The sequence below is a fragment of the Gobius niger genome (assembly GCF_951799975.1).
Source record: "Gobius niger genome assembly, chromosome: 22".
Classification (NCBI taxonomy): Eukaryota; Metazoa; Chordata; class Actinopteri; order Gobiiformes; family Gobiidae; genus Gobius; species Gobius niger.
The window spans coordinates 4797371-4866864 of record NC_136873.1 but is presented as its reverse complement, the minus strand read 5'-3'; the positions used below and the strand labels follow the sequence as shown (position 1 = coordinate 4866864).

General features: G+C 40.2%; 1 protein-coding gene across 2 annotated transcripts; it reads right to left on the bottom strand.

The window, feature by feature from the left end:
- Positions 1-9578: 9578 nt before the first annotated feature.
- On the bottom strand, positions 9579-42037 carry lmo3 (LIM domain only 3). 2 transcript variants are annotated; one of them, XM_079581300.1, is made up of 4 exons: positions 41963-42037; positions 23468-23681; positions 16297-16422; positions 9579-9706 (listed from the first exon to the last, which is right to left on the bottom strand). In XM_079581300.1, exons 2-4 carry the CDS (start codon positions 23671-23673, stop codon positions 9601-9603), a joined length of 438 nt encoding a protein of 145 aa, XP_079437426.1. In that variant the 5' UTR covers positions 23674-23681; positions 41963-42037; the 3' UTR covers positions 9579-9600. The 2 variants fall into 2 exon arrangements, with proteins under 2 accessions (XP_079437426.1, XP_079437425.1); XM_079581299.1 differs by lacking the exon at positions 41963-42037 and adding an exon at positions 34740-34853.
- Between the last annotated feature and the right edge of the window lie 27457 nt (positions 42038-69494).

The following is a 69494-nucleotide window of genomic DNA, read 5'->3' as shown; positions in this document are numbered from 1 at the left end:
TATTTTTGTCTTTTTTCTGCTGTATTTTTGTCTTTTTTTCTGCTGGATTTTTGTCTTTTTTTCTGCTGTATTTTTGTCTTTTTTTCTGCTGGATTTTTGTCTTTTTTCTGCTGTATTTTTGTCTTTTTTCTGCTGTATTTTTGTCTTTTTTTCTGCTGGATTTTTGTCTTTTTTCTGCTGGATTTTTGTCTTTTTTTCTGCTGGATTTTTGTCTTTTTTCTGCTGGATTTTTGTAATTTTTTTGCTGGATTTTTGTCTTTTTTCTGCTGGATTTTTGTCATTTTTTCTGCTGGATTTTTGTCTTTTTTCTGCTGGATTTTTGTCTTTTTTCTGCTGGATTTTTGTCTTTTTTCTGCTGGATTTTTGTCTTTTTTCTGCTGGATTTTTGTCTTTTTTTCTGCTGGATTTTTGTCTTTTCTGCTGGATTTTTGTCTTTTTTCTGCTGGATTTTTGTCTTTTTTTCTGCTGGATTTTTGTAATTTTTCTGCTGGATTTTTGTCATTTTTTTGCTGGATTTTTGTCTTTTTTCTGCTGGATTTTTGTCATTTTTCTGCTGGATTTTTGTCATTTTTCTGCTGGATTTTTGTCTTTTTTTCTGCTGGATTTTTGTCTTTTTTTTGCTGGAATTTTGCGGGAAATCGAAAGATGGCTCGGGTGCAGATGCTGCGGTGATACGGTCGCTGTGTCGGTCTGTCGTGGTGAAGAGGGAGCTGAGTCGGGGGCAAAGCTCTCGATTTACCGATCGATCTAAATTCCCACAATCACCTATGGTCATGAGGTCTGGGACCAAAAGGACAAGATCACAGATACAAGCGGTCAAAACGGCCATTCACGTCGAGAGGAGCCAGCCAGTCCAAAAGCTTCTGGAAAAAAGGTGTGAAAATAGCAACAAAACTGAGACGAAAACAATGATGGAAATGTGGCAAAAAAACCTTAAATTAATTTAATTAAAACCTTAATGGAACAAATAAAACTTGGTATTTAAAGTACGGAACCTGCTTCTGTCAATATTACTTACCTGTGTGCCATGGAGGGTTAGGTTAAAACTGCTAATTACTATGTATTTTTCCACGTTGTTATGTATGTTGCCAGAGGGTGGTTCATATTACCCAGCCGCTGCGAAGCTTGGTGCCTTAACAGTTTTCTTCTCAGAGTTAAGGGTTAGGATTAGGACACTTTAAAATGTTGGCCCGTTAATATTTGATGTGTCCAAGTGGAGCTGGTGCTTCATCATTCTCGCATTACCTGGACAGGAACCTTTAGCACCTTTAATGTTAAGTGCTCTCGTTAATTCTTATCATTTAACCGGCCAGGGAAACACAGGGAGACGTCTGGAGAGAGAAAGAGGGAGGCAGGGCCAAAGCCTCTGCTCTCAGCAATGTGCCACTGTCTGTAAATATTACGTCTTTTCAAGTGACCTCTCCGGAGTCCCAGCCTCCGTTATGTGCAACTTCTACAGAGGGACGACACACTACGTTCAAAATGATTATGCAAATTGTATTTTTGTGTCAAAAAGGTTAAAAAAATCTCAGAGACCTGGGATGATTAGTTTTCCGGTTAAGCCCAGTTAAGGGAAAAACTACTGAAAAAGGGTGTTCCACTTTATTATGCAGATCAACATTTTCAAGCAATATGGGAAAGGAAAACGATCTCTCTGCTGATGAAAAGCGTGAAATAGTTGAATGCCTTGGTCTAGGTATGAAAACCTTTGATATTTCATGAAAGATGAAGCTTAATAATCGAACTGATAAGAGATTTGTGGATGATTCAGATTCACACTCGGGTTTGTGCAGATAAAGGCACAATGAGGACGGTTTCTGCCAGACAGATACATCAGATTAAGAGAACAGATGCTACAAAGCAGCAGACAGGTATTTGAAGCTGCTGGTGCCTCTGGAGTCTCTGAACATCAAGGTGTAGGACCTTCCAGAGGCTGCAGTGGCTCAGAAATACATGAAGACTCATTTTCAAACAGTCTTGTTCACTGATGAGGCCGTGTGACCCTGGATGGTCAGATGGATGGAGTAGTGGATGGTTGGTGAATGGCCACAATGTCCCAACAAGTCTGTGACGTCAGTAAGGAGGGGGCGGAGTCATGTTGAGAGAGCTGGTCGGCTCCTTTAGGATCCCTGAAGGTGTGAAAATGGCCTCTCTCTGACTGACCACTGTCTTCTATGCTACAAAAAGAAGAGCCGTGTTTTCCCGAACAAGATCCTCTTCATGCATGACAACGCACCGTGTCCTGCTGCAAAGAAAACCTCTGCATCACTGGCTGCTATGGGCAGAAAAGGAGAGAAACTCATGATGTGGACCCCCTCCTGCCCTGACCTCAACCCTGTTGAGAACCTTTGGAGCCTCAACAAGAAAAACATCTGAGTGGGAGGCAGTTTTCATCCAAACAGCAGCTCAGGGAGGCTATTCTAACATCCTGCAAAGAAATCCAAGCAGAAACTCTACAAAAACTCACAAGTTTAATGGATTTAAGAATTTTGAAGCTGCTCAAAGAAGGTCCTATGGTAAAATATAACTTGACTTGTTAATACTTTTTTTGATTGAAATAGCTTTTGAGTTCAGTAAATATGACCTCCTAATGCTACACATTCAACAAATTTTCAGTTAACTACAAGCTTTAAAAAATTTAGTAGATTTTGAGGTTTTTACTATATTTATTTTTGAAAAATCACTGGGAGATTTTTTTCAACCACATTTAAATGATCCTCTACCAGTTAAAGACTTGTAAATCTCATTTGAGTTGACAATTTAGAAAATCTTGTAAAAATGTCATTTGCATAATAATTTGGAACGCAGTGCACCCATCACACAGTCTGGACTGCGGAATCTACGGGTCAGTTCCAGTCGGCTGAAGAACAGTTTCATACACAAGGCCATCGGAAAGCTGAACCCCCTGCCCTCCTTCCGACTTCCAACCAAACTGGAACGCTGCATAAGCAACATATTCCCTCTTGAAAATAGACTCATATGTACCATAAATTCTGAACTATTGAGCACACCTGAATATTGCCGCTTATATAAATCTATAAATTAGCTGCAACAGTTAGCTAAGACGACGCTAACGTTACTTCACCCAACAGTTTTATCATTAGCTGCACTTCTCCACATGTTATGGAACATTTCAATCTTGATTTGAACATCGTAGGCTGGGTTCTTGACTTTTTAACTAAAAGAAATCAAAGAGTGAGAGTCAATGGTGCACTGTTTCGACAGGCTCCCCCCAAGGCTCTGTTCTCTCACCCCTGTTGTTTATATCGTACACGAGCATGTGTCAGAGTGACCGTGAAAACAGAATCATCTAAAAATACGCAGATGACTCGGTTATTGTAGGTCTACTTCACAAAAATGAAAGTCAGCGTGGAGTGGTATCTTCTCAAAAACGTTGCAAAAACAAAAGACATCGACTTCAGGAAGAGCGCTCTACCACATGATGTAACATGTTTAAAAGGACAACCAGGACAACGTACTTTAAAATGTATCTTGGAACATTATAGATTGTAAACTGAATTTTGATGAAAACTGTGCTGTTGTTTGTAAAAAAAAAAAGGGTCACCAACGTCTTGTCTTCAGAAACTGTCCTTCTTTCATGTAGATAAAGCCGACACTAACTTTCTGTCTGGTCGCCTGGTATGGGAGCTCCTCTGTTAGAATCAGAAGAAGAAGAAGAAGATCTTTATTTATATAGCTGGCCAAGTGGTCAAGTAAAGTCATCGGCCAGCCTCAGACCAGTTTGCCATTTCCTTGATGAACAAGTAGGGATCTTATCGCCCTTGGAATGGTTTTTTTTTTATCTTTGTTACTGTCAAGTGGCTTGAATTTCAGTTGTATCTTTTGCAAAGGCACAACCTGTTAGCATCTGGAGCACTTTCAAGCTTTACATTTAAACATGTATGTGATGTTTAACTGTGTATAATGTGGTTTAATGTTTGACTAGTTTTCTCAGAATTGCAAGACAAATTTACCTACGGGTACAAATAAAGTAACCAAACCTAACCTAACCTTTGATTAGATACAGGATTTTCAAATATTTTTCTTTTTATAATTGTAATAATAATTTTCCATATATTATGTTTTTACTCCATATTTGAGTTTCAGAATATGATATGACTCTTACATGCAGCAGAAGCCTGAAGTTCTGTCTAAAGCAGAAGCTCCATGACTTCCTTCTTCACTTCTCAGTCTGTGACTGAAGAGCAATGAGGCCTCAGCCTTTTTACTGCAAACAAAGAGCTCACTGTATTTAGCGTCATGTTACTGTCACTCATGGTGTCTAACCTAAAGTCTCACTCTGAAGAAAGTCAACTCACATTTACACTGAGAAGGTTGGAAGGGCGCCCCCTTGTGTCACCCTGCATCCAAATGCCCGGAACATAACACGAGGGTTAACAGTTCGAGTGGCTTTCCTAAGAATTTTTCCAAGGGACTTTCAAAAACTGCTTAAATTTATCCTGAATTCGAGACTTGGACTCGTCTTGAAATACACCAAAGGAACAAGCAGGTTTGTTTTACGCCCAATTCAGAATCCAAACCTACTTAAAGCCACACTGCGTAGGATTTTAACCCAAAAGTAAAATTGAAATACAAGCATTTATTGTATGACGGATATTTTCATCATTGAAAAATACCTCAAAAATGTACAAACAAACTCTCAGCTTTCCTCAGACGTGACGGTAACTTTACCGGGAGTGGGTACGTCTCCAACTTGTTTCCATGGAGATGTCGACTAAACTCAGCAGAATTTGGTCATCAGGAGTAGGTTTTGTACTGATGGCCACAGTATAGTCCAAAAAGTTACGCAGTGTGCCTTTAACTGTCAATTCAAGCAATTATAACAAATTTGTCTCGTGTTTTAAGATGTTTCTTTTTTCTTTGGAGGTTCAGATCTTTGCAAAATGTTGAAAGCGAAACTGTTCCTTGGGTGGTGCTTTGTGCGAAAAGTTTGAGAAACTTTCATTAAACGTTGCACTTTTCTGAGGCTGAAGACTGAAGAGTGATATTTATAAGTAAAACTTTTTTGCGTGTTGGAAATGACGGAAATTGAAAATGTGACACAGAAGTAAGAAGACACGGGAGGCCGTTTAAACACAGTAAAAGTGTATTTCCTTTGTGCTTCGGATTATTAACAGAGTCTGTACAAATGTCCTAAAAATCCATTCTCATGCAGGAGAAAAAGAATGGGCCAAACAAGTGTTTTATGTACAGCATTTACAGACGAGAGTCCACAGGAAAAACTGTCAAATAAATATAAAAACGGGATAATTCTCAAACAGAAATACATATTTCCAGACACAGGCGGCTGCAGAGTCTCTGGTTCTGCCGGTCCATGGGGGAAACAGGAAGTTGTGATGCAAGCACCAAATTTGGCCTAAATATACCCTCGGACATGTCACTATGGATAAATGAACATAGAAAGTTAACTCACATAAAGCTTTGTATGAAATGCAAATGGAGAATTTTGATGCAGGAAGCGTGCCTTGGTTTTTCTTTTCTTTCACTGACATTTTTCTTACACAAAAGTGAAAAATTTGTATTCGATCTTTTGGCAGCTAATGGGCTTTTTTTTTTTTGAAAGAGTCGTACCCAGGGAGCGTTCAGACACATTTTTTTTGCACTTGTGACACAAAATGAAGAACAATTCTGGCCCAATCAGCTGTGCCTGAGGAAAACCCTCCCAGAAACTGCACGAGACGAATCTAAGACAAAATCAGTGTTAATTTTGACAACAAGAGATTTAGTAAAAAAAAAAACGTTTCAATTTTGGTCTAGTTTTAGTCGACTAAAATTGCATGTCAATTTAGTCGACTAAAATGAAGACTAATTTAGTCGACTTATATTTATAATATTCATTATAATCATATTTAATCGTGGTCCTCGACTTCATGGAGCTGCTCCACATGAATAAAGCACAAACCTGTTCATTTGGCAGTGAATTTACATGATCTGAGGCTTTTTCAGACGCTCAATAGAAGTTTGGATGATTTTAGTCTCTCCTTTTCATTTTTATTTAGTCTTATTTTAGTCGACTAAAATATCTGGACATTTTAGTCATAGTTTTAGTCTCATGAAAAACTTTTCATTTAGTTTTAGTCCCAAAAATATCACTTTGACTAAAATTAAGACAAAATATTTTAGTCGACGAAATTAACACTGGACATAATGTAATTTAATTTTAGACAAGATTCAGTCAGAACTAAAATTCAACTAAACTTAATATGAATTCAGTCGGCTTTGCATTTATAATATTTTTTGTATTTATTTTTTTACTTTAAGTCTATTTAAATCAAGTGTGAATGTAGACACGTTTTTTTTTTACATTCATATTTTCAAATAATGTGTCACTGGGGGCATTTATAATATTTCTTATAATCATATTTAATCAATGTCGTCTGTTTGGTGTTTGGTTTCTCCACATGAACTGAAACGATATGAGGCTCTTTCAAACTGTCATCGGACGTTTGGATGATTTTAGTCTTTGCTTTTTTTTTTTGACTTTTGTGGCGCGATGTTATGGAAGCCCGTTTCCGGCATGTTAAAAAAAATAAAAGCCCAACAGGAAGTCGAAATTTTGAGATTTAAACTCGGAATTTTGAGATTTAAACTCGAAATTTTGAGATTTAAACTCGAAATTTCGAGTTTAAATCTCAAAATTACGAGTTTAAATCTCAAAATTATGACTTTTAAAACTCGGAATTACGAGTTTTTCAGATCCGTGATCATAGACGTCTGTACGGCGGGGACAGCGGAACCACGGGTGCAGAGGTAAACAAACAGTCATGGAGGATTAGCTTCATCATGTTGTGAACCGCTACGAGATTTAAACTCGAAATTATGACTTTAAATCTCGTAATTTCGACTTCCTGTTGGGCTTTAATTTTTTAACATGGCAGAAACGGGCTTCCATACGATGTTGGAGTTAGCGTTGTCATTTTTAGACTTTGACATGAAAACTAGGATGTTAAAGGTGCACTATGAAAAAAAAAGTTCATATAAATACGTATTTGACCTTTCAGTGACCCAGCGGACACTCCAGGATTAACAGGTTACGTTCACGTGATGTCACAACACTCTCAAGAGCCTTTTTCCGGAGGTTCACGTGGGCGCTGCTATGAATTGACTCTGTGCATAACTCCAAATCATAACAACGCCGTCCAAGAAGTGACTTCCTGTTTCGATCCAGCACGCCAAAATAAAAGCACCATCTTATTCATTAGTTCAACTTTCTGTCTGCCTAACTATTAAGGCGAGACACTGCAGGTGAATAGGGAAAAAATATATATTTACAGATATCAATTTGAAACTGTTGCTGTCGATCACTGGCATAAATGTGAGGAAAAAATACATTGCAAGTTTTCTGTCATTTTATCTTTTCATATAAGAACAAGGTGTTTTATGCCTAAAAATGCCCCAAATTTCCCATCTTTTCGGCGACGAAATCTGAATAACGGATAGAGCTACATTCAAATTTATGGTTTCATTTTATTGGCAAATGAGTTACCAAGACTTTTTCAGAGGGGGTTTAGGATTTCGTGTTTAGTTTTAAAATAAGCTGTTTTTTAGTGGAAAATTTTGTAAAAAAAAATAATTTTCGCCTTATTTTTTGACATTCAAAACTCAATAAATGGGGTTTAGGGATTAAATAATAAAAAATCCCTCTGAAAAAATCTTCCAAATATTGTTCAGTCCAAGGCTGGAAAATTTGAAGTCTTTAGGTCCGACTGACGTGGACATAGTGTCGCCACAATGACAGAAAAATGTGTTTTGAGAAAAAGGCCCTTGAAATTGCATTCTCCCATATAAGTCTATGGGGGAACATTGAATCAGCGCAATATTTAAACATGTTATTGTGAAGATTAGGGATATTTTCTGTTTCCGGGTGAAAGTTCGTATGTTCAGAGACCAATTTGGCCCAAAACCTGAAAACTGAAAAAAGTTGCTGAGTCACTGAAAGGTCTAAAGGTCTTTTTTTTTTACATAAAAAGTTGCATAGTGCACCTTTACAAGAGAAAATCTCCATCACTACATGAAAAATCAATATATTCCCCTGCCGTGCATCGCCTTAAAGATAGAGAGCACATTTCTGTTGCCACCATAGATCGCAGCGTATTTTTAAAGTTCTGAGCTCTGGCTGAAACGCACATTTAATGAACTTATGGCAGGGGTAGGCAAGTTTTCTTACCCGAGGGCCAATTTTTTTCATTGTGAAAAGGCCGAGGGCCGAAGTCGCCAATTTTAGGCCAAAGTAAAGCACTACAATGGAGAAAACACCATCTTAAATGACTTCAAATTGCTTGAATAAAGGTTTGGACTAATCTAAGATAAAGATTCGAATGCTGATGCCAATGGAACAAACATGAAACCCACTTTGAAATAAGACAAATGAACTTTTACTTTGAAAAAGATTTGTTTTTCACATTATAAATTATACGACATGATCTGAATTAACCTTTTAACTGACGCCTGAACCGAGAGGATCTTTTTCCTCACGTCAGCAGATTATTTTTTCCCATCATTTTTTTTTGTTGGGTGTTCAACTCATTTTTATCATATTTTTGTCACATTTTTTATCATTTTTTGTCACATTTTTGTCATTTTTTCGTCAATTTTTTATCCAATTTTAGTCACATTTTTGTCTTTTTTTTGGCACATTTTTGTCATTTTTTTGTCAACTTTTTGTGACATTTTTGCTATTTTTTCATCAATTTTTCATCACATTTTTGTCACATTTTTGGGCATATTTTTGTCATTTCTTTGTCGAATTTTTATCACATTTTTTTCTTTGACAAAAAAGCGAGAAAACAGTGACAAAAAGTGATGAAAAATTGTCAAAAATGTCACAAAAAAATGGACAAAAAATGACAAAAATGTGATAAAAAATTGTAATTTTTTCGTCAATTTTTTATCAAATTTTTGTCATTTTTTTGTCAATTTCTTGTGACATTTTTGCCACTTTTTCATCAATTTTGTCACTGTTTTCTCGCTTTTTTGTCACATTTCCATCATTGTTTTCGTCTCAGTTTTGTCGCTATTTTCACCGTTTTTTTCCAGAGGCTTTTGGACTGGGGTAAAGCCAAACTGGAGAAAATGTGCTCGGTTCAGGTGGGAGTTAAGGGGTTAAGAGAATAATGACTTGTTCCATTGGCGATGAGATGTTTTATCTGATCTAACCAGACCAAATCTACTCAAACTTTAGATTCAATCCCTTAATTCAAGTCGGTTTCTGTCATTTCTTCCTTCAAATGATTATTTTCTTCTTCTTTTCTTTGGGGCCTGACTTACGGGGTCATTCAGGAGGATTTAAACTAATCTGCATGAAAACAAAATCTCCTCCCATGAAGTATTTACATCCGACATGTTCCCAGTGATGATCCACCATCTGATCAGTGTCCGCCACGTTATCTTAAGGCTGATTTACGGAGACTCTGTGAACCCTCCGACGGGACGGAGCGTAGGTCGCCCGGGCCGGTGCGCAGGAAGCCGAGGCCCCCCCTCCTCTCCGCCGTCCCCCCGGGCTCCGACGGAGGCGTGTCCCCTCAGCGTCCGCGGCTGAAGCCCTTATGTACACGGCAGGGGGCCCACGGCGGGGCGGGGTCAGCGTATCTGGGGGGCGTACCCCTCCTTCAGAAGGCCCTCCTCGTAGTCCGTCTGACACAGGATCATGTTGTTCTTCAAAAAGAATTTATCCCCGACACAAAACCTGCAGAAACAAGGAGAATATCATCAAATGCACATACATACATACATACATACATATATTTGAATAAAACAATATAAATGTACATTACACTGAAAAAGAGGCAAAAATGTCACAAGAAATTGACAAAAAATGACAAAAAAATGACAAAAATGTTATAAAAAAATGACAAAAATTTGATGAAAAATTGACGAAAAATGACAAAAAAATTGACAAAAATGTGATAAAAAATGTACAAAAAAATTACAAAAATGTGACAAAAAAAATTCAAAAATTTGATTAAAAAAATGACCAAAAAAAGGCCAAAAAAAATTACAAAAAATTGTGATAAAATGTGATAAACATTTGACAAAAAATGACACAAAAATGACAAGAATTTATCCCCGACACAAAACCTGCAGAAACATGAAGCGTAGAATATCATCAAATGCACATACGATATATTTGAATAAAACAATATAAATGTACATTAGACTGAAAAAGAGGCAAAAATGTCACAAGAAATAGACAAAAAATGACCAAAAAAATGACAAAAATGTTACAAAATGTGACAAAAAAATGACAGAAATGTTACAAAATGTGACAAAAAAATGACAAAAATATGACAAAAACGTGATGAAAATTTGACAAAAAAATGACAAAAAAATTGACAAAAATGTGATTAAAAAATGAAAAAAATTGATAAAAAACTGATAAAAAAATTACAAAAAAATTACAAAAAAATTACAAAAAATTGACAAAAAATACAAAAAAATGACAAGAATTTATCCCTGACACAAAACCTGCAGAAACCAGAGGAGAGAGAGACGGGATATCGTGTTAGTCAGGGGATTCCGTCCAATAAAACAATATAAATGTCCATTAGACTAAACACACTGCCTGACGTGGGGGTTAGGACCCCTCGGGGGGGTCACGAGACACTGAGCAAGGTTTCCGCGAGTCATTGAAAAGCATTTAAAGCCATGAAAGTAATTGTGAAAAAAAAAATCAAGGCCTTAAAGCAGTACTAAGTAACGTGTTTACCCTTAACCCCTTAACTCCCACCTGAGCCGAGCACCTTTTTCTCCAGTTTGGCTTTACCCCAGTCAAAAGCTTCTGGAAAAAAGCTGTGAAAAAAGCAACAAAACTGAGACGAAAACAATGATGGAAATGTGACAAAAAAGTGAGAAAACATTGACAAAAATGTGACGAAAAATTGATGAAAAAGAGGCAAAAAAAATTACAAAAATGTGACAAAAAATGACAAAAATGTAACAAAAAAAATGACAAAAATTTGACGAAAAATTGACGAAAAAGTGATAAAAAGTGACAAAAAATGACCAAAAAAAGACAAAAATGTGATAAAATTTGACAAAAAAAATTACAAAAACGTAACAAAAAAATAACAAAAATTTGATAAAAAAAATGACAAAAAAATGATCAAAAATGTGACAAAAATGTGACAAAAAAGTGACAAAAAAATGACTAAAAAGTTACAAAAATGAGTTCAACCACCAATAATGATGGGAAAAAAATCTGATGACGTGAGGAAAAAGATCCTCTCGGTTCAGGCGGGAGCTAAGAGGTTAATAAATCCTCCCCGTAGTCCCTCTGGGGGTCACACAAGTGTTTACGGGATGATTGGAGGGTCTTTCATCTCCCCCTGGTGTCTCTGGCCAGAAAACCATGCTTGCACACACTAATGGAATCACGAAGAAGAAGCTAACAGGCTAACGGGCAAAGCTAACTGCGGGCTAGCGTCACTTTAAACAGTATTTACAGCCAAGTTTGAGTGAAAAAAAATATTTCCATTGTGTAATTGGATGCACAATATCCCTCTCTCCCTTCGCCTTTCCTGTCAGTGTAGTATTTACTCTCCAAGACAATTAATAAGTTAAAAAATCGTAACTTGCTACGACACCTGCAGTTGCGCTTATGGCCTCTAGGGGGAAGAGTTACTTAGTACTGCTTTAACTGTCTTTAAAAAGCATTACATTTGATTAAAACTGGCTTTAAACTAAATGATAGTATGTTGTGAGGATGAAGAATCTACCACAGGAACACGGGGCAAACCACTCTGCTCTCTGCAGATTATAGGCCCCGTGATTGACCTCCAGGGGGGGTGGGGGGGGTACGTCTTATCAGCGCTGCCCTTGCCCAGCCGCGGTTGTCTCCTCTGGGGTCAGCCTCCTCCTTGCTCTGGCCCCTGGCTCCGGCTCATCTCCGGAGCTCAGACGGGGGCCGGTATCGATTATCTGTCCCCCAGAGGTGCACTCACGGCCGGGCAACGTCTGGTCTGAGCTCCCCCCCCCCATCATCAGAGGTCCTTTCCCGGGGCTCAGTCCGAGTCCGAGTCCTGGTAGACCAATTATCGCCTGGCTCTGGGGCCGGTTCTCGCAATGAAACTCACAATCAACTATTCATAAAGAGTTTCATCCTGGAGGCTTCTGGAGCGCTAACAGGACTGAGCAACGGCTAAAATACATTCAAAAAGTATCGATACTAATGAGGGGGTAACAGTTCAGTTTGGTGCATCATGGTGCAAGTGCGATAAAATAATACCTTGGTTTTAAAATAGAACAGCCTAAATGTTCATCAATAGGTATTTTTGATTCTATAATCTCTGAAATTGGCAGTGCTTTATCATTTTTTCAAAGCTGCTTTATAATAAATGTGCCCCTGGGCTCAGTAAAGGGCCGATCTCAACGGCCTGGAGACCATAGTCAGAGAATGGAGTCGCCGCTGGTCACGGAGATGTCTCAGATACTTCCCCAGGTAGTCTCAGTCAAAACTAACAGGGTCGATTTCAGCGGATTCTGGTCTCCGAGAGGTCTCTAATAGGGCTTTTCCACCAAGGTGTTGGTTCTGGGCTGGTTCTGGTGCCGGGTTGGTTCCATACTGACTTGGTTTCCCACCAAAATGAGAGCTGTGCCTATTGTCATAGCAATGCTTTGGGAAGTCAACATCAAAAATGTATAGTAACATCTTACTACAGCCACTTCTGGTTATAAAACACAGAAAAATAAGTTTATGTTTCAGTCACAGCAGCCGTTAACATTCTGATTTCTTCTTTCTAACTCTTGTTTTAGCTAAAGAGCATAAAGCAAAACAACAGTTTCCTCCACAGAGACTGTTTTGGCTTCTCCAGGAAGTTCTAAGCACAAACTAACTAATATTGATTGTTTGTTCAATGCAACTAGATCAGTATAAACATCTCAATTTGAGCATAATAATCCAAATTGTAGTTGTTTTGACTAGTTAAGAAGTTGTTGGGCATTTGTCCTGGATTATTTCACTTGTTCTGAGATATTTCTGACTCGTTTCGATACATTTCGTCCTTATTTCAGGTCATTTTCTTTGCCAATGGAGTAAGAAAATTGGTCTTGTCTCATTGGCAATTTTACTTTCTTATTTCAAGCGAGATTTACCCTAGAACTGGTCTGAAATGTCCTCAAACAAGCAAAGCAAACTCGGTCCGATCAGGAAAAGTGTCTAAATGAGTGAAAACCGCTCAAAACAAGATACATTTCCTCAATTCAAGTCATTTAAGCCAATGCTTGATATTCACTTTTTGTAGTGTTGGAGGAGAGAGCCACGCCCCCAGCCGCTGACATCACTGGTGCTCGTTTCTTGGTCCAGCTTTTAACTGGTTCCCAACCGGCACCAGATTTTGGAACCAAGAGCCAGCGTTTTTTTCAGTGGAAAACGAAAGAACCGGTTCTGAAACTGGAACTGGCCCAGAACCAGCACCGGCACCAGAGGGAACAGTTAGAAAGAAGAAATCAAAATGTTAACGGTGACTGAGACAGTCACAGCTTTTTCTGTATTTTATAACCAGAAGTGGCTGTAGTAAGATGTTACTATCCATTTTTGGATGACTTCCCAAAGCGTTGCTATGACAATCGGCACAGCTCTCATTTTGGTGGGAAACCAAGTCAGTACGGAACCAACCCGGCACCAGAACCAGCCCAGAACCAACACCTTGGTGGAAAAGCCCTATGACAGGTCTCGGAGACATTGCAGGGAAAACAAATAGCGTTCATAACACAACTGGAGACTACGGAGACCTCTCAGAGACCATGTGGAGACTTGGTTTCCATTTGGTCTTAGCTGAAATCAAACCTGCTAGTTTTCACCGAGCCTACCTGGAACCCTATCTCCACGGGACGTCTCGGAGACATCTCCCTGACCAGCGGCGACCCGAGTGTCCAGCTAGTCTCCAGGCCAGTGAGAAAGGCCTAAACAAAATAGACAAACAAAATCGTAGTGCTCTAAAGCAGTGGTTATCAACTGGAATGGCGTCGGGACACACAATTGCCCTGGGATACGACTTAGACTTATAACATAATGTAAAATACTTTTTTTTTTTTTGCTTAGTAATCGCTGTGGAATAAGCATTAAAAAAGCCAAAAGAGCTGAATTTATGCTAAAAAACAACAACAACAACCCAAAAAACCTAATTTTAACAGACTCAAGTAGTTACACCCATAGACTGGAAAATTAAGAATGGACTACATGTGGCCGACTTCTTCCTGAAACCAGAAGGAAATGGCGGCTGGCTCCGGAAGTTCCTGGCTCTTATGGACTTTCCATTGGAACCTTTTTGCCCCTCTTTAAGTAAGTGCTTTATTTGTCATTGTAAAATCGTACGACGAAATAGTGTTCAGGCGTTAGTCCTGAGCCGCTGCGACCCACTGCCCCCACACCCGGAGAAAACCTGGCTGGCTGCCTTCAGTGCTCCTCTGATCCTCTGAAACAGTGTAGAGCCTGGTGGGTTTGTCCCTGTTTCAAAGTGTGGTGTCCTGCACTGGTCAGCTCCTCACTACAAACAGTAAATATCAAGCATTGGTTTAAATGACTTGAATTGAGGAAATGTTTCTTGTTTTGAGCGGTTTTCACTCATTTAGACACTTTTCCTGATCGGACCAAGTTCACTTTGCTTGTTTGAGGACATTTCAGACCAGTTCTAGCGTAAATCTCGCTTGAAATAAGAAAGTAAAATCGCCAATGAGATAAGACCAATTTTCTTACCCCATTGGCAAAGAAAATGACCTGAAATAAGGACGAAACGTATCGAAACGAGTCAGAAACATCTCAGAACAAGTGAAATAATCTCGGACAAATGCCCAACAACTTCTTAACTAGTCAAAACAACTGAAATTTTGATTATTATGCTCAAATTGAGATGTTTATGCTGATCTAGTTAAATACTTTTTGCAGTCCTTCCTCTTCCTCCTGTGCAGCTCCCTCCGCTCCACAACAGTCTTTCACCGTCTTCTGGGAAGAGCTCGGCAGTTAAGCGGTTTTATTCTCCAGTGAACGTCTATTAGCCAGAACTATAGAAGGCATGTGTGGCTTAGCTGTGAGTCTTGCCTGGATACCTCCTCGTTTGTCCCTTTTCCGTTTCCTTTAGCTCCTGTTGTGACGCCTCCACTGCAGTGTTAATTTTGACAACATATTTTATTTTAGTTTTAGTCTTTTGACTAAAATGTAACTTAATTTTAGTCGAGTTTTACTCTAAAATGATTTTTTCAATTTTAGTCTAGTTTTAGTCGACGAAAATTGCATGTCGACTAAATTTAGTAAATTTAATTTAAGACTAATTTAGTCGACTTTGCATTGATAATATTCATTATAATCATATTTAATGTTGTTCCTCTGCTTCATGGAGCTGCTCCACATGAACAAAGCTCAGAGCTGATCCTTTGGCAGAGAATTTACATGATCTGAGGCTTTTTCAGACGGTCAATAGAAGTTTGGATGATTTCAGTCTCTCCTTTTCATTTCTATTTAGTCTTATTTTAGTCGACTAAAATATCTGGACATTTTAGTCATAGTTTTAGTCTCATGAGGAACTTTTAATTTAGTTTTAGTCCAATTTTAGTCGACAAAAATATCACTTTGACTAAAACTAAGACTAAATATTTTAGTCGACGAAATGAACACTGCTCCACTGTGCTCCAGGTGTGGGGGGCTCTTGGTGCCTCTTCAGTGTCTCACAAAAAGAAATGTGTTGGTCTCAAATGGGTTTAGCAGATAAGCTAGCTTGTTGTTTACTTTTAAAAAGCTGCTTTCTTCAGGACCATTATGGACTCTGTGCAGCAAAAAAATCTACAGATCCCCACAAAAACACGGCAAAGATGTACAAAAGTATCCAGTAAAACAATGTGGAGCACAGAAACCACAAATGAGTTCTCAGAAAAAAGGCAAAAAATGCAGCTGTAGCAAGAGAGAGGGAGGTTGCTGCCTGTTTTCACGTCGACTTGTGTTCAATAAGTCATTATTAAACATAGGCATAGACAAAAAATAAAGAGCAATCTGAAGCACATGATGTGGAGATGGTTGTTCTGTGCAGGAGCTGCCCTTTGCTGCAGGGCTGCTGACCCGAGCATTGAAAACACAAGTGTATGTGATGGTAGAATGGTAAATGTGGGGCATGTTCATTTCATGGATGGTTCATTTCGTGGATTGATTCAAATAGGCTAATATAAGTACCATGGGAAATCTTTGGACACACAGATTACTCTAATATAAATAATTAAAAGCTCTGGAGAGAAAAGGGCACTCCCTCCAGTCCACAATGAGCGTCGGACACAGACATCTGACCCACTGACCGCTGGTTGCAGAGCTGGCAGGCGAAGCAGTCCAGGTGGTAGACGTTCTCCTTGGCTCTCATGACCATCTCGAAGGCCGGGATGAGTTTACTGCAGGCCGCGCAGTTCCCCGTCACGCCGAATAACCTGCGGAGAACAATTAACAGTTAACGGCGCGCTAAGATGTCGCTGTCTTCAAGGTAAGGCTGACATTTGCTTCTTTTCTTTGAGAGTGTTTTGACATCCCCACAGTGGATGATGCACCAGGTTCACACAAAGATCTTTCATAAACATGGTAAATGTGGCGGCCATCTTGTGAGTGCCTACTGAGGCTCTGCTAATGCTAAATGCTAATGGAAACACGGTTTTTGTTGATAAAATGTCCGAATTTGTTTATGATTTGTCGTATCGCTGGGAAGTCGAGGGCTCTTGGGTCAGACATATTAACTCTGAAGAACGAGTTTTGAATGTTTTTAAAGGACTGTTTTGTATTTTGCACCATTCATGCTACAGTTGGGGGCAAGGCCGTGGGAACCCAGGGTGCTGAGGGCGCCGCAGCACCCCCTGGTGGATAGTTTGTGAACTGCAGGCAATGTTAATACCCTTAACTCCCACCTGAACCGAGCACATTTTCTCCAGCTTTACCCCCAGTCCAAAAGCTTCTGGAAAAAAGGTGTGAAGATAGCAACAAAACTGAGACGAAAACAAGGATGGAAATGTGACAAAAAAGTGAGAAAAGATTGACGAAAAAGTGACAAAAAATGGACAAAAATTGTACAAAAAATGTACAAAAAAATGACAAAAATGGTCAAAAAAGTGAGAAAAATTTGATGAAAAATTGAGAAAAAATGGACGAAAAAAGTGACAAGAATTTGACAAAAAATTACAAAAAAAATTACAAAAAATGACAAAAATGGGACAAAACTTTGACAAAAAAAATGCGAATAATTTGACGAAAAAGTCACAAAAAAGTCACCAGAATTTGACAAAAATGAGACGACTGCCCAACAAAAAAGTGATGAAAAACATGCTATTTTGTTGGCATGTTGCGCTTAATGGTAACACTTGATTTTACACCATTGTACCGTCCAAATAACAATGTAATGTGCTGTGTAACCATGTGTACCTATGTGTTACATACACAATGGAATAGTATGTATTTGTAGTTTGGAGGTACATAATGCAACAAGACATAGGACTCTAACTGTAACCCAAACCTTAAAGGGCCTATATCATGCAAAAATCGACTTTTTGGAGCTTTCAACCATGTTGTTATGCTATTTCCTTATTGAACACACCCCCCCCGAATGGTTTTTGGTTTCATTCACGCAGTTCTCCTGAATCCTTCTTCTGCTGGAAAACGACTGAGTTGCTCAGTTGTGTCGTCAGAGCGGAACGGAAGTGCTCGACGTCTGTTTATTTGTTTATTGGTAAGGAACCCCATTAGCTACCACCGTAGTGGTTGCTCGTCTTCCTGGGGTCCAGGATTAAAAAAGCATTGACAATAAAATAACATGCATTAAAACAAACAAGGCACAACAGTAATACATGACAAGATATAATTACTGAAACCAGACCAAAGATTTTAGTGTGTTTTTGAAAACATGTAAATTGGATGAATCTCTCAAATTCACAGGCAGCTTATTCCACAATTGCGACGATCTAAATTCAACCGTTTTTAGCAGCAGACTTGTTCTAGGTCGATTTCGTCACTGCAAGTACGCCGCGTAGAATAAGAGTGTGTCTGTTTCACATATTTAATGTTTTCAAATAGTGCGATAGGTTTGCCAGTCAAAATTATTTTCTTTAGAAATAACAATAAATTATAATGGAATTTATTTTGGAGCAACGGCCAGTTTAAGGTAGAATGCATTTTGTGAACACTAGTGGAGTCTGGACACCTGATCACCAGGCGGGCGGCTCTGTTCTGAACCACCTGAAGCCTTGCTATGTCAGTTTTGTTTGCAGCGGACCATATAACGGAGCAATATTCCAGATGTGATAACACAAAAGACTGAACTACTAGTTTTTTAATAGCTGGAGTTATGTAATATGAGCACCTTCTGACCACAGCTGTAGCTTTACCCATTTTACCGATCACATGATCGGTAAAATAGTGATTAAATCATCTCGTAGTTTGAGGACCCCTGCTTTAAAGAAAACTTTCTTTTTAATGATGATTTGCAGTAAAATGTCTGGATTTCTAAATACCAATCAATCAAGTTTAGCAGATCATTTTCTAAATAATTGGAGTTTAGAGTTTAGGGGGTACTTTGAGTAGAAATGAGCGACTCGAGGTTCTCTCTTCATTATTGATCATTTAATCAATTGTTGCCACTCATTGATTTCACACCTACGTTACGTTTTTTTCTGTGAAATGTTCACACACAACAGTCCAAACAGTGAATGAGGTCTGCTCCAGCTCTGTTTTTGATGAACTAACAAAATGAGATCGATTTTGCTTAATATTCCTCCTTCAGAACATCCACATGGGACGTCCCCTCTTTCCCAGGATCCCTAGCGTTTCTGACCGCGCTCCACTGCCGACAAACCAATGCTTATGCAAAAACGTGGTGGATTTAATCTCCAGGTGACAGCGCCGCCGCAGAAACACCTCCTCGTTCCCGATGATTGATCAGTCCCCGGCCCACGAGCGGATTCACTCATTTCAAATATTCATGAACCTGACCCCGAACGCCGGGGTCGCGACGCCCACGAACCCGCCGAGCTTTAATTAAAAAGACAACGGACTCGCTCCCCGCGAGGCCGAGCGGCGCGCGGTCCCCGTGATTGGGGTCGCGGAGGCTAATGCGCTTTTAAAAGGGCGTTTGGATACGTGCTCCGAGCGGCGGCGCGGGGAAATTAGCTTCGTTTGTAATTAAAATATCACAGCGTTTAGCGCGGCGGGATCAAGTGGGACAAATGATCAAAATGTGCCCAATTAAGGTGAGTTTATTGGACGCTCCACGCCAGGATTGTGGATCATTCTGCAGCATTTTCAGAAGAAATCAGGAAAATATCTGTGGCAAGACACATTTTCTGCTGTTTTCCAGACAGGCGTAGTAGCCAGAATATTTACTATGGGTAATGTTACTGCACCTCTTAACTCCCACCTGAACGGATCCCATTTTCTCCAGTTTGGCTTTACCCTAATCAAAAAGCTTCTTGGGAAAAAACACCAAAATAGCCACAGAAAATGAAAAGAAAGCAAGGATGTAAACGCAACAAAAATGTGACAAAAATGTGACAAAAATTCAACCAAAAATTTGACAAATATTCAACAAAAATTTGACAAATATTCAACAAAAATTTGACAAAAATTGAACAAAAATGTGACAAAAATTCAACAAAAATGTGACAAATATTCAACAAAAATTTGACAAAAATTGAACAAAAATGTGACAAAAATTCAACAAAAAAATGACAAAAATGTGACAAAAATTCAACAAAAATGTGACAAAAATTCAACCAAAAATTCAACCAAAAATTCAACCAAAAAGTGACAAAAATGTGACAAATATGTGACAAAATATTCAACAAAACGTGACAAAAACTCAACAAAAATGTGACAAATATTCAACAAAAAGTGACAAAAACTCAACAAAAATGTGACAAAAATTCAACAAAAATGTGACAAAAAATTCAACAAAAAAGTGATAAAAAACTCAACAAAAATGTGACAAAAAATGACAAAAATGTGACAAAAAAATGACAAAAAATCAACAAAAAAATGACAAAAATGTGACAAAAATGTGACAAAAATTCAACCAAAAATTCAACCAAAAATTCAACCAAAAATGTGACAAAAATTGAACAAAAATGTGACAAAAATTGAACAAAAATGTGACAAAAAATTCAACAAAAAGTGACAAAAACTCAACAAAAATGTGGCAAAAATTCAACAAAAAAATGACAAAAATGTGACAAAAATTCAACAAAAATGTGAAAAATATTCAACAAAAATGTGACAAAAATGTGACAAAAATGTGACAAAAATGTGACAAAAATTCAACCAAAAATTCAACCAAAAAGTGACAAAAATGTGACAAATATGTGACAAAATATTCAACAAAACGTGACAAAAACTCAACAAAAATGTGACAAAAATTCAACAAAAATGTGACAAAAAATTCAACAAAAAAGTGATAAAAAACTCAACAAAAATGTGACAAAAAATGACAAAAATGTGACAAAAAAATGACAAAAAATCAACAAAAAAATGACAAAAAAATGACAAAAATGTGACAAAAATGTGACAAAAATGTGACAAAAATGTGACAAAAATTCAACCAAAAACTGACAAAAACTCAACAAAAATGTCACAAAAACTCAACAAAAATGTGACAAAAATGAAAAAAAAAGAAAAGAACAAAAAAAACCCCACAAATACAAAGGTGACACAACACAGCAACAACGCGGGGAAAAAGATCCGTTTTGTGCGTCTTAGCTTTCAAATGAGGTGTTTCACAGCCAAAAGAGGACAGAATGCATTTGGTTTAGGCGGGTGGTAAGAGGTTAAAAACATAATTTGGGGCACCTGAGCTTTGTTATTTTACAGTATATACATTTAAAGTATGCATGGGAGATGCCTGTGACTCAGAAACACAAGGGTCAGGGCTGGTGAGCAGCATTACTTCCTGGAGCTCCCCCCGCGGGCAGCAGTGGGAATGACCGATCCAATGTTGGAGTACAGTTTTGTGTTTGCCAAAAATGCCAAAAATAAATAATTCCAAAGAATGAGTTGCATGAAACACAAACTACATCTCTTCATCTGTCACATGAAGCTTAAGATAAAGAGTTAACTCATTATAATGTTGCTCAAGGAGAAATAAAATAGGGTGACCAGATATCCTTATTTTTAGGCCCAAGAAAAACATATTTTTGGAGTTTGGAGTGGCTGGACCGGCTCCTTGTGTCAGAGCCTTAGAGCGCACAGCAGACAGGACGGTAGAGGCTGGGATGAAAAGATGCTGCAGCTGAAAAAATCTTATCAGCTGAGCCACAGTTGTCACCAAAACTAAGAAAAGAATAAAGAAAAGTCGCCCCATATAAAGCTGCTGCCTGAAAATGAGGACCTGTCGCCCACTGCTCCTTATGTTGCCTCCTTGACAGCAAAGGATGGGTCAAACGCAGAGGACAATTTATATGGGGACAATAAAGTACACCTTTATTGGTGAAGAGCTAGTTACCACACCTGAGACAGAGGCCCCGCCCACAGGCTACGTCCGAAACCATCAAGCCTCTAAGCACAAACACTAACAACTAATCCTTAACCTTTCATGGGGTCGACTGTTAGATCTGTGCAGTTAGTGAACTAGAGCTTGAGAGATATTTGCCCAATTCGACCGTCCTTACCCAGAGGAAGGGGAAGTGACATCACCAACAGCTGTTTTTCTTCTTCTTTAAAGTTATTGGTGGAGTGCAGGCCAAACAAAAGTGCATGTCGCCCCCTAGTGTCCAACAACAACATAGTGTCCAAGCAAAATAAATCCAAATGATCCAAACATTTCCCTTTAGTGTTATTTTATTTCAGCAGATGTTTCTTAAAGCTACAGCAGCAAATGATCCATGTGGCTTAAGTTTCTACTAAATGAAAACAAAAGCATTTAATCTGTTTACTGAGTTTAGTCTTTAACCTCTTACCGCCCGCCTGAACCAAATGCATTCTGTCCTCTTTGGCCATTATATAGGCCCCTGTAACACCTTATTTGAAAGCTAAGACCAAAAACTGATTATTTTTTTCCCCCTCGCATTGTTGCTGTGTTGTGTCACCTTTTGTATGTTCTTTTTTGTGACATTTTTGTTGAGTTTTTGTCACATTTTTGTCACATTTTTGTTGAGTTTTTGTCACATTTTTGTCACATTTTTGTTGAGTTTTTGTTGAATTTTTGTCACATTTTTGTTGAACTTTTGTCACATTTTTGTTGAATTTTTGTCACATTTTTGTTGAATTTCTGTCACTTTTTTGTTGAGTTTTTGTCACATTTTTGTTGAACTTTTGTCACATTTTTGTTGAATTTTTGTCACATTTTTGTTGAACTTTTGTCACATTTTTGTTGAATTTTTGTGACATTTTTGTTGAATTTTTGTCACATTTTTGTTGAATTTTTGTGACATTTTTGTAGAATTTTTGTCACTTTTTTGTTGAATTTTTGTCACATTTTTGTTGAATTTCTGTCACATTTTTGTTGAATTTTTGTGACATTTTTGTCACATTTTTGTTGAATTTTTGTCACATTTTTGTTGCGTTTACATCCTTGTTTTCTTCTCATTTTTTGTGGCTATTTTTTGTGTTTTTTCCCAAGAAGCTTTCTGATTAGGGTAAAACCAAACTGGAGAAAATGGGATCCGTTCAGGTGGGAGTTAAGGGGTTAACACACTGACATGTGACTGAGCTGTGGTGACAACATTGTATTTTGTCACTTTTATAAAGTTTGGCTTGTGCAGAATCTTTTTTTTATTTTTTAATTGTTATTTTAGTCATTAAATGTACTCCTGTCAATCAACAGTGGTTGCGCATGAATCACTCGAGGGTGGGGCCGAGGGGGGTGGGGGGGTTTTGGCGCAGTGGCTTATGGGATGGCACATAGCTCCTAGTCACCGGTTAGTTAGCATCAGAGGTCCCTATGCTAAAGTGGCTATGATAGTTAGCATCGAGGCTCCTTTTCCTAACTCCTTCCTAACTGACAGCCCAATTCGGAAGCACCTTGTCATGGCGGACGCTTTTTTTTAAAACTTTTGGTCATCCCAATCTGGTCACCCAAAGCAAAAATGACTGTGTGATAAAACCACTCAAGAACCTGTACTTTAGTAAATGAGAAAACACCAAGTCTGAGCTCGGAGCCTTTGTGTGTTTTTTGGTGGTTTGTCCTTGTGTCTGACCGTCCTCCAGACCATCTGCAGGACGGGACTAAAATAGAGGAAGTGACCTGGATCTTTCACAATAAGAGCCAGTGATGAACGACAAAGGGGCGCCCAGGGGCTCTGTAACAGTACCAGTAGTAGCAGTAATAGTAGTAGTAGTAGAACTCATAGTAACTTGAAGAACTTTTTGAGTGTGACCAGCCCTGTCCTTCATGGATCTCAGCCTCAAAACCCAGAAGTCCAGATTGCACATCCACATGCCTTAGACCTCTCGCTCGATTCGCTGGTGCCCTTGTAACCCCGCCCCCTCGTGGCAGCAGCGACTCACCGCAGGTAGTCTCTCCGGCAGAGGATGAGGTTGGCCTTGGTGTACAGCGTGGACCCGACCTCCCCGAGCCGACAGTCGCAGCAGGCGCACTTCAGGCAGTCCTCGTGCCAGAACTTGTCCAGGGCCTTGAGGAGGAAGCGGTCCTTGATCTTTCGGTTACAGCCGGCGCAGCCCTTGGGCTTGGTGTCCGGCTGCACCGACAGCATCTGGATTCCTGCGGCGGAGAGACGAAAAAAAAACACGCTTTCACTCACGGACGGGCGACGCTGGGCCTGGACATAAAGGCAGGATGCACTGAACATACTGTAACACTCATCAAACACACTCTTCAAACTACCGTAAATGCTCTAATATCGGCCGTGGCCTTTATTTACTCAAGGGCATCTAGGACCAGGCCTTTATTGGAACCAGGCCACAGTTAGAGACAGGCCTTTATTTCTATTTGAGCAAAACGGACGACCAGGAAAACGAAGAAAAACGAGATTTGTGTCCATTTGCACCTAAAATATTAGGTTCATTTATTAATGAACATTTCAAACCCTCTCCCAGCGGCTGGAACATTGACGCCTTTTATTTTGTCGGGACAACAGGAAGTGTTTCGTTGCTGTTAGCGGAGCTTTGACATCAATGTCACTGCAGGTTTCTGTTTCGTTTTTACCGCGGACCGGATTATTTGTTGTTATCTCGTGTAAAAGGCGAGTTTAGACGGAGCGTTTGTGTTTGTGATCGATCATGAGACTGACCCGAGAGAAGACGAGACGCTCGCGCTGATGGGAGGAGTTATTTTGAGGCGTGGGACTGACCTGCACACGGAGCAGCTGGACGTGCTTTGAAGACGCGATGGAGACTTTATTAAAACCCTGGAGGGTCACACAACATTTGTTGCCCTGTTTCCAAATATCGTCACAGGAGGTTTGAAAAGTGGCTAAATCTGTGTCAAAGTTACGCTCGGATCAGCTCCTCCGCAGCGTCCCCCATCGGCCCGGGTTCCCGTTTGTTACTTCCTGCACGTGAGTTTTCATTTACACCAGTATGAGACAAATTCCTAACATGGGGAATATTTCTACAGCTATAGTTTCTAATAAAAGCCCCGGCCTGTTTTAGAGACCGGCTTTAATTTGCCTCCGCCAGCCGTGAACCCGGCCTCTGTCAGAGACCCGGCCTCTGTTAAAGACCCGGCCGCTAATGGAATACAGGCCAGTATTAGAGAATTTACAGTATATGCACCGATCTGATCTTGGTATCGGATATCGGTGCCATCCTTGTAAGAACCGACTACATAATAACACCCAATATCATAGTCAATTTGGCCAGTTTCAAATGTGAATAAATCACACAATAACTCTGTTGAGCCAATGGCGTCATAATGAGTTACCGGTAGGGATGGGCGGATCGATACCAAAGTATTGATGTATCGATAGGCAAGGCAAGGCAAGGCAAGGCAAGTTTATTTGTAGAGCACAATTCATACACAAGGCAATTCAAAGTGCTTCACAGTTGAAAACAAATAGAATCAATAAAAACATCAACATAAAATTAATCAATTACAGTAAAAGGCAAGAGTGCAGATAAAATACTTTCAGTCATATGCATTGGTAAAAAGAACTGTTTTCAGCCTGGATTTGAACATTGTCAGAGTCGAGGCCTGTCTCACATCCTCGTGAAGACTGTTCCAGATTTTAGCTGCATGAAACTGAAACGCAGCCTCACCGTGTTTATTATTGACTCTGGGAACCACCAGGAGGCCCCTCCCTGAAGTTCTCAGGGCCCGAGATGGTTCATACGGCTCTAACATGTCAGAGATGTACTTTGGAGCTAAACCATGAAAAGACTTGTAGACAAGTAGAGCTGTTTTAAAGTCTATTCTCTGAGTGACAGGAAGCCAGTGCAGCGACCGGAGCACTGGACTAATATGGTCGTATTTCCTGGTTCTTGTCAGGACTCGAGCAGCAGCGTTCTGGATGTACTGTAGCTCTGACAGCTCGTTTAGAGAGGCCAGTGAGCAGCCGTTACAGGAGTCTAACCTGCTGGAGACAAATGCATGTTTTTCAGATGGTAAAAAGCTGCTGATGTTATTGCTTTGATGTGGCTGTTTAAGTTCAGGTCTGAGTCCATGATCACTCCTAGATTTCTAACCTGATTTTTTGGTTTTAGAGAGAGAGACTCAAGGTGACTGATAACACTTTGTCTTTGTGCCTGTGGGCCAAAAACAATGATCTCAGTTTTGTCTGCATTTAGCTGGAGAAAGTTGTTTTGCATCCACAAACTGATCTGTTGGATGCAGTGACAGAGTGTATCTACAGGCCCATGTTCACCAGCCGTCAGTGACACGTAGATTTGAGTGTCATCTGCATAGTTGTGGTACGACACATTGTTGCTGTTTATTAGCTGACCCAATGGAAGCATGTACAAGTTGAATAAGAGGGGTCCCAAGATTGACCCCTGGGGGACTCCACAGGTCATGGCAATTTTGTCTGAGACACAGTTATTTTGTCTGAGACACGATACCAAAAAGCTACTTTTTAAGTATCGATATTGGGCAAAAATATCAATGGTTTACATCAGACCATGAAGAAGTGGGACGTTCGAAATGTATTAGTAAAGTTCAGAATGAATTGGGACATAATGTAACTGACTATAGTACAGAGTGGCCCACACAGACCGAGCAGCTGAGTTTTACAGGGGCTTGTGTGCTTTTTGTGATTTCTTTGGGGGGTTTTTTGTGCACGCGGCGGGGGTTGGTGGGGGGGGGAGGAGGAGGCGGGGCGCGCCGGGGGGTTTGCGAGGAGTGGGAGGGTCCCCGGCTCATTGTTAAAGCCGCCGCTGCTCTTTTCTCCAGCGCCTCGGAGTTAAACCTTTGACAATGTGGCGCAGATTAGTATTCCCCGGGCGCCGTCCCTGCCCCCCTCCCACACACACAAACACACACACACACACACTCACACACACACACACACACACACACACACACACACACACACACACTCGGCAGCTGGAAGCGTCAGATGGAAACGCACTCCTGTTCTTAGTGATTTTCGATGATTTCTGTCACTGTTGGGTCTGTTTTATGGATAAACAAGCGGCCACAAGTGCAGAGGGAAGAACATCACATCCATAAAGTCCTTTGTTAAAGTTCAAAGGGCCTAAAGAGGAAAAAAAACGTATGGTATAGGTTATAAACAAGTCCGCATGCACTGCAAAAAGTATTTAACTAGATCAGTATAAACATCTCAATTTGAGCAAAATAATCCAAATTTGAGTTGTTTTGACTAGTTAAGAAGTTCTAGGGCGTTTGTTCGAGATTATTTCACTTGTTTTGAGATGTTTCGGACTCGTTTCGATGCATTTCGTCCTTATTTCAGGTCATTTTCTTTGCATTGTGACAAAAATGTGACAAAAAAATGACAAAAAATTGATTTAAAAAAATACAAAAAATAACCAAAAAAAAATACAAAAAATAACCAAAAAAAAATACAAAAAAAATACAAAAAATTACAAAAATATGACCAAAAAATAAAAAAATGTGACAAAAAATGTGACAAAAAAATACAAAAAATGACAAAAAATGTGACAAAAAATGACAAAAAATTGATTTAAAAAAATACAAAAAATGATCAAAAAATTACAAAAAATGTGACAAAAAATAACCCAAAAAATACAAAAAAAATACAAAAAATTACAAAAATATGACCAAAAAATTACAAAAAGTGACAAAAAATGTGACAAAAAAATACAAAAAATGTATTTAAAAAAATACAAAAAAATTACTAAAAAATGTGACAAAAAAAAAAAAAGACATAAAATTGATTTTAAAAAATGATTTTAAAAAATGAAAATTGGTCTTATCTCATTGACAGTTTTACTTTCTTATTTCAAAGCGAGATTTACCCTAGAACTGGTCTGAAATGTCCTCAAACAAGCAAAGTAAACTTGGTCCGATCAGGAAAAGTGTCTAAATGAGTGAAAACCGCTCAAAACGAGATACATTTCCTCAATTCAAGTCATTTAAGCCAATGCTTGATATTCACTTTTTGTAGTGTTGTGGGGGGACAATTTTAGCCCAAAGTAAAGCAGCACTTTCCACAAATACTGCGCTACAAAAAGTAAATATCAAGCATTGGCTTAAATGACTTGAATTGAGGAAATGTATCTTTCCTTTGCTTGTTTGAGGACATTTCAGACCAGTTCTAAGGTAAATCTCGCTTGAAATAAGAAAGTAAAATTGCCAATGAGATAAGACCAATTTTCTTCCCCCATTGGCAAAGAAAATGACCTGAAATAAGGACGAAATGTATCGAAACGAGTCAGAAACATCTCAGAACAAGTGAAATAATCTCGGACAAATGCCCAAGAACTTCTTAACTAGTCAAAACAACTCAAATTTGGATTATTATGCTCAAATTGGGATGTTTATACTGATCTAGTGTGTAATGTTGTAAGTGGGTGATCTGTTTGGAATTAAGGCGACACACTGCAGGTGAATAGGGAAAATAATAACAATTTAGTGATATCAACTTCTGCTGTTGATTACTGATATGAGAAAATCATACAAAAATAGTCAAAATTGCCTATATTTTCAGCCACAAAATCTAAATAATGGATCGACCGAGGTTTAAATTTATTGGATGTTCATTAGTGAAAAAATCTAGGTGGTGAGGTCATGGCGATGTTGTAGCCACTTCCTGGATATCTCCGCCTTGCTAGCGACAAAACGTCATAAAATTAGCATCGGACAGAGTAAGTTTTGTCATTTTTATACTCTGACATAAAAACTAAGATCTTAAGGGAGAAAACTAGCTAAAAATCTCCACTTTGACCACAGCATGAAATATCGATGTTTCGCCTTAAGTAACTAGCATTAGTATTTCTCATATTTTACAGTACTTTAACTATAAAAATGTTAAAGTACTCTCTAATGTGTGCAATAATATTTCTAAAAAATAATCTTGAGCCAGAGGTTCAATGCTGGAGGTCCGGATCAGGGCCAGGGGCCATAATCCTCCATGGCACATCTCATAACTCATGCCCCTAGAGGCCAAAAGCGCCACTGCAGGTGTTGTAGCATGGTTGCATTTTCTTTTCTTTTTTACTCATTAATTGTCCGTGAGAGTAAATACTACACCGACAAAATTGACAAAGGGATACTGTACATCCATGGAGATCATTTTTGTCACTCAAACTGATATGGTTACAGTTAAGAACGACAATGTAATGTTAGTTGTGTTTCACTCACACAGATCTCACACATATTTTTAGAAACTAGAAGGTCTTGGCTTTTAAATGAGGTATCACATTGGCATATATGCTGTATGCTGATATAAATAATTGTTAACCCTAACCCTAATCCTATCCCCAACCCTAAATTGGTAGACAACAGGTTAAGTGACGCTAGCCCGTAGTTAGCTTTGCCCGCTAGCCTGTTAGCTTCTTCTTTGTGTTTCCATTAGTGTGTATTGGGGCCTCCGGGTCAGAACGGGGAAAGCTGCAAATGTGGTTTTCTGGCCAGAGACGCCAGGGGGAGATTAACACTTGTATAACACTTGTACAACCCCCCAGAGGGATGACGGAAAGTATTTGTTAAGGTAAACAAGTCACTTAGTACTGCTTTAAAGTTTCACGGCACGTTGTTGCAAGATGTGATTTTGCCGATCGACAGCATTAGCCACTGTTAGCATAACATTAGCCACCTTAGCTTCCCTTCAATGCCTGATCCCAGCAGATTTCGGAAACTAACTCTATCATAGCTCTTCCATTCCTTGCGCATTCCTGGATATTTGGGAGCCGAGATTGACTTACTTTAAGAAATAAGTTCTTATTTTTTTCCTAAAAAGTAATAATGTTTTGACGAGCAAAGTTTTCTTGAGAAAAAAAATCTTATTTTAGGAAATAAAATCTAGACATTTCTTGTTCAGATAAATTTGCTAAAAAACATGCACATTTTTCTTGTGGCAAGAAAGAAAAACTTTTTGAATCTTCTTCAGTTTTAGACAAAGAATATTTTTCTTATTTTAAGAAAAATTAAGATCAACAACTCTTAATGTAAGAACTGATTCTCACAGAGAGAAAATACATTTCATTCTTTAAAGTGGGCGGCTCGGTGGCACAGCGGTTAGAGCCTCAGCTTCACAGTTTGAAGGTCATGGGTTCGATTCCCACCAGGACGGGGCCTTTCTGTGTGGAGCATGTTCTCCCCGTGTCTACCACTAAAAACATGTACAATAGGTGAATCCTCCAGCAGGTGATTCTGACCATCAGCCTGGCTCCACATCATGGAGACGGGTCTCCGGGCGCAGACAATACTTTCCTTAAATATTAGTATTTATTAAGAACATTTTGCTCAAAAATGTGAGTAATTCAGAACATTTTACTTAAATCAAGCAACATTTCAGTAAAATACTGCCTAAAAGAAATGTCTAAGCTCATCAATCAGCTACGGAAAAAAAAAAAAATGGAATCGAAAATTGAGATTGATCGAGATTGTCCAGCCCAAAACTTCATACAGTTTGTTTTCTCAAAACCAGATCTCAAAAACACTCTCACTTACCCTGGCCTATTGCACATGTTTTTAGTGGTAGGGGAAACTGTACTACCCTCAGGAAACCTACACAGACATGGTGAGAACATGCAAACTCCACAAAAAGGCCAGGGATTGACCTTCTTCCGGGGTCTCCAGCCCTTTGTAGGTAGCCCGCAAAACACTTTCTACACTTTCCGCATTTTCTTTTTCTTATGAACACACTGAACACAATTTGCTAAGATTTTGGGCAATATAGCGAAGTACTAGCCTGGTTTTACCCGACCTTCGTACTCATTTTGTTTCATACAAGGGTCTGGACCATGCTAACCTCCCATACAGCCACCGGGTCACTAAAAGTTCAACGACACACAAATATCAAGTTTGTCTTTTTACATTAAAAGGGCTGCAAAAGTACTTTATGATTTCAAAACGGCCGTCATTACTTGATATCTTTACATGTAACAACATTAGAGTAAGATATAACGCCTGCTGCAGTTAACGTCTTTCCACCCGCCTGAACCAAATGCATTCTGTCCTCTTTGGCCATTATATCGGTCTGTGTAACACCTCATTTGAAAGCTAAGACCCACAAAACTGATCTTTTTCTTCTCGTTGCTGTGTTGTGTCACCTTTTTTATGTTTTTTTTTTGTTTTTTTGTTTTTTTGTTTAGAGCTTAGAGTTTTTGTAATTTTTTTGTAATTTTTTTGTTGAGTTTTTGTAGAATTTTTGTAATTTTTTTGTCACATTTTTGCTGAATTTTTGTCACATTTTTACTGAGTTTTTGCTGAATTTTTGTTGGGTTTTTGTCACATTTTTGCTGAATTTTTGTTGGGTTTTTGTCACATTTTTGCTGAATTTTTGTCACATTTTTGTTGAATTTTTGCTGAGTTTTTGTCACATTTTTGTAGAATTTTTGTAGAATTTTTGTCACATTTTTGTCACATTTTTGCTGAATTTTTGTTGAGTTTTTGTCACATTTTTACTGAGTTTTTGCTGAATTTTAGTCACATTTTTGTCACATTTTTGCTGAATTTTTGTCACATTTTTGCTGAATTTTTGTCACATTTTTTTTGTAGTTTTTGTCATTTTTGTGTTTTTGTGTTGTCCCTGAGCTTAGACGAGTTGATGCGTACCTGTCTAGTCTTTGTGTGTGCCCTCAGCCACGCAAAACGACCAAGGACGTTGTTAGCATTTGGCCTCTCCCAGTATATTCCTATAGCTCCAAAGCGGGGTGAAGTTCCGCGGGCACAAAGACCAGACAGGTACGTATCAACTCGTCTAAGCTCAGGTAAGAACATATCTCAGTTGGATAAACGGTGGCCTGTTCCTTTAAGCCAAACTGTGAGAGTCTGTGATTTTTTCCTGGCGGCCCATCAGGGAACGTCCCGGCTCTCCCGATTACCCCGACACTGCATTTCTTTACCGTCAACGCTTGAGTAACAAATGTCGTGTTGATGTCACCACTCATCTGCTGCTACGCTGTGACATCATCTGCATAACCTGTAGCCATAACTGGTTTGGGAATATGTTGCGGCCTTTCGCTCCTCACTCTCAGACAGTATAGATTTGAAGTGGGACACTGCAGCAGAAACCCACATTTGGGGCCAGTTTGCTTCCTTTAACCCCTTAACTCCCACCTGAACTGAGCACATTTTCTCCAGAGACAAAACAATGATGGAAATGTGACAAAAAAGTGAGAAAACATTGACGAAAAAGTGACAAAAAATTGATGAAAAAGTGGCAAAAATGTCACAAGAAATTGACAAAAAATGGACAAAAAAAATGACAAAAAATGGATAAAAAATTGACGAAAAAATGGATAAAAAATGACCAAATAAATGACCAAAAAATTACAAAAATGAGTTGAATACCCAACAAAAAAATGATGTAAAAAAATCTGATGACGTGAGGAAAAAGATCCTCTCGGTTCAGTCCTACAAACTCCACATTTTACAGGCTTGGACTTAAATAGACTAGGCGTTTTTGAAGGGTTTTTCAAAAGGTCTGATTTATATGAAAAACTATGATATCCAAATCCATGTATTTAACCTCTTAACTCCCGCCTGAACCGAGAGGATCTTTTTCCTCACGTCATCAGATTTTTTTTTTCCATCATTTTTTTGTTGGGTATTCAACTCATTTTTGTAACTTTTTTGTCACATTTTTGGCATTTTTTTCGTCAATTTTGTATCAATTTTGTATCATTTTTTTGTCATTTTTTGCAATTTTTTTGTCAAAATGTTATCACATTTTTGTCACTTTTTGTTCATTTTTTTTGTCATTTTTTGTCATTTTTTTGTCAAATTTTTGTAATTTTTTAGTCCATTTCTTGTCAATTTCTAGTGGCATTTTTGTGACATTTTTGCCACTTTTTCATCAATTTTTTGTGACTTTTTTGTCAACGTTTTCTCACTTTTTTGTCACATTTCCATCATTGTTTTCGTCTCAGTTTTGTTGCTATTTTCACAGCTTTTTTCCAGAAGCTTTTGGATTGGGGTAAAGCCAAACTGGAGAAAATGTGCTCGGTTCAGGTGGGAGTTAAGGGGTTAAACAGGGGTTTATCGATCAATGATTCCGTTGTTGTTGGCGAAAACTGTAATTGAAGTCACGCTAATACGCCAATAATCTATATAATCTAAACTACTACGGCAGGGGTAGGCAACGTCAGGCTCGGGGGCCAAATCCGGCCCTCCAGCATAGAACCTTTGGCCCCAAGAGAATTTGATGAATATTATTAAGCAAATAAGAGATCAAACACCTGTTAAAGTCGGGGGGGAGATGAGCCTGTTTTTGCTTTGGAGGTTAGTGTGTAAAAACAGTATCATATAAATACAAAATGTTACTATTCATAGACATTTTCGACTTAACCCATGCCTGAAAGGCGCACATTTTTGGCTTTACCCTAATCTAAAATCTTCTTGAAAAAAAGCATCAGAATGGTGTCAAAAATGTGAATGAAAACACAACAACGCTGTGACGAAAAAGCTACAAAAAACTTAACAAAAGAGCGACAAAAACATGGAAGAAAAGCAACAATAACACAACAAAAAAAGTGACTGAAGAGCGAGAATGAAGTGATGGGAAAACAGGACAAAAAAACCTGCAAAAAAAAAATGTGACACTGGCTCTAGGGCCACCGGTCCCGCCTTAACCGAGCTTTACCCAAATCTAAACGCAAAAAAAAGAAAAGCATCGAAATAGCGAGAAAAAGAGGATGAAAACGAAGCAAAAATGTGCCGGAAAAGCAACAAAAAAGTGACGAAAATACAATGAAAAGGCAACAAAAACATGAGAAAACACGGACAAGTTTCCATCACTCTTGTAGGTCTTAGCTTTCAAATGAGGCGTTACATTGTTGCTCTCCAGTCGAGAAGCTTTTAGATTTGGGTAAAAAATATGAATCTAAAAGGAATGTATGGCGTACCACAAGGTTCAATTTTGGGACCAATATTATTTATTATTTATATGAATGATTTTGCTTCTGTTTCTACGACCACCTTTCCAGTTCTTTTTGCTGATGATACCAATAAATTAAAAAATATAGATTTGTGGAAGTGTCACAATAACCGAGAGGATCTTTTTCCTCACGTCATCAGATTTTTTTTTTCCATCATTTTTTTGTTGGGTGTTCAACTCATTTTTGTAACTTTTTTGTCATTTTTTTTGTCATTTTTTGTCACATTTTTGTCATTTTTTTGGTCATTTTTTTGTCACATTTTTGTCACATTTTTTTCATTTTTTTGTCAATTTTCTTTCATTTTTTTGTCAAATTTTTGTCATTTTTTCGTCAATTTTTTATCATATTTTTGTCATTTTTTTTGTCTTTTTTTTAATCATTTTTTGTCATATTTTTGTCATATTTTTGTCATTTTTTTGTCATTTTTTGTCAAATTTTTGTCATTTTTTCGTCAATTTTTTATCACATTTTTGTGAAATTTTGTCATTTTTTGTCACATTTTCTTCATTTTTTTTGTCATGTTTTTTGTCATTTTTTTGGTCATTTTTGGTCACATTTTGTCATTTTTTTGGTCAAATTTATATCACATTTTTGTCACATTTTGTCATTTTTTTGTCAAAATGTGACAAACTTGGCCCAAGTTTACGCTAACTTGGGCCAGGCTGGTCAGAGTCCAGGGCTGTTTTACCGTCCCAGTCCACTCCTGCTTTGGGCTTTAATGGTTCACCCCCGGTAATTCGGCAATGATAAAAATCGGCCCTCCACGACACAAACTTGCCTACCCCTGTACTACGGCAACAGCAATAAGTGATATCTCTGAATGTGCATGTTTTTTCCACCTGCAGCGTCTCCTCGTGCGTTTGGGGACGAGCGCAAACGAAACAAGTCCGTCCATGTCCCACCAAACTGTTCCCGGGTCCCACCACCGGACACAAAGACCCCCTCAGCGCGCGGACGGCGACACGCACCGACGAGATTTCGGTGACATTTGGCCTTTTTCCTAATGACTGTTGCCATGGCAGCGGCGAGGCAAAAAAAAAAAGGCCAATCACGGTCCGCGCGCTCGCACCGCATCGATCCGAAAAACCCCCCGAGCGGCGAAACCGAAAGCGACGCGCTGCCCCCCCGTTATGCACCCGCCGCGCAGCCGGTGCGTCCCGGAGCGGTCACGGCGGCGGCGCGGGGTCAGCTGCGGACACGGAGCTCCGCGCACGCACACACACACACACACACACACACACACACACACACACACACACACACACACACTGGGAGAGAGAAAAGAGTCAGCCCTTACCGAAACCTTTGTCCCTTTTCTGCATTGGGGCTGGAGCCGATCAGCTGCATGCGCCTGAACCGCAGGGGTGGGGGGGGAAAGGGGGGGGCTTTGTTTGAGGCAGCGGGGCTTCGGGAGACGGACTGGAGACGCTCACGGAGGACGCGCCGAGGACCCGCGGCGGCAGGAGCCCGGGAGAGCCGCAGTGGAACGGCGCGGGGACGCGATGTGGGAGGGAGAAAAGGGGATGCGCGCGGTTCGCCTCGCGCTCCAGCGTCTGCGTCTGCCACACACGGCTGGTGCGGGGTCCCTCACACGCACAGCTCACGCGCACATCCCGCCCTCCTCCTCTGCGTGCGCCAATCACAGCCGCGGCGCGCAGCACGGGCTCGTTACGTACATTACGCACGGACAGAGCGCAGCGGACGCAACACACAACTGGAAATCCCGACACTGAGCAGCATTTCCATGATCCAAACCGATTTTTAAGGATGAATGAACGAGATTAAGAATTATATGGACTCTGCAAAACACCGGACTAACAAAAAGGCGCAACATTTCATTCATGTTTATCCAGAATTATTATCTTAACATTAAAAAGCATTCAAGGTCATTGAATGGGTTGTGCCAAAGTTGAAGCCTTGAAAATCACATCTTACTACGGTGGTGATGCCGTGACACTAGATCATGTATGCCGGGGGTCGGCAACATCAGGTCCGAGGGCCAAATCCGGCCCTTCAGTGCAGAACCTCTGGCCCCCATGATGATTTTGAGAAATATTATTATTTAAGTAAGGGATAATGTATAGAACGCTGGTCATTATCAGGGAAATAAGTACCGACAGGGCGAACCGGACCCCGACGCGAAGCGGAGGGTCTTGTTTCGCCCTGAAGGTTATTTCCCCGATAATGACCAGCGTTCTATACATTTTCCCGCTTATTATTCGGCCATTTGCCAACTGAACACACACAACATAAACTTTGTACACTTTTATGAAGGTCGAAAGGTTTACCGTGGCGACGGTGGCGCAGATGGCAGTGCGGGTCGTCTCATGATCAGAAGGTCAGGGGTTTGATTCCCACCTCCTGAAAGTGCACACTGTCGTTGTGTCCTTGGGCAAGACACTTCACACATTGCCCCCAGTGTCTGCGTACATTGGTGTATGAATGAGAGTATGAATGGATGAGTGGATCTTTGCTGTAAAGCGCTTTGAGTGCCTGATGTAGGTGGAAAAGCGCTATATAAGTTGAGACCATTTATGTAATGACTTCCGCGACAAAATGTTCCCAAAAGTTTGCGCGTTGCTCGGCAACGTTTTGCTAGGCTAGAAGCAGCAAGGCTAGCAGCTAGCCTAGCTACTTAGTTGAAGGCGCAGTTGGAGGAATGGTGGTGATACTCTAGGTAAGTTGAAAGTCAGACTCACGCTAACTTCACGAGCGATTCCCCGACTTCTCTCTCAGTGACGGGACAGATAGTGTCGCTGCTACGTACGCGCGGAGTGATATGAAAGCACCAACTCTGTTGCCATTGGCAGCGTCATTATTTTTTTCAGACGTCCTTTATCAGAAAATAATGACCGGTAGAACGTTGGGAAATCCCATTCAAATCAACGGAGCTTCTACTTACTTTGTGAAGAGCCGTATAATAAATATATTATAATTTATGGCAGAATATCTCACTAGGTTATATATAATGTGTTTACTTCCACGTCTTCAAACGTGCATGAAGCTGCTTCAATTTAAAAAACAGGAAAGAATTCCACACGTGTCCAGCAGTGTGGAGTTCTACTGGGCACTGACATTATAAGAGATCAAGGTATAAACAGCATGTTATAGCCACGTGGTAAATGGTCAGTCTGGCTCAGGGCGGCTGTGGCCACAATAGTAACTTACTGCCATCGAATGTGGACCCAATGAAAAAAAAAAAAAAGAGTGGAAAAAGAGTGGTGCGCACTGAATGGGTGCTGCTGCCGGATGCTCTCTCATCATCTCTCATCGAATGCAATTTCTCCATCTGTGAGATCAATAAAGTACCATCTTATCTTATCTTATCTTAATGAGTTCATGTAGCACTTTGAGAAACATGTGACACAGGCTGATGAAGCACAATAAGTGTAAGATGTTGTTATTTATTAAATATTATGAGATAATATTGAAGCCATTTAAATACTGAACCAGCATCAATAACAAAGTAAGAGGACATGTACACCTTTTGGGTAGTTGTACCGTTTTGAGTACATTTTTCAGCCTGTACTTTTACTTGAGTGATGTGATTGTGATTGGCTCCATCTGGACTGATGTCCGTGACTGAGCACAGCACTGTCCTGCAGTCCTTCTGTCTCTCTCTCCTCCGCTGTTCACGCACTGAGACCCAGCTCTGAGCTCAAAGAGAGCGAGGCTCACATTGGCTCCTCGGGCACATGTCCCGCCTCCTGTGCGTGCTGATTGGCTGTCTACTCACGAGCGTCTGACCCTGTGTGGCTCTGTTTTTAACGCGGTGCTACAGACTCAGCCAGGGCCTTCGAGGTTCACTCACTCAAACACATGTAAAGTGATGACAACAGGTTATGGATAAAACTGCCTTTTTATGGCATTTCTTCACCAAAGGATGAATCAACACAACACAAACCAAAGCAGCAGTGACTCCGCCCCAAACACAAACCTCTGAGTGCACTCGTACACGGAGCGCATTATAACATGGAAACATGCGGCTGTTTTTATGCAATGTTTTGTTGACAGAGTGAGACACTCAGCACAGCTGACACGAAGAGACTCTTCTCCTGTCCTGGGCCAAGTGCGTCCCACTCTCTGCGTCCCAGTGTGAGGAAGGGGCACACAATATCTGTGATCAATAAAGCCACTTCATTTCGCCTCGTACGGACATTTCACAAGAGGAATATTTTTTATCCAGTTTAGTTGAGCTGCACTTCTGACTGGAACATCTTGCCCATGTGCACTTAGATTAGCAGTTTTCCCAGGTGAGGAAAATGAAGGGGAAGCTCTGAGACACAGCAGGTTCTGGGACACACACTGTCATTGTGCGTCGAATTCTGATTGGCTGTCTCATCGAACATGTGACTAAAATCGCATTGATGAGTATTGTAATTTTGCAAATGACTTGGAAACAGCTCTACAGCTGTACTTGTCCTACCTGAGTACAATATCAGCCATGTAAATGTACTTTTACTTGAGTACACATTTTCTGTGCACTTTCCATCACTGGTCACAGAGTAGAAGCCAGATTCTATATTTGATCCATAGATCAAAAGTGAAATACTAGGCCATTCTTTATGTGCAACTTGCAAAAAAACAACAACATTGTGTCGTGGTGAAGAGGGAGCTGAATCGGGGCAAAGCTCTCGATTTATCGATCGATCTACGTTCCCACCCTCACCTATGGTCATGAGATTTGGGTCATGACCGAAAGGACGAGATCGCGAATACAAGCGGCCGAAATGAGTTTCCTTCGCAGGGTGGCTGGGCGCACCCTTCGAGATCGGGTGAGGAGCTCAGTTACCCGGGAGGAGCTCGGAGTAGAGTCGCTGCTCCTTCACGTCGAAAGGAGCAGCTGAGGTGGCTCGGGCATCTGTTCCCGGATGCCTCCTGGTCGCCTCCCGCGGGAGGTGTTCCAGGCATGTCCTAGTGGGACAAGGCCTCGTGGAAGACCCAGGACACGGTGGTGGGACTATGTCTCCGAGCTGGCCTGGTGTCGCCTCGGGGTCAGAACAGCTGGAGGAAGTGTGTGTGGATCGGGAAGTTTGGGCATCTCTGCTGAGACTGCTGCCCCCTCGACCCGGCCCCGGATAAAGCGGAAGAAAATGGATGGATGGAAAAAAAAACATACCCATAATAATCTGTGTCCATAAAGCCAAATGTGTCCAGGTTGTCATTGAAAACTCTAAACCCACCTGTTTAAATGAAGAACTTGTAGGAAGAACTCGGGCTGGATGATTGTACGATAAAAAACAAACTTTTGAGCTATTTTGTTGGAGAGATCGCAACAGGGCCACTGCAACCCCACCACCCAAAAAAGTGGGACGAGCCGGGGTATAGCCCATCAAACACACCCTCAAAACGACACCAAAAAATAACAGTAGACATGAATAACTGAGTCTAGATCAAATGTATTTCGTTGTTGGTGCCTCAGAACCCGAGTTTCTCCGTTCCGCGTCATTTCTTTCACTCTTCTTCCTCATCGTTGTCATTGAACATGAGGCCGTTTGTATTGTATTTATATTGTAATCCAGTGCAACACCATTCATACAGACTCAACAAACAAACAAGGGATGTCAACCACAGTCAAGGTACAGAGTGCGATACAGATACAGACACAGACACATAGGGCCCGATCTTGTGCATCAAAACGCAGACGATAGCGTGACATTTTGCCTCAGTAGGAGCCACTTTGTGATCTTGCCACTCCAGACTTAGCGCATTTAAGTGGGTGGAGACACAGACATTTCCTTTTTGCACGCTAGATGTTATCAGTTTTATCAGTTATGGGGCAGGATTTTATTCACGTAAACATCAGCCATTGTCATTTTAGATGATTGAAATCAAAAAAAGTGTGCCGGTCATCGATTGCTTCTTAGACATTGTGCATTATCTGTCTTGCATTAAAGTCTTTTGAAATGAGCGGATACCAAAGACTCGGCTCTCAGTAAAGAGCCGTAGATCCCACCGCTATGTGAACAATTTCTTGGCAACGTCGCCTGCGCTGCTGTGAAACCCTCGTCGTTTTATTCCACACGTCAGAGACTGCATGAACACCTGCTAAAGTCCTCAGAGGACAATCGAGCAAAAGCAAAAGCAAGAGACTTTCGCAGAAACCTTGAAGAAGAAAATCAACTTTTTATCGACGATGACGTGTCTTTTTATAGTTGACTTGACGTAGAACTTAAAGTAAACATCAGTAACTTCTTGCTTGCTGTGATTGCTTTGCAGACTTCCTTTTTTCGACATTTTTCGGCCGTTTTACAACAAAATCAATAAAGCTGCTTCTAGTTGTCGAGCAAAGTTAACCCCGCCCGGTCACGACACGATTGGCTCGAACCACCGGTCAAACGTTTCACACAAATATGAGCTTTCATTGTCAGCTAAGGGATCACACATGATCAGTGCAGGACACCACTCTCTGAGACGGGGACAAGCCCAGGAGGCGGTGCACCGTTTCAGATGATCAGAGGAGACAGAGGGCAGCTACAGTTTCTCCATCCTCCAAGGTCATGCGGGTGGAGTGGCTGAAGGACAACGAGATCATCGACCCGGCCGAGGACAGGAACTTCTACATCACCGTGGACACAACCTGATCATCAAGCAGGCGCGTCTGTCCGACACAGCCAACTACACCTGTGTGGCCAAGAACATCGTGGCCAAGCGCAAGAGCTCCACCGCCGTGGTCATCGTCTCCGGATTTCCCATCAACCAGTGCTCCTCCTGTGACCAAAGCAGTGAAGATGGCGGCCGCAACACAACGATCTTTCACCAAAGAAAAAAAAAAGAGTGGTGCGCACTGAATGGGTGCTGCTGCCGGATGCTCTCTCATCGAATGCAATTTCTCCATCTGTGAGATCAATAAAGTACCATCTCTTATCTTATCTTATCATACGACTTAACACATTGAGGCTTCGCTGTTTTGGGGGGATTTAGCCGCCAACAATCCAGACCATTTTTCATGATATTTGCAGCAACACATTGTATTCTGTGTTATAGCTATGGACATATGCTGTGGCCCGTTTGAAAGACGGGATTCTAAGCTCTCCGTAGGTGAAAACGGTTTGATTCTACGTGCCTCGGTTCCTGAGAAATCTAAGCTAAACAGAGGCTAGTTTTGATCAAAATCTTTTCTTCACGTGTGCATTTAAACAGCCTGGTTCTCGGATTGAAGACTTTAACAGGATGTTTCTCAGCCGTCCTTGGACCGATTTTGACCATTTAAAAACTCAGAGAAACGTTACAATCTCAACTTTTTTCGATTTCGATCTTGACATGGGAACCTGCTCTGCGTAGAAGTGTCGGCTTTACACCACGCCCCCTCGGACTAAAAAAAATGAAAGAAAGGAAACCCAGTAATATACATTAAACGTCCAGATCGTGACTTTTCACAAGTTTCTGATCCATTTATTTCACTTCTGTTCGTCACAGAGCAGCCGAAATCACACAAAGGGTGTATTAGAGTCTAGTTTAGTAATAATGAAAATATATATTAACCTCTTTACTCCCGCCTGAACCGAGAGGATCTTTTTCCTCACGTTATTCTTTTCCATCATTTTTTTGTGGGGTGTTCAACTCATTTTTGTCATATTTTGCCACTTTTTCATCCATTTTTTGTCATTTTTTCTTCAATTTTTTGTCAATTTATTGTGACATTTTTGCCACTTTTTCATCCAGTTTTGTCATTTTTTCTCACATTTTTTCTCACATTTTTTCTCACATTTTTGTCTTTCTTTTAAATTATTTTTTTGTCAAATGTTTGTAATTTTTTTGTCAAATTTTAATCACATTTTTGTAATTCTTTTTGTCACATTTTGTCAATTTTTGTTCATGTTTTCGTCAATTTTTTAATCAAATTTTTGTCCTTTTTTTGTCACATTTTGTCATTTTTTCTTCCATTTTTTGTCAATTTCTTGTGACATTTTTGCCACTTTTTTATCCATTTTTCGTCACTTTTTTGTCATTTTAAAAAAAAAAATTGTCAATTTTTTGTCATTTTTTGTCATTTTTTCATAAATTTTTCTCACATTTTTGTCTTTTTTAATTTATTTTTTTGTCAATTTTTTGTTATTTTTTTATCACATTTTGTCACATTTTTGTCATTTTTTTTGTCACATTTTTGTCAATTTCTTCAAATTTTTGTCATTTTTTGGTCACATTTTTGTCATTTTTTCTTAAATTTTTTGTCACTTTTTCATCCATTTTTGTCACTTTTTCATCCATTTTCCATCACTTTTTCATCAATGTTTTCTCACTTTTTTGCCCCATTTCCATCCTTCTCTTCGTCTCAGTTCTGTCGCTTTTATCCCACCTTTTTCCCAGAAGCTTTTGGCCTGGGGTAAAGCCAAACTGGAGAAAAAGTGCTCCGTTCAGGTGGGAGTTAAGGGGTTAAAAGCACTCAACATGTATTAATAATGAATTTTAGACCTTTTGCATAAACTCCAGCATTCTTTCAAAACTCCATCAGAAACTTCACACCCGTTTGTTCTGGTGAAACTAAAAAAAAAGCACACGGATCAACCGGACACGTACCTGACGCGCGGCCAAAGTCCCTCAAAAACGTCCCGTCTCCGTGCTCTCTGCGCTCGACCTCCGGCTCATGTTTGTCCCACTTCCCCCGGCCTCTTCCTTCCTACAAGCGTGCGCGTTTGCCTTCCTAAGCAGGCAGCAGCCCCCTCTCCGTGTCCGTCCGCCCAGCTCTGCCCGCGCTCCCGTTATTTAAGCCGGGGCGGCGCGCTTCCTCTTCGCTCCTGACAGCGCGTGTGTCTCTAATGGCGCTCGTTAGGCTCTACTTACAGATGTTCTCTTAACATAATTGATCCGAGAGCGCGGGCCTCTATTCCCCCGCTCCCAATTATGGCGCGGTAATTAGATCCCCAACCTCCAGCCCTCGCGCCGTTCCCCCCTCCTCCCCCCCTAAAAATCAAAGCACATCTTCCTCTCACGCTTTACCCACCCCCCCCTCCCTCCCTCTGACTCCTCCAGCGATATCGACCGCCAAAAAAAAAACGCGGACCTTTGTAGTCGGGCGGCTGCGCTATGGTGCGTTCTCGATCCAAAAATGGGCATGGAGATGGAGGGACCTCTGCTGACAGGTTTAACCCGGGGACGCTGAAGGACGGGTCAAACGCAGAGACACACTTCCACCAACAGCAACCTTAACAACACCTCGAGCTGTTTACGAAGACGTCTGAGAAAGAAAAAAAAGCACAGAAATGAGGCGGAGAGAGGGAAGAGTTCGCGGAAATCAACAAGGGATGGCTTTAATCCAGTGCGTTTTCCCAGTCAGAGAGTACGCACTGAATGGTAATGTTGTTGAGGGCCGGTAATTACTGTAGGAACCGGGGCAGGAGGAGACGGGGGCCCGGCTCCAACATATCCACACAGATATATACACACAATATTGAGATTTTACGATTATTCGCGATTATCGAGATCGAGGAAGAAAAACCGCTACTCACCTCTTAGCCCCCGCCTTAAACTGAGAGCATTTTCTCCAGTTTGGCTTTGTCCAAAACAAAAATGCAACAAAAAGTGACAAAAACATGGCAAAAACACAATGAAAAAAGTAATTGTGGCGTTGCGAGCGGTTAGCTTAGCAGTTTGATTAAGCTCTTACCACCCGACAAAACCAAATGCATTCTCTCCTCTTTGCCATTGTCGTCACTTTTTATTTCCCTGATGTGTTTTTGTCATTTTTTTGTTGGATTTTTGTCATTTTTTTGTTGGATTTTTGTCACTTTTTGCCGGATTTTTGTCTTTTTTTTGCTGGATTTTTGTCACTTTTTTGTTGAATTTTGTCATTTTTTGGCTGAATTTTTGTCTTTTTTTTGTTGGATTTTTGTCACTTTTTTGTTGGATTTTTGTCATTTTTTTACTGGATTTTTGTCATTTTTTTTACTGGATTTTTGTCATTTTTTTGCTGGATTTTTGTCACTTTTTTGCTGGATTTTTGTCATTTTTTTGCTGGATTTTTGTCACTGTTTTGCTGGATTTTTGTCACTTTTTTGCTGGATTTTTGTCATTTTTTTTGCTGGATTTTTGTCACTGTTTTGCTGGATTTTTGTCACTTTTTTGCTGGATTTTTGTCATTTTTTTGCTGGATTTTTGTCACTTTTTTGCTGTTTTTTGTCACTTTTTTTGCTGGATTTTTGTGATTTTTTTGCTGGATTTTTGTGATTTTTTTGCTGGATTTTTGTCACTTTTTTGCTGGATTTTTGTCACTTTTTTGCTGGATTTTTGTCACTTTTTTGCTGGATTTTTGTCACTTTTTTGCTGTTTCTTTGTCATTTTTTGCTGTTTTTTGTCATTTTGTCTCGCTTTAATCCAGCGCGTTTTCCCAGTCAGAGCGCACGCACTGAATGGTAATGTTGTTGAGGGCCGGTAATTACTGTAGGAACCAGGGCAGGCGGAGACAGGGGCCCGGCTCCAGCATATCCACACAGCGACCAGGGACGCGGCAATTCTGCGTTTTTTCGAGTCACGATTTATTGTGAGGGAAAATATAGAGATTTTACGATTTCTAACGATTATTGGAATCAAGTGTAGCAGAGTGGGATATTGAGGGTCTGATAAATTATATCAAAATAAAATTAAAGCCAGACAACAACGCCAACAGGTGCACCCTGTCACACCTACCCCCCAAAAGTTAAATCGGCGTCCCGACGATAAAAAAAAACAAAATCCACTCATTCACACAGTAGGCCTACACATGACATACATACTTCAAGAGGGGAGGGACTATGAGAATACCTCGAAATTTAATAGCGCTACGCAATGAGGTGCGCTTAGACAGACACAGGACCAGCCAACACGTTTTCACAGGGCTGGAGACCGGCTCTAAACATTACGACTTAGCCCACACAGCTACTCTTGCTACCTCACCTGTACATGCTACTTCTAGCGAGGGGCCCTTAAGGCTTTTAGCACTTTCGCTGTCAATGGCTATCCACACGTTACCTATTTGGAATCCTTAAAGAACTCTTGTCCCATGGCTTTACTTGACTACAACGTTGCAGAAATAACGGCTGTGCTTAACACTGCCGATGGATGGGGAACACGCGGGTATGGCTGATACAGCGGCCCCTACCATCCCACCACATCTACCGCTATCTGGGCGGGGTGAGCCACCCACTAAAAAAAGACCATAAGAAAGAGCACCTCCAAGGAAACCAATGCTGTGACTCCACAGATTCATCACACAACCACGCATCCCCCGACACTGCTGACTTGCCTTTAAAAATAAAAAAATAAGTTTTGCATTTGTACACAAACATTTTCTAGTTAACAGTTGGATTTATTAGCATTTTCCAAGGTTATGTTCAATAGATACCATTTCACCTGACCAAAAGTATCATTTTAACACAATACATATTTCAATATAACCAAAAATCATGCAAATGCACACTTTAAACTCAAAACAAGTAAAATAAAACAAAACAGCACCTTTTTCCAATTAAAATGAACATGCAAAATGGTCATGGGCAATACGAATTCCTTAAACTAGCACTTGGGATTTACTTTTCCATCCATACTGCTAAACTACCAGTTTAACAATGAAGGCATATACAAATATATTCATTTAGCCTGGAGAAATAGTGAGCTATATTACGCTAATGAAGCTTACAACTGTTGTTTTTGTGAAAGTGTTTTTTGCTGCGTTTGTCTATGGAACTCTCAACACCCAGAAGTAGCTTATAGATACAGACGGCATCTCGTCATAGAAGGGGGCGTGGCTTCGCCGAGGGGGAAAATAGAATCTTTAGAGAAACACAATTTTTCACTCTTTTTAGCCATTTTCTGGTGGAATATGAACTTATTTATCACATAAATAAAGTCAAGTGTAAATCAGGCCCATATGGATATTTTCTCTCAGCAGATTGTTCAGTAGAAGTGAAAAAACGGCAGTTGTAGCTAGCGCTAGCTAACCGTTAGCATTAGCCCGATGCTAACATGTAGCATCAAGTTAGCATTCTCTGTTAATTCTGTATTTATGGGCTGTTGAACCACTTTGCTCCTCCTCATGTCTTTGCATTTTTATTTAGTAGAAACTATGTTCATAATTCAGCATTTGTTAAAGTAGTTTTTGAATAATTAGAGAAAGTCTACATTTTTTCAACAAACGTATAGGAAATGAGTCTAACTACTATGGAACTCTCTATGTCACTTCCTGTCAGTGCCTTAAAAATTGTAATAAAATAACTTTTCTTCCCAACATTTCCCCAATAATGATGACCATTGTCAGATTAACTCGCGATAAAGTATTTCCTCTTCTAATAAAATAGCTCCCGAGTGTCCATTGAAAGTGAACTGATGTGTCCGTAAGCGAGACTGAGCATTTCCCTGTGGTTCTAACACTGGCTTGGAATAATTCATGCCCGGAATGAAAAACTATCTGCCACCATACAAATTCTGTTTTTGTTTTCACGCAGCTCATGCGAATGAAACCCCGAGCGTGGATGAATGTAAATGCTTCGTCCGTGGTCACTGGCTCGTCTTTCGGGGAGATACGATCTTCCAGACCCATGTGATTATTTCCCGCGGTATAATCCGGGCCCGTCGGAGCCCCCGGGAGGACGCCATCGCTCCCACGGACGGACGGCTCATCGATCGGGAGCCACCGTTCAGAACGGGGCAGACGAAGACAGCAGTGACTGAGGGGCAGGAGGACCTCGGACTTCATTGCATCTTTTGTTTTGGGATTTTCGTGGGGCTTCGTTTTTGTAACACTCCCTTTAAAGTGCAAGAGATCGTGAACGTGAGTTTGGTTTGTTATGTTAGGCTAGGACCAGAAGTTCTATTCCTCGGCTCTGAAGAGGGACATGGAACAGAGTGTAAGATGTGAAGGGTGCATTCGATATGTACAATATTTACATTATTTACAAAAAGGAAATAATGGGAAAAAGTTCCATGGACGATTGTCCGGTTCAAGGAACTCAGTTCAGTTCATTGGGGGTTGTAGTGTGTGGTTCTGAAGGGGTTTCGGTCCTGGGCTTTCAGCTCGCCATCAGCTGGGTCCATAGGCGGTATGGAGCACTGTGGATTGGATGGATCAATGGATTAGATCAGGGGTGTCCAAAGTGCGGCCCGGGGGCCAAATGCGGCCCTCAGACCAATTTATGGTGACCCTCGGCCTCTTGCTGTATCGGTACACAGTGGCGGACTGGGACTGAAAAACAGCCCTGGACTCTGACCAGCCTGGCCCAAATCAGCGTAATTGTGACTTCCACAAATACATATTTTAACCTCTAACCCCCCGCCTTAACATTAACGAGTGCATTTTCCCCAGTTCGGCTTTTTATTATTATTTTTTTGATCGGTATCATCAGCAAAAAGAACGGGAAAGGTGGTCGTAGAAACAGAAGCAAAATCATTCATATAAATAATAAATAATAACGGTCCCAAAATTGAACCTTGTGGTGCACCATACTCCACGGAATTCCTTTTAGATTCATGTTTTTTTATACTGGGCTTTACACAAATCTAAAAGCTTCTCGACTGGAGATCCACAATGCAACGCCTCATTTGAAAGCTAAGACCTACAAAAGTGATGGAAACTTTTCGTCACGTCGCCACATTTATGTCATATTTATGTTTTTTTTTTTTTTTTTTTCTATCATTTTTTGTTTTTTTGTCCGTGTTTTTCTCATGTTTTTCATCCCCTTTTTCTCGCTATGTTGATGCTTTTCTTTTTAGCTTTTAGATTTGGTGATAAAACATCTGATCAGAGCTTTATTGGAATAGGTGGACGAGGTTGCCCTGGATAAAAAAGCAGCTTCCTGAGCAGCTTTCGCTTCTCCGTGTCCCAGACGGGCACCGATCCGGCCCAGTTTAACCACTCAGTCTGTGCAGCAATTGACCTTTCGCAAAAGCGACGCCCCCTTAGTTACTGTTGCTAGCTCCGCGACATCTTAGAAATGCAGTTACAAGAACTGAAAGTGACGATATCCTCGTTCTTGTGATCTGTAACCAGTCAAACCTAAGTCAATCGAACCAAGTGTAGCTTTTAAGGCCAGTCCAAGGTATAGTCTACTCACAAATGGCTCTTACCAGGATTCATGGGCCGAAATCCGAGGATACTGTCGGCCGCGAGGGAGTCTGCTTTGGACAGCAACCCAAAGGCAGTCCCCATCCTGGCTGCAGTGGAGACAAGATGAAAGGAAGGAGGAAAAAAGAAAAAGTCAAGGCCGTGGGAACCCAGGGTGCTGAGGGGGCGCTGCAGCACCCCCTGGTGGATAGTTTGTGAACCGCAGGCAATGTTGACCCCTTAACTCCCACCTGAACCGAGCACATTTTCTCCAGTTTGGCTTTACCCCCAAGTCCAAAAGCTTCTGGAAAAAAAGGTGTGAAAATAGCGACAAAACTGAGACGAAAACGATGATGGAAATGTGACAAAGTAGTGAGAAAACATTGACGAAAAAGTGACAAAAAATTGAGGAAAAAGTGGCAAAAATGTCTCAAAAATGCCACAAGAAATTGACAAAAAAATGACGAAACAATAACAAAAATGTGACAAAAAAAATGACAAAAATGTGACAAAAAATGACAAAAATGTGACAAAAAATGACCAAAAAAAATGAAAAAAGTGTGACAAAAATGGACAAAAATTTGACAAAAAAGTGAAAAAAAATGGACGAAAAAATGGACGAAAAAGTGATAAGAATTTGACAAAAAAATGCGAATATTTGACGAAAAAGTCACAAAAAAGTCACGAAAATTTGACAAAACTGAGATGACTGCCCAGCAAAAAAAGTGATGAAAAAAAATCTGACATGAGGAAAAAGATCAATTTAGTTTTGTAGGTCTTTCAAATGAGGCGTTACACTGGCCTACAGGATTTGGGTAAAGCTGAACTGGAGAAAATGCTCTCGGTTCAGGCGGGAGTTAAGAGGTTAATAAATAGGATTCATGCACAGAAAAAGTATTTTGGGGGTAAATTTTGGCCCTCAGCGCCCCCTAACTAAAATATCTTCCCACGGCTCTGATGCAAGTGTTGCAGTATGGGGTGGCTAGTCCCAGGTTCACCTATAAAAGGCGCTGCTTTTCCCATCCTCGCCCCTCTCTGACACCCGAACAGCGAGGAGCACTCCACGGAGCGTCAGGCCGGTGTTTTGGTGACGAGTCTTGTGGGCGTCGGTGAGTTGAGCGTGTGCCGGCTAGTCCGTGTGATGTGCCTTGTTACCGGTTTCTGGTTCGGTCAAGCCTCCCCTTTGTCCAAAGTAATCAGTAATTTTTGATGAAAACACCAAACCGATAAAGAGAAATACATTTATTAATGAATTAAGTAACATAAAGTAAATGCCAGGTCTCTGTCATAGTTAAGCTTAAGCTAGCTGCCATGCTAGTAAGAAGTGGACGAATGTTTACATGCATTCAAAGTTATGGCTGCTTAAAAGTGCCCTTCCATTTGATTAATGAGACTATATGGAGTTTAAAAATGGTCAAATTAAGTATTTTCTTCCCCCTAAAGTTCCAACAATGTCCTGATGTGTAGAATGAGCCCAGACCTGTTCACCACAACTGCCTCTAAAATCCTCAAAAGTCACTCAGAAAGTTGTTGCATCAGGTCTTAAGTGCCGTCAGACACTTATATGGTTAGTCTGGTGTTATAAGTGATTTGCCTCAGGTGCTCTGTGGAGCGGGTCAGACTGTTTTTAATGCAGGCTAGCTGATACCATAGACATGCACTAGCCTAGCGCCACGTAACTCTTCAAATATAAGAACTGCATGAATTACAAAAAATATAAATATCTCCAGTAATCAGCAATACTCTGGATAACTAGGAAATGAGGCCCTATGTCAACTGTTCACATTTAGCGCACAGTGATGAGGTGGTCCCCCACATAAACAAAACATGGGATATTCGAGAAAGTCCCGCCTTTACAAACCGAGAGCACGGATCAACGAGGCTCTGTCGGGTTCTGTACATACTTTGAACATATTTTATTGTATTTTAGTCTTAATCTTTTGACTAAAATGTAATTTAGTCGAGTTTTAGTCTAAAAGGCTTTTTTCAATTTTAGTCTAGTTTTAGTCGACAAAAATTGCATGTCAATTTAGTCGACTAAATTTAAGACTAATTTAGTCGACTTTGCATTTATGATATTCGTTATAATCATATCTAATCAAGGTCCTTGACTTCATGGAGCTGCTTCCACATGAGTAAAGCACAAACCTGTTCATTTGGCAGAGAATTTAACTGATCTGAGGCTCTTTCAGACGCTCAATAGAAGTTTGGATGATTTTAGTCTCTCCTTTTCATTTTTATTTAGTCTTATTTTAGTCGACTAAAATATCTGGACATTTTAGTCACAGTTTTAGTCTCATGAGAAACTTTTAATTTAATTTTAGTCTAATTTTAGTCGTCAAAAATATCACTTTGACAAAAATTAAGACGAAATATTTTAGTCGACGAAATGAACACTGACATGAAGGAAGTGAGATCAGCGGCAGAAACAGCTTTTTGGCGACGATGTCCAGCAACGACGGCTCATGAAACTCTTGGCAAAGGACCAGACGGATGGTAAACTGCTCTTACCTTCGCGTTTTTGAGTGTGTTTGGTTTTTCAGGATTTTATTATTCTTGAATGACGGGGTGAAGCTAAATACGGTGGCAAATCTATGTATTGTTATTTTGATTTCACTGTTGTTGATAGAGCAGTTAAAGATTGTGCCTTTGAAATGCGCTTCACGACTGCAGCGGCTCGTACAGGAACGACGCTGCAGTGTTTGTGTTCCTGCATGAAAAATGATTAGTAAAAACAATGAGTCTAATTTGAGGCGAACAAAGCGGCCCCTGGGCTCTCATTATTTTCACGCTGCCGCCGCGTTTGATGCAAAACGAGACGGGTCACGAACTGAAAACGCGGAAAACATTTAATTACCTCCAACAACTGAGAGGCAGGAGACTCTTTATCTCAGAGATGTTCAGGTTCTGGGCCAGGCTGCTCCCTCAACGTAGAAACTCATAGAAAGACACAAATAAAATAAAATAAAAAGCAGTTTAGATTAAATTTACCGGTATTTGGACATGTCAAATTCTCCTTCATCTCCCCTGGTGTCTCTGGCCAGAAAACCGCAATTGCATCTTCGCTGCCTACAGGTCGGAGGTGCAGTACACACAAATAGAATCACGAAGAAGAAGCTAACAGGCTAACTGTGGGCTAGCGCCGCTTAAACAGTATTTACAGCCAAGTTTGAGTGAAAAAAAAAAGTATCTCCATTGTGTAATTGGATGTACAATATCCCTCTCTCCCTTTGTCTTTTCTGCCAGCGTAGTATTTACTCTCACAGAGAATTAAAGGATCCGTATCATGCTATTTTAGCCATCCCAAAGTAAAGTATAGGCATTTATATGATATATTGTACCTCTACCACTATGGAGCACTCATTTTTCTGGGGGTATTTTGCAAACCCGGAAGGCACGACGCTTTGATTCAGCTAACTCCGCCCCCTCTCCCCGAGCTAATCCGACCATGTAAAATTAGCTGTAAGAAATATATAAATATCAAAGCAAAAAGTGAAGTTTCACAATGCAGTTATAAGGAGTTGACATCTGCAACACAGCTTCATAAATGGCTAACACACAAGCTAACATGCTAACACACAAGCTAACATGCTAACACACAAGCTAACATGCTAACACACAAGCTAACATGCTAACACACAAGCTAACATGCTAATACACAAGCTAACATGCTAACACACAAGCTAACACGTGTTCCTGGCCGCTCCATCGGGACTTGCGTTGGTTATACAAGTGAATCCACTTTGATTCTGGTTCACCAAACATCCATCAAGAGACAGTCACAGAAAAACACTATTTTGCCTGATAGTCGCTGAATTCTGGAAAGAAATTCAAACCTCTGGCGAGTGGCCTCTTCTTTAGGAAGGTTGAATAAAGTCTGTCCTCTCGTAGACAAACGTGCTTTTCTCCAGGCGTGTCCAGAGTAGGTTAGAAAGAGCTCCTTCTTCATAACTTTCAGTGCAAACTGAACAGCCGTTCATATGTAGAGATGCTTTCAAAAGTGTCTGAAACTGTGGCCTTATGTCGCCGACATTCATTACATTTAAATTGGAATGAGAAATAAAAACGTAGAATCCCTCTTTTTTTTGTCAATAAGGAAGTGGACAGTGACCGGAGATCCACATACACATATGCTATCTAAATGTACTTTAATAGGTAGTGTTCACGTGACATCACAACATTCTAAAGAGCCCACAGTTTAACATTGAGGTGGAGGTCAACTGACGGTAACTATGGCAACTGTGGTGACTGACAAAATGCATATTGGCTCATATCTCATTCATTACTGGAGGAATCCACATGAAACAAAAACTGTCACAAAGTTCATCGTCTCCTCTGTCGGCACATATGAACTAATGTACAATTATTATCTCAGAAAAACATCCAAAAGTGGTGATAATATGCGAAAACACGACCGTGATGTTGTCCAATAGAAAGGACTTACAGACATAAAAATAATATCACAGGTTTGTGAATCCAATCACGATCAAACACTGAAGAGGAAAAACATTTGTCAATTTTCGTTTTGGAGATTTCTTCCAAAAACTGCATTTCTCCCATAGAGTTGCCTTGGCCCCGCCCTCCACCTGACATTATGACATCATCACATTCGAAATCGTGAACGTCACCTATTGTATTTTTTTTTTTTACGAGTAATCTGATGGTGTACAACATGGCTAGTCGATCACTAATTTGACAGACGTTTTTGAAACTTTTCCCTGTGATTTCAAGACGAATATAAATGATTTAAAAAGTGACGGTGTCAGGCTGATCCCAGGTCCTGTCGTCCACTATGGTCCACTATGGTCCACTCCTGCCTACGGAGCCGGCGTACTGACTTTTCCTTTGCTTTAAAGACAATGACAACATAAATATTTGCAAGAAATGTCAATTGAGACTAATAGTCTTTAAACCAATGCCCATAAGCCTTATAATTCACATTTAAGGCTCAATACACTTCAGTGTTCATGCTCCGCTACCTGAACTCGCTCACACATTTCAATGGCGGTGGTTTTGTGTGGTAGCCAAAATTCTAGGTAGAAGAGACCTCATAGTGAACAGGGCTTTTCCAAAAAGCGGCCACTCTCCTCATCCTCTAATTATTGCTTCCAGGTTGTTTGTTGACAGCGCCGCCTGCACATTCATGCATCAACATACTTTCTGCGTTCATATGCTACGGTATTTTACCTGAGAGGAAACAGTTTGTCCTGAGAAAAGACAAAGTCCAAGTGACAAAACTGTTGGTCGGTGCTCAGACTGGAGCGCGGGGGAGAGAGGGTGAGTCATGTGACTTTCAGCCTGCGCCTCGGACACATGTAATGGGACTGTTCTTGATTGCGAACGTCTGACGAACCACTTGGACCACTGGAGCAACTTGTCTTGTCAGCGAAAACTCATAAACGTCTTGTGATGTTTTAGTCAAAGAGTTCGTTAGCCTGTTACCGTTTCTTCACAGATTTATTATGAAAACTAGGGCTGTGCAATTAATCGAAATTCAACTACAATTTCGGTTATTACACTAAACGACTACAAAACTAGCATAATCGAGAAAAAAAACGTGTTGTTGTAAGTGGCTGTTCTGCTAAATGTAAAGGAATTGACTGTATGTTTCTCATTTTTGAGTAGTTCAGCCTCTTGCCGCCCGCCATAACCGAGCGCATTTTCTCCAGTTCGGCTTCACCCAAATCTAAAAGCTTCTCAACTGGAGCTAAGACCTGCAAAACTGATCCTAACTTTTTTTGTTGCATTGCCGCCATGTTTTTTTTCACACTAGTGTTGTGTTTTTTGTATTTTTTGTGTGTGTGTTTTTGTATTTTTTATCGAAATTTTTACTTTTACATTGTTGTTTTTCATTACATTTTTGTCTTGGTTTGCCGCATTTTTGTCATGTTTTTGTTATTCTTTTGTTGCTTCTTTGTTGCGTTCCGCCACTTTATTGTGGCTATATTGAGTTTTCACCCTCGTTTTCAAGCTTTTAGATTTGGGTAAAGCCAAACTGGGCAAAATGGGCTCGGTTCAAGTGGGGCTTACGGGCTAAACAGGCCTTCGATCTCTGATTTGTGTAAAATTATTTCTCAAAATCATCTTGAGGGCCAGACCTTCCATGCTGGAGGGCCGGCATCCGCACAGTAAAGTGAATATTCCTGCGCGGATTTCGAATTACTCCTGGTATTATTACGCCTTACAATATAGTCCCCCCTTTTATCCGCTTAGAAAATCCACATTGTTTAATTTTGTGTGATTATACTTTGTAGTGGAACACTTCACGTAACCATATTTAAATAGGGAAAACGTGGAAGAGCTTGGTAGCTTCTATCTTGACCTGTTTTGGAGCTATAGAGGAGAGAGGGAGAGGCTAAATGCTAACGCCGTCTGCGCTGTGTTTACGTGACTGAAGATCAGACAGGTCCTAAAGAACTCGTCAAAGCTAAGGTAAGAACATATCTCAGTATGGAAAAACGGTGGCCTGTTCCTTTAACGTTCTGAAGCGTTTTAAATATGTTCACAAGTCTCTCACAGATCAAAGCCGCGTAATGAAACCATCTCCTCATTTAAACCGTCAGATCCGCGCCGCCGACATTTTGCAGCGCCTTCTTCCCACTTCCTGAACAAACGTTAGCTCTTCTGTAACGACTTTAGACGCTGATTAAAATGAGAAAAAAAAACCCGCCGGCGTGATTTCCCTCCCCGTCTCCGCGGCGTCTCCCGGGGGCTCCGGCCGTTTCAAAGCCCCGCTCGACACCGCCGGGACGCGCTCCTCCCGCTCACATCTCGGGCCGCGTTTGAAAAACTCCTGCCCCGATGGCTCCCCCTCCATCGCATTTCAATGAGCCGGGCTTTTTCCCAAGGCTCCAGAACCGTTACGACCACTTCGGATGTGCGGATCAGAGATGAAAGCGGCGAACGGAGGGGGGGGGAGAGGCGGCGGACGGAGCTGGCCCGTTTGTAACATTAGCAAACGCTCTCATCGTGGCGGTGGTGATAAATTGTCTCTCCCCGATTTGTCTGTCACTCAACTCTTTGAAAAGCACTTCTCTGCTCACTGTAGCCCCGGGTTAATTTTGGATTATGTAAAGTTGGGTCGATTTTGGCAAAGTTTATTCTTCGAAAGGGAAGCGTCGATGGTGAGTCGGTGGTTCTTCTCAACCTTTTTGGTCCCGCGTACCCCTTGAGGTGTTCATTTATCTGAACAAAGTCTGCAACTTATTCATTGTTATTATTCATTACAGAGTGCTATGTTCAAAATATACTGTAATTTTGAGACTATAGATACAGACGGCATCTCGTCATAGAAGAGGGCGTGGCCTCATCAAGGGGGAAAATTGAAAATCTTTTGGGAAACACAATTTTTTTTGCCATTTTCTGGTGGAATATGAACCTATTTATCACCTATAAATAAAGTCAGGTGTAAATCCAAATGGATGTTTTCTCACAGCAGATTGTTCAGAAGAAGTGAAAAAACGGCAGTTGTAGCTAGCGCTAGCTAACTACTAGCATTAGCCCGATGCTCTTTCTGAGCCACTGCAGCTGTTTCTGTTCATGACCTTCAATTAACAGTTTAGGGGAGGCCCGGATAGAAGGTTTATGCACAACTGCAGCCTCTGGAGGGTCCTACACCTTGATGTTCGGGAGACTCCAGAGGCACCAGCAGCTTCAAATACCTGTCTGCTGCTTTGTAGCATCTGTTCTCTTAATCTGATGTGTTTGTCTGGCAGAAACCGTCCTCATTGTGCCTTTATCTGCACAAACCCACGTGTGTCTGAATCATCCACAAATCTCTTATCAGTGCGATGATTACGCTTCATCTTTCATGAAATATCAAAGGCTTTCATACCTAGACCAAGGCATTCAACGATTTCACACTTTTCATCAGCAGAGAGATCCTTTTTCTTTCCCATATTGCTTGAAAATGATGATCTGCTTAATAAAGTGGAACACCCTTTTTCCATAGATTTTCCCTTAACTGGGCTTAACCTGAAAACTAATCATCCCAGGTCTATGAGATTATTGATTTTTTTTTACCTTTTTGACACAAAAATACAATTTGCATAATAATTTTGAACGCAGTGTAAAAGTCAGGGGGGAAAATGGAAAAACACACCTACGGGCATTTCTTCCTGGTTTTCGGCAACACAGCCATTTTACTTATTTGAGGGTGCTGATTTCAAAAAACATTCTTGCCAAGCCCAATTCTTGCGTTAACTTGGTCAATCATCAAAGAAAACCAATTTGATCATATATAGTAAATCAGTGGTTGTGCCATGGGATGTTGTGACAAGTATGCATTATTATTGCAATTTACAACTAGGCTACAGAAAACTCAATAATAATAATCATTAATTTATTATATCACTATATGCCAGGCCTACTCAAGAGTCAAGCCCAAACTATTAAATCTGGCCCGCACGGATTATCCCATGCAGAAGCAGGACTCTTCGCGGACATGTTTTCCTGTCTTCATCGTTATAAAGTTCTTGACCTGCGACTTCAAGGGGGGACATGAGTTTTGGATGTTTGTAAAGCGGACCATGAAGCGGATGATGCATGAGCTTTGGAAAACTGCACTGCACCGTGTTCAACCAGTCAACACGCTAACTCCAATCCTGGCAGGCTGGGTAGTAGATTTTGAGCACAGGACTGGCAGAATGCATTCTGTCCTCTTTGGCCATTATATAGGCCTGTGTAACACCTCATTTGAAAGCTAAGACCCACAAAACTGATCTTTTTCCTCGCATTGTTGCTGTGTTGAGTCACCTTTTGTATGTTTTTTTCTTTTTTGTTGAGTTTTTGTCACATTTTTGCTGAGTTTTTGTCAGATTTTTGTTGAATTTTTGTCACATTTTTGTTGAATTTTTGTCACATTTTTGTTAAGTTTTTGTCACATTTTTGTTGAATTTTTGTCACATTTTTGTAGAATTTTTGCCACATTTTTGTTGAATTTTTGTCACATTTTTGTCACTTTTTTGTTGAGTTTTTGTCAAATTTTTGTTGAGTTTTTGTCACATTTTTCTTGAATTTTTGTCACATTTTTGTTGAGTTTTTGTCACTTTTTTGTTGAGTTTTTGTCACATTTTTGTTGAATTTTTGTCACATTTTTGTCACATTTTTGTTGAATTTTTGTCACATTTTTGTTGAATTTTTGTCACATTTTTGTTGAATTTTTGTCACATTTTTGTTGAATTTTAGTTGAATTTTTGTTGAATTTTTGTCACATTTTTGTTGAGTTTTTGTCACATTTTTGTTGATTTTTTGTCATATTTTTGTAGAACTTTTGTCACATTTTTGTAGAATTTTTGTCACATTTGTGTTGAATTTTTGTCACATTTTTGTAGAATTTTTGTCACATTTGTGTTGAATTTTTGTCACATTTTTGTTGAATTTTTGTCATATTTTTGTTGAACTTTTGTCACATTTTTGTTGAGTTTTTGTCACATTTTTGTTGAACTTTTGTCACATTTTTGTTGAGTTTTTGTCACATTTTTGTTGAATTTTTGTCACATTTTTGTTGAATTTTTGTCACATTTTTGTCACATTTTTGTAGAGTTTTTGTCACATTTTTGTTGAATTTTTGTCACATTTTTGTCACATTTTTGTCACATTTTTGTTGAATTTTTGTCACATTTTTGTTGAATTTTAGTTGAATTTTTGTTGAATTTTTGTCACATTTTTGTTGATTTTTTGTCATATTTTTGTTGAACTTTTGTCACATTTTTGTTGAATTTTTGTCACATTTGTGTTGAATTTTTGTCACATTTTTGTTGAATTTTTGTCATATTTTTGTTGAACTTTTGTCACATTTTTGTTGAGTTTTTGTCACATTTTTGTTGAACTTTTGTCACATTTTTGTTGAGTTTTTGTCACATTTTTGTTGAACTTTTGTCACATTTTTGTTGAGTTTTTGTCACATTTTTGTTGAGTTTTTGTCACATTTTTGTTGAATTTTTGTCACATTTTTGTTGCATTTACATCCTTGTTTTCTTCTCATTTTTTGTGGCTATTTTGGTGTTTTTTCCCAAAAAGCTTTTTGATTAGGGCAAAGCCAAACTGGAGAAAACGCCTGTTGCTGTGACCATCTCACTGTGAGGCTCGAGCCCTAACCACCGGGCCTGTGTTTCTCTGTCGGCCTTTAGAGGAAGGAAATGAAGGCGCCGCGGATTAGCAGCTGACGCTAACCCCCCGCCCCCTCCTCCTCTCCCCCCTCCATCAAACGCAAGGATCCCGGCGCACGGCGAAAACCTCATCTCCTCTCGGTGGGAGAATCCTGCAGCCACAGACTCCCGTTTTTAAAAAAAGAGAGAAATCCGAGGCTCATTTTCGCACACGGAAGATTAAACGCAGGTGAAAATGAGAAAATCGGCTTAGGGCGGCCCGGCCCGTCTGAACGTGGCGGGTTCTGGGCAGGGTGCGGCGGCGCGGCGGTCGGCGGCGGGAGGTTGCCAGGTGTGCCGGCCGCTGATAAATGTTAATCTACATATTTGTTTGTTGTGGCTGCAGTTTCAGAAGAATCAGAGAGACGGGAGGAAATGGCGAGCGGCGAGTTCCGCCACGAATGACGCCGGTGAGGAAGTAATTTGACTTTCTTCATGTGGACAGGGAACACAGTGAAGTTTGTGCCGGTTTTTGTTTCGTGTGGATAGGACCAGGGATTACAGAGATAACCGTGGTGTGGACCTGGTCTGGGCCTGGTCTGGATATGGTCTGGGCCTGGTCTGGATATGGTCTGGGCCTGGTCTGGATATGGTCTGGGCCTGGTCTGGATATGGTCTGGGCCTGGTCTGGGCCTGGTCTGGATATGGTCAGGGCCTGGTCTGGGCTAGGTCTGTCGGTCCTGTCTGGTCCTAGTCTTAACCTGGTCTGGGCCTGGTCTGTATATGGTCTGTGCCTTGTCTGGATATGGTCTGTGCCTGGTCTGTGTCTGGTCTGGATATGGTCTGTGCCTGGTCTGGATATGGTCTGTGCCTGGTCTGGATATGGTCTGGATATGGTCTGTGCCTGGTCTGTGCCTGGTCTGGATATGGTCTGGATATGGTCTGGATATGGTCTGTGCCTGGTCTGGATATGGTCTGGGCCTGGTCTGTGCTTAGTTTGGATCTGGTCTGGATCTGGTCTGTGCCTGGTCTGGATGTGGTCTGGGCCTGGTCTGGATATGGTCTGGGCCTGGTCTGTGCCTGGTCTGGGCCTGGTCTGGATATGGTCTGTGCCTGGTCTGGGCCTGGTCTGGATATGGTCTGGATATGGTCTGGATATGGTCTGAGCCTGATCTGTGCCTGGTCTGGATATGGTCTGGGCCTGATCTGTGCCTGGTCTGGATATGGTCTGGGCCTGGTCTGGATATGGTCTGGATATGGTCTGGATATGGTCTGTGCCTGGTCTGGATATGGCCTGGATATGGTCTGGATATGGTCTGGATATTGTCTGGATATGGTCTGGGCCTGGTCTGGATATGGTCTGGATATGGTCTGGGCCTTGTCTGGATTTGGTCTGGATATGGTCTGGATATGGTCTGGATATGGTCTGGATATGGTCTGGATATGGTCTGGGCCTGGTCTGGATATGGTCTGGATATGGTCTGGGCCTTGTCTGGATTTGGTCTGGATATGGTCTGGGCCTGGTCTGGATATGGTCTGGATATGGTCTGGGCCTTGTCTGGATTTGGTCTGGATATGGTCTGGATATGGTCTGGATATGGTCTGGATATGGTGTGGACCTGGTCTGGGCCTGGTCTGGATATGGTCAGGGCCTGGTCTGGATATGGCCTGGATATGGTCTGGGCCTGGTCTGGATATGGTCTGGGCCTGGTCGGGATATGGTCTGGGCCTGGTCTGGATATGGTCTGTGCCTGGTCTGGATATGGTCTGGGCCTGGTCTGGATATGGTCTGGACATGGTCTGTGCCTGGTCTGGGCCTGGTCTGTGCCTGGTCTGGATATGGTCTGGGCCTGGTCTGGACATGGTCTGTGCCTGGTCTGGATATGGTCTGGGCCTGGTCTGTGCCTGGTCTGGATATGGTCTGTGCCTGGTCTGGATATGGTCTGGGCCTTGTCTGGATATGGTCTGGGCCTGGTCTGTGCCTGGTCTGGATATGGTCTGTGCCTGGTCTGGATATGGTCTGTGCCTGGTCTGGATATGGTCTGGGCCTTGTCTGGATATGGTCTGGGCCTGGTCTGGGCCTGGTCTGGGCCTGGTCTGGGCCTGGTCTGTGCCTTGTCTGGATATGGTCTGGGCCTGGTCTGGGCCTGGTCTGGGCCTTGTCTGTGATCCGCTGAAGGGGCTGAGGCCGTATCTCTCTATAATTGATAGGTTTCAGGCGATTATAGCTCTGCAGATTATCATCTATGAGCTCCATCGATCCCGCTTTGCCCCCCCTTTCCCTCTCTCTCCCCCTATCCCTCACCCCCCTCTCTCTGCCCCCCCTCTCTCTCGGAGAAGACTGTTTTTAAGTACACAGAGTCCTTGAGTGTGAGCCAAGGTCAAACTCCCATCAGAAAACTCAGTATCTGGTGGTAAAGCGACGTCTCTATGTGTCTCTATCCCACAGTCATTTTTACTTCTTCTTCTTCTAAGATGAAGGAAGAAAAGTTTCTCTCTGAAGAAAGCAAAAAAAAAAGCATTTCACACAAACAATTCAAAGGTCTCTCTGTCTGTAAAACTTTGATAAATGTGTTTTTTTAATGAAACATTAACCTATGGTCAAAGATACACCTGCCACAGGCCTCTGGTGTTTTGTAAATTGAAGCATCTTAATTGTTTCGTGCATTTAGGCGACCGAATGTTGGTCAACCACGATGGCATCGACCAATAAGTCGACTAAACGACCCTAATTAGGTCGATTAGATCTTAACAAGGTTCCAACAATGCCCGCTGGCTGCTCTGCTTTATGACCACGACACTAGAGGCCGCCATTGCTGTAGCACCTCCATATCGCCACTAGTCTCCCATTGAAAAGCATTGGACTTTAGACATGTAAACAACTTTATTGCCTGGTTTATAACTTTTAAACACTTTCTACAGCTAGATATTCCTCCTGAGATAACGCTGGGCTAGTCACATTTAAAGAAACCCGGCTGGTTTTTGTAGCTCCAAAACTGGTCAAGGTAGAAGCTACCAAGCTCTTCCACGTTTTCCCTATTTAAATATGGTTACGTGAAGTGTTCCACTACAAAGTATAATTACACAAAATTAAACAATGTGGATTTTCTAAGCGGATAAAAGGGGGAACTATATTGTAAGGCGCAGAGGTGGGAGTAAAGGCCTCATCATACTCCACAAGACGCGAGAACTTTGTTCTTGTTCTTGAGGCAAAAAGAACGAGAACAAAGTTCGTCTGGGCTCTGACATTTCATTCTCCACAAGACGTGTTGCTGCCGAACTGCCACGCCCCCTTTTTCCGCATCCAAAACAAACAAGGAATGACCGAAATAAAACAAGCCATTTGACTTCAAACTATTTTAAAACTTATCAGTCACGATATTGAAAACATTTTGAAGATTGACTTCATGTTTAGCCACATCTCGCGCTGGTTTATTATGTTAGAAAACGTTAACGTTAAAAGCTTACCTCCGTGTCACTCAGTAAAACCATGTTGTTTCATTTCATTTCATTTTATTTATTTCATTCAAAAGTGATGTTGTGCAATCACAATAAAACCGCCAAGCCAACACGGTATGAATGAAACGGAGCAGAGGAGAAGAACAAGTCTTATAATATCTAATAGTTTCACGTCTGTGTAGCTTCAGTACAGGTTTTGTCCATCCAATAACCTTCACTGAACATGTTGGTGATGTTTCCCGGTGTTTGATGAAAGGGTATGAGATGTACAAGCTTGGTATTCCTCCGTCCACAAGCCTGAACCACTTTTTTTTTTCTTTATCACTCGCCTCTTTCACGCAGGCAGCGCCAGGCTCTTCTGTTTCCTCTTCGTCCTCGCCCAAAACGTCCACGTGTTTCTCTCCAGGACTTCTTTACATGTGCGTGTCCTTGTAATCCTTCAGCGAAGTATTTTACTGCCGCGAGCGGTGCCGCAAAACTATCCATGTTGTCTCCGTTTTCCGCACCGGTGTTAGGACGTAAACATTGGATTCTCGCTTCCCGCTTCCGCCAAAATAACCCCGCCCACTAAAAATCCAGCCAATCACAGCCAGAGTTCTCGCAGCCCTGCCGAACAAAGTTCTGCTGAGCTGATGCGTCAGCCAGACCTGCCGAACAGGAGCTGCAAGAACAAAATGACGTCATTTTGTTCTTGCAGCTCTGGGTGCGAGAACAAAGTTCTCGCGTCTTGTGGAGTATGAATAGGCCTTTAGTCACTAAATGCAAGTCTCGAGTCAAGTCCAAGTCGTGAAGGTCCAAGTCTCAAGCAAGTCCAAGTCAATCGGTCATGGGGTCAAGTCAAGTTAAGTCTTGCTTTAGTCGGCAAGTCACCTCAAGTCAAATAATAAGTGCTTTCTCAAGATACCGTAATTTTGCGACTTAAAAAACATGAATATAGTATTTTAAACATGAGCTGCTTTTCCCTGCAGTCTGAAACATAAAAATACATTTTTATTTTTTTATTTTTGTTAGTTTCTGGCAGTTTTTCTGTCAGTGGTTCCCCTGTACTGCCCCAGCCCCTGTATACTCAGATTCGCCCCTGCTCAAAATAGATTCCGCGCAGCTGATGGCTGTCACTGGGCTGTGTGCGGATGCAGAAAATAATCACTAAATGCTGTAAACTTTGTGTTAATGCTTTAAAACATCGGGGAAAAAAACAAGATTTCTGTTGATTAATCAGCTCTTACGCATCGTGGTTCTGGAGGCTCTGTCTGTGCTGTAGGTCCAGCCCATTGTTTCAAACGTTTTCCTGTCCGTAAATCTCCTCCTCTTCACTGTCTTTAGAAAACTTTTAATGCATCCAAAGAAACACGTCGTATTTCCTCTTGCCTTTACGTGCTGTATTGATTAGAAGCGCTGTGTCGGGAAACACGCATGTGGCTAGTCACCACATGTAAACATAGATGCGCCGCTTTTACGCAATGAATCTGGATCTTTCAACAGTTTCACTCAAATAATTAATAACTATAAAGTCACAGCGAGTCATTGAGAGTCATTGGCCTCAAGTCCAAGTTAAGTCTCGAGTCACAAACAGCAAGTCCCAAGTCAAGTCAAGTCTTTTTGCAGCTTTGGTCAAGTCAGTCTCAAGTCCCGAAAAATTGCGACTCGAGTCTCCCACCTCTGGTAAGGCGTAATAATACCAGGAGTAATTTGGCATCCGCACAGTAAAGTGAAGATTACTGCTTCGAACTATACCATAACCATATTTAAATAGGGAAAACGTGGAAGAGCTTGGTAGCTTCTATCTTGACCTGTTTTGGAGCTATAGACGAGAGAGGGAGAGGCTAAATGCTAACGCCGTCTGCGCTGTGTTTACGTGACTGAAGGCACGGGTGAAGATCAGACAGGTCCTAAAGAACTCGTCAAAGCTAAGGTAAGAACATATCTCAGTATGTAAAAACGGTGGCCTATTCCTTTAACAGACTATGGGTTCTAAGTAGAACTTCAATATGCAACGAGAAATGGGAGTGAGACAAGGTTTTGAGCAAAAATTTTATTGAAAACAACAACAAAAAAACTGAAATCTGCTGCTTAAAAACAAAAGAAACCCCAAAGTTATGGTCTGTCACATGAAACGATTACCCAGCTTGGCAGCGGGTGTCGGAAAACCACCCAAATCATTATAAAGCTCAAAAAAATGGTTTAAAAATGGTGTCAAACATTTAGGCTGTTTTAAAATATCCCAAACTTTAAAGCCTCTGAGTAAAACAAAACATTAATCAATATCTCAACAGCACAAACAAAACTCTTCCCGGCACAAACGATGCACTGCAAAAAGTATTTAACTATTTAACTATATCAGTATAAACATCTCAATTTGAGCATAACAATCCAAATTTTAGTTGTTTTGACTAGTTAAGACGTTGTTGGGCATTTGTCCGAGATTATTTCACTTGTTCTGAGATGTTTCTGACTCGTTTTGATACATTTTGTCCTTATTTCAGGTCATTTTCTTTGACAATGTGACAAAAATGTGACAAAAAAATGATTTAAAAAAAAGACAAAAAATCACAAAAAAAATGACCAAAAAATGACAAAAAATAACAAAAAATGACAAAAAATAACAAAAAATGACAAAAAATGACAAAAAATGACAAAAAATAACAAAAAAAAAGACAAAAAATAACAAAAAATGACAAAAAATAACAAAAAAATGACACAAAATAACAAAAAATGACAAAAAATAACAAAAAGTGACAAAAATAGCCAAAAAATGACGAAAAGTGACTAAAATAAAATAAAAAATGACAAAAAAATGACAAAAAATAACAAAAAATGACAAAAAATAACAAAAAATGACAAAAAAACAAACAAAAAATGACAAAAAGTGACAAAAAAATGACAAAAAAAAGAACAAAAAATGACCAAAAAATAACAAAAAATAACAAACAGTGACAAAAAAAAAAAAATTACCAAAAAATGACTAAAAAATGACTAAAAATAACAAAAAATTACAAAAAAATTACAAAAAAATGACCAAAAAATGACAAAAAAATGTGACAAAAAAATGACTAAAAATTGATTTAAAAAAATGAAAATTGGTCTTGTCTCATTGGCAATTTTACTTTCTTTTTTCAAGCGAGATTTACCCTAGAACTGGTCTGAAATGTCCTCAAATGCGATCAAGTCCGATCAGGAAAAGTGTCTAAATGAGTGAAAACCGCTCAAAACAAGAAACATTTCCTCAATTCAAGTCATTTAACCCAATACTTGATATTTCTATAATGTGGACGTAGTGTTTCCATAGAAGTGCGTTTGAAGAGGGGCCAGTTTCCGCTCACCTCCGGTCACTCCGCCTCGTGCGCCCTCTCGCTCTTCGTGGGAGCCGTCAGAGTTTGCGAGGGCGTGCGTCGAGAGCAGCGGGGACGGGGCCGCTCCGCGTAATTAGGCCTGGGTGTACTTTTAATTAGGCTTTGTGGTAATGCGGCTAACGAGCTCCCCCGGTGCCCGCCTTCAGAGCGCGGCCCCGTCCGCCCGCTCAGCTAGCTCGGCGCTCGGCACAAAGCTAATTAGCCACTTTTGCATCAGAAGGTTTTATTGATAGCCCTAATTTGCAGCCGAAACGAGGGATCCGTGTCGATAATTTGGATAATGTGCCTCGCGTTTGATTCTGAAGTACAAAAACTCCCCGGATCCCGCGAGATTCTTTTTTTTTCCCGCCGACCGTTCTTGATCTAAAAACCCTCCTCCTCCTCCTCTCTCTCCGCTCTCTCCTCGACCTCCAAAACTACTACAAAGCTCGGCGTTTTTTTTGACCCGGCGCCACCTCCCGCTCCCCGAACGCTCACTTCAGCTTCCCCACCCACGGGCCCCCGAGCGCGCCGCTAAGTGTCCCGCTAATTGGGAGGGAAAGCGGAGAGGAGGGATTGGAGGGGAGAGCGTTAGCGGCTCGTTAGGGGGAGGAGGACGGGCGTCGGCGGATTGAATCATTGATCGTGAAGGAGCTAATCGCGAAACAGGAACAAGGAGGTGCATTTTAATTAATAAGAGAAGGACCGAGGGGGGGGGGGGGAGGATTGGAGAGATGTACCATTTTGAGCAGGGTTTGGTATTGGGCTGTCACGGCAATTACTATATCGACTTATCGTTTAACCTCTTACCTCCCGCCTAAACCAAATGCATTCTGTCCTCTTTGGCCATTATATAGGTCTGTGTAACACCTCATTTGAAAGCTAAGACCCACAAAACTGATCTTTTTCCCCGCGTTGTTGCTGTGTTGTGTCACCTTTTGTATGTTTTTTGTTGATTTTTTGTTGATTTTTTGTTGATTTTTTGTTGATTTTTTGTTGATTTTTTAAAAAAAAAAGTCAAATTTTTGTTGAATTTTTGTTGAATTTTTGTTGAATTTTTGTTGAATTTTTGTTGAATTTTTGTTGAATTTTTGTTGAATTTTTGTTGAATTTTTGTTGAATTTTTGTTGAATTTTTGTCACATTTTTGTCACATTTTTGTTGAATTTTTGTCACATTTTTGTCACATTTTTGTCACATTTTTGTCACATTTTTGTCACATTTTTGTTGATTTTTTGTCACATTTTTGTTGAATTTTTATTGAATTTTTGTCACATTTTTGTCACATTTTTGTTGAATTTTTGTCACATTTTTGTCACATTTTTGTTGAATTTTTGTCACATTTTTGTCACATTTTTGTCACATTTTTGTTGAATTTTTGTCACATTTTTGTTGATTTTTTGTCACATTTTTGTTGAATTTTTATTGAATTTTTGTCACATTTTTGTCACATTTTTGTTGAATTTTTGTCACATTTTTGTTGAATTTTTGTCACATTTGTGTCACATTTTTGTTGATTTTTTGTTGATTTTTTGTTGATTTTTTGTCACATTTTTGTTGAATTTTTGTCACATTTTTGTTGAATTTTTGTCACATTTTTGTCACATTTTTGTCACATTTTTGTCACATTTTTGTCACATTTGTGTCACATTTTTGTTGATTTTTTGTTGATTTTTTGTTGATTTTTTGTCACATTTTTGTCACATTTTTGTCACATTTTTGTTGAATTTTTTTCACATTTTTGTCACATTTTTGTCACACCTTTGTTGCGTTTACATCCTTGTTTTCTTCTCATTTTTTGTGGCTGTTTAGGAGCTTTTTCCCAAGAAGCTTTTTGATTAGGGTAAAGCCAAACTGGAGAAGATGGGATCCGTTCAGGTGGTAACGCTGAGGGGAGGAGCTGAACGACCAACTCTCTCGTTCTCTCCGTTCCCTAGTGCTAGTGAAGTACAAAAACAATGGGTTGCCAGATCATGCAAATATATCCCCCACAATCTTACTTGTTTCCTTCACTGTAAAATCTGGAGATTAGCGGGAGAAATGACTGGAGATAGGGTTAGAAATCGGGAGTCTCCCGCGTGAATCGGGAGAGTTGGCAAGTATGATAGAATTGTCAACTGCACACTATCAAGCAGTTAGTAATGCATTGTTAAATACTTCATTAATCCTTTTTATTATACGGCTCTTCACAACGTAAGTAGAAGCTCCGTTGATTTGAATGGGATTTCCCAAAAATTCAACAAAAAGTGACAAAAAGCTCAACCAAAAATTCAACAAAAATTCAATAAAAAATTGACAAAAATGCGACAAAAATGTGACAAAAATTCAACAAAAAGTGACAAAAATGCGACAAAAAGTGACAAAAAACTCAACCAAAGTGACAAAAATGTGAAAAAATTCAACAAAAAAATTACAAAAATTCAACATAAGTGACAAAAAGCTCAACCAAAAAGTGACAAAAATTCAACAAAAATGAGACAAAAATGCGACAAAAATGTGACAAAAACTCAACAAAAAGTGACAAAAAGCTCAACCAAAAATTCAATAAAAATTCAACAAAAATGTAGCAAAAATGTGACAAAAATGTGACAAAAATTCAACTAAAATTCAACAAAAATTTGACAAAAATGCGACAAAAATGTGACAAAAATTCAACAAAAATTCAACAAAAATTCAACAAAAATTCAACAAAAATTCAACAAAAATTCAACCAAAAAGTGACAAAAAATCAACAAAAATGTCACACAAAAAAAAAACACACAAAAGGTGACACAACACAGCAACAGCGTGAGGAAAAAGGTCAGTTTTGTGGGTCTTAGCTTTCAAATGAGGTGTTCCACAGCCAAAAGAGGACAGAATGCATTTGGTTGCAACAAAAAAATTACAAAAATTCAACAAAAAGTGACAAAAATGTGACAAAAATGTGACTAAAAGTTCAACCAAAAATTCAACAAAAATTCAATAAAAAATTGACAAAAATGCGACAAAAATGTGACAAAAATTCAACAAAAAGTGACAACAATGCGACAAAAAGTGACAAAAAACTCAACCAAAGTGACAAAAATGTGAAAAAATTCAACAAAAAAATTACAAAAATTCAACATAAGTGACAAAAAGCTCAACCAAAAAGTGACAAAAATTCAACAAAAATGAGACAAGAAGCTCAACCAAAAATTCAACAAAAATTCAACAAAAATCTGACAAAAATGCGACAAAAATGTGACAAAAACTCAACAAAAAGTGACAAAAAGCTCAACCAAAAATTCAATAAAAATTCAACAAAAATGTAGCAAAAATGTGACAAAAATGTGACAAAAATTCAACTAAAATTCAACAAAAATTTGACAAAAATGCGACAAAAATGTGACAAAAATTCAACAAAAATTCAGCAAAAATTCAACAAAAATTCAACAAAAATTCAACAAAAATTCAACAAAAATTCAACCAAAAAGTGACAAAAAATCAACAAAAATGTCACATAAAAAAAAAACACACAAAAGGTGACACAACACAGCAACAGCGTGAGGAAAAAGGTCAGTTTTGTGGGTCTTAGCTTTCAAATGAGGTGTTCCACAGCCAAAAGAGGACAGAATGCATTTGGTTGCAACAAAAAAATTACAAAAATTCAACAAAAAGTGACAAAAATGTGACAAAAATGTGACAAAAATGTGACTAAAAGTTCAACCAAAAATTCAACAAAAATTCAATAAAAATTTGACAAAAATGCGACAAAAATGCGACAAAAATGTGACAAAAATGTGACTAAAAGTTCAACCAAAAATTCAACAAAAATTCAATAAAAATTTGACAAAAATGCGACAAAAATGTGACAAAAATTCAAATAAAAGTGACAAAAATGCGACAAAAATGTGACAAAAATTCAACAAAAATTCAACAAAAATTCAATAAAAATGTGACAAAAATGTGACAAAAATGTGACAAAAAGTGACAAAAAGCTCAACCAAAAATTCAACAAAAATTCAACAAAAATTCAACAAAAATTTGACAAAAATTTGACAAAAATGTGACAAAAATTCAACAAAAAGCTCAACAAAAATTCAACAAAAATTCAACAAAAATGTAGCAAAAATGTGACAAAAATTCAACCAAAAAGTAACAAAAAAACAACAAAAATGTCACACACAAAAAAAAACACACAAAAGGTGACACAAGACAGCAACAGCGCGAGGAAAAGAGTCAGTCTTGTGGGTCTTAGCTTTCAAATGAGGTGTTCCACAGCCAAAAGAGGACAGAATGCATTTGGTTAAGGCGGGTGGCAAGAGGTTAAAACATGTATTTGTGGAAGTGTCACAATTTCGCTAATCTGGGCCGGGCTGGTCCGAGTCCAGGGCTGTTTTTCAGTCCCAGTCCCGGGTCTGAATAAAACTGATGGACTGTGACTCGTGGAGCTGATGCTTGGTGGACAGATGGTGAGCCGCTGCTGACGCCGCGGAAAACCGTCCCTCAGCGTTTCCGAAAACAGCCTTGTGTCTCTGCAGGGGCCGCGCAACATGAGCGATAACGGCCTGATGGGAAGTGTCGGCCCGCGGAGAGGGGACACAATCTGCATACGGGCTGGGAGAGAGAGAGGGGGAGCGGAGGTTTCAAATGGAGAGAGAAGGTGAGGGGAGAGGTAAATTGCATTTGGGACACAAAGGGATGTTTCTTTGGACTCGCTCTAATCTTCGCGATCGAATGAAGAAGTGACCGTAGCGACAGGAATGTGGAGAAGGGCGGGGGCAAGAGGGGACTGAAGAAGAGAGCCCCCAAAAAAAAGATGCAGTGTAGGAAATGTGCAAGTAGCAGACATTCTTCACAGTCAGGTTTGTGTGAGACTGCACAGCCTGGCCAGACACTCCTGCTTTTGGTTTCTGTTCAGCCAATCAAATCTAGAAACATATTTTATTAGGGCTGCTCGATTATTGAAAAAATAATAATCACAATTATTTTTGTCATAATTGAAATCACGATTATTCAAATTATTTTATTTATTTAAATTAAAAGCTTTATTAAAAGCTCCCATCCAGGAGCTTTTTGAACACAGGAAAAGTTAGTATAACCTCCGAGGAACTGCAAAAGCAAAAGCTAAAAAGAATAAAAAAGAGAGGATGTATGTCTGTAAGAGGTGTTAATCTGTGGAACGACCTGGAAGATCAGTTAAAA

Coding starts and splice junctions, on each gene's coding strand:
- lmo3 (XM_079581299.1), bottom strand. CDS start 34,764: ATGCAGAAAAGGGACAAAGGTTTCG. Junction 23,682..34,739: donor GAAAAGGGACAAAGGTTTCG/GTAAGGGCTGAC, acceptor TCTCCGCCGCAG/GAATCCAGATGCTGTCGGTG. Junction 16,423..23,467: donor TGCCGGAGAGACTACCTGCG/GTGAGTCGCTGC, acceptor TGTTCTCCGCAG/GTTATTCGGCGTGACGGGGA.